General features: G+C 45.4%; 4 protein-coding genes across 6 annotated transcripts; 1 reads left to right on the top strand and 3 right to left on the bottom strand.

Annotated features, from left to right (window-relative positions):
* The first annotated feature begins 3,735 nt into the window (after window positions 1-3,735).
* On the top strand, window positions 3,736-8,450 carry Lrit2 (leucine rich repeat, Ig-like and transmembrane domains 2). The gene is made up of 3 exons (XM_075987506.1): window positions 3,736-3,845; window positions 4,136-4,917; window positions 7,693-8,450. Exons 1-3 carry the CDS (start codon window positions 3,736-3,738, stop codon window positions 8,448-8,450), a joined length of 1,650 nt encoding a protein of 549 aa, XP_075843621.1.
* Window positions 8,451-12,030: 3,580 nt separating this feature from the next.
* Cdhr1 (cadherin related family member 1) lies at window positions 12,031-32,351 on the bottom strand. Its single transcript, XM_075988683.1, has 17 exons — window positions 31,993-32,351; window positions 31,369-31,464; window positions 30,343-30,488; window positions 29,132-29,182; window positions 27,832-27,921; window positions 25,634-25,720; window positions 24,278-24,394; window positions 23,095-23,238; window positions 22,651-22,729; window positions 21,048-21,148; window positions 19,066-19,269; window positions 18,390-18,542; window positions 17,083-17,247; window positions 16,297-16,364; window positions 15,553-15,781; window positions 14,675-14,932; window positions 12,031-14,194 (listed from the first exon to the last, which is right to left on the bottom strand). The coding sequence occupies exons 1-17, from the start codon at window positions 32,045-32,047 to the stop codon at window positions 13,658-13,660; spliced, it is 2,580 nt and encodes an 859-aa protein (XP_075844798.1). The 5' UTR covers window positions 32,048-32,351; the 3' UTR covers window positions 12,031-13,657.
* Window positions 32,352-37,468: 5,117 nt separating this feature from the next.
* On the bottom strand, window positions 37,469-43,988 carry Gpr15lg (G protein-coupled receptor 15 ligand). Its single transcript, XM_075987505.1, has 4 exons — window positions 43,805-43,988; window positions 42,067-42,141; window positions 38,916-38,960; window positions 37,469-38,027 (listed from the first exon to the last, which is right to left on the bottom strand). Exons 1-4 carry the CDS (start codon window positions 43,872-43,874, stop codon window positions 37,942-37,944), a joined length of 276 nt encoding a protein of 91 aa, XP_075843620.1. The 5' UTR covers window positions 43,875-43,988; the 3' UTR covers window positions 37,469-37,941.
* Window positions 43,989-53,270: 9,282 nt separating this feature from the next.
* Window positions 53,271-66,158, bottom strand: Ghitm (growth hormone inducible transmembrane protein). Of its 3 annotated transcripts, none has more exons than XM_075988681.1 (9): window positions 66,086-66,158; window positions 64,757-64,924; window positions 63,183-63,282; window positions 62,042-62,153; window positions 61,345-61,486; window positions 58,399-58,507; window positions 56,231-56,419; window positions 55,733-55,904; window positions 53,271-54,526 (listed from the first exon to the last, which is right to left on the bottom strand). In XM_075988681.1, exons 2-9 carry the CDS (start codon window positions 64,883-64,885, stop codon window positions 54,442-54,444), a joined length of 1,038 nt encoding a protein of 345 aa, XP_075844796.1. In that variant the 5' UTR covers window positions 64,886-64,924; window positions 66,086-66,158; the 3' UTR covers window positions 53,271-54,441. The 3 variants fall into 3 exon arrangements, with proteins under 3 accessions (XP_075844796.1, XP_075844795.1, XP_075844797.1); XM_075988680.1 differs by having other exon boundaries at window positions 66,036-66,150; XM_075988682.1 differs by lacking the exon at window positions 66,086-66,158 and adding an exon at window positions 65,788-66,082.
* Between the last annotated feature and the right edge of the window lie 3,629 nt (window positions 66,159-69,787).

Here is a 69,787-nt window from a genome sequence, read left to right as displayed (position 1 = left end):
ACCCCGGAATCCTGAAGAAGTAGGTAGATGAAGAAATGGGCTTGCCAGGAAGAGTGAGAGCAAGCAGGCAAAGAGAACCAACTTCCTTCTTTCATGTCCTGTATATATGCTGCCAGCAGAAGGTGTGGGCCACATTAAAGGTGGATCTTCCTACCTTAACAGAAAGTTCCAGGTTAAAAGTGGGTCTTCTTGCCATCAGGCAATGTGGCACACGCCTTTAATCCAAGCACTCAGGAGGCAGAGTTTGGCAGATCTCTGTGAGGCCAGCCTGATCTAAAAATCAAGTTCTAGGACAGCCAGAGTTGTTACACAAATAAACCCAGTCTCAGAAGAAAAAAAGAGTGAGTTTTCCTACTTCAAATAATTTAATGAAGAAAAAAACCTCCTCACAGGCGTACTCAGCTGCTTGGGTTTTAGTTAATTCCAGATTAATCAGGTTGACCTCTGAGACTAGTCATCACAAGCCCCCTGCCCTGTCAACTTGACAAGCAATCATACCTCCTTATGTCATGCTTAATTTCCAAATGAAAACAATAATCAGGTCATAATTATGCCTAACATGATATAATTGTTCCTCATATAACTGCAAACAATTTATAAATTTTAGAATCAGTGGCAATGTCCCTTGAGGGACACTCTTTTGTATTTCAAAAATTAATTATGATAACCACCGATATTCTCTTAATTGATGTCACATTATAAAAGAAGTAGAATGTTTGCTATATTTCCTAGCCATAGCACTCTTGCCCTTGGAACGGAAACTTCTAGGCCATCAGAATTTAAGGTCACGGGAACAGGAAGGAAATATTTTTCTATTGGGTCACTAGGGGTGATAGTGAGTGGATAATGCCCTTTTCCGACCCATGATTCATCCTGGCTATGGAAAAAATCATACCACATATTGAATACTGATTCAGAGAATATATCACCTTCTGGAGAACCCTGCCGAAGTACCTAATAGTTCTGTACTGTGTTGAAAGGCCAGCTGCTTCAGGAGGGTGGGAATATGGTAGGACCAGTGGGTTCTATGATCATGGGCCTACGGTCACTCTTCTCCACTGGTGAAGCAAGTTCTTTTATCAGAAGAAATATTGTGTGAAATACTATGGTAGTGGATAAGGCATTCAGTAAGTCAATGGATAGTGGTTTTGGCAGAAGCATTAAATACAAGAAAGGCAAATCTATAACGAGAATAATTGTCTCTTCTGTGGAAGAAGTGGTCCAAAATAGTTAACCTGCCCCCAGGTCTCTGGCTGGTTGGACTAGCTGGACCACAGCCTGCACTGTCCAGAGTGTATGGCTACAAAATTACAGTCCTTTTCTAGGGCAACCCTGAAAGACATGAGTGAAGGGAAGTCTTCACAGTGTGAAGATCTTCAGGCACTACACATGGCCTTATATTTTGTCTACAAGGAGAAATAGCCAAATGGATGAATGTTCACTGATTCGATTCATGGGCGATAGTCATTGGATTGGCTGTATGATCAGAAGTTTGAAATGAGGATGATTAGAAAATTGGCGAGAAAGGTATCTAAGGATGAAGCATGTGGATAGATCTCTCCAAAAGAGTGAAGGGTGTGAAGATACTTGTGTCCCGTATACACACTCACCAAAAGGTGACTTCAGCAGAGGAAGAGTCCAATAACTAAGTAAATAAGGTGACCTGTTCTGTGGGCACACAAACACAGCGCCACGTTGGCAGAAATGGAGATTATGCATGGGTTTGATGACATGGACTGCCACTCACCAAGGCTGACCTGGATACAACTGCTGCCAAGTGCCAGCTCTGCCACCAAGATAGATTGTTCCCTCCCCTCCCCCACAGCTACTTCCTATGCCCCTTTGCAAAATGGGGGGCTGATGGTTAGAAGAGGAGTTGCGGAGGTGAATGACCCAGATGACTGACATGGCAGTAGGTGTTCTTTACAAGCTCTAAGACAACTCCTAGAAAAGTGAGTAGGTCTGAATTTATGTTAAGTAGCACACTGAGTAGACATCATAGGAAAGGGTTCTTTTTTTAATTTTTGGCTGCTCTATTTGGATACAAGAGGAAAGAAAGCAACTTACGTGTGCCTTCAGATACTCATCCATTGAACTGCAGAGTCCAGTGAAGAAAGCCTAACTAAGTCTTGGGAAACTTGGCAGAGGGTTCTGGAGTGAAAATCACTCTACTGATTCTTTGAGGTCAAAGTGGCCAGACACTGTGTCCTCCCCACCTGCCGCTGGAAGCATGCTGCTTTGGGAAGGAGCTTGCTCGGTGAAAACACTCCTTGCAACTGTGGATCAGATCCTCATCTTTTGAATGTAATGACGGCAACACATCTCACAAGGACTTTGTGTCCACAACACAGTCTGTCTTTGTAGATATCTTTTACCTTGAAAGAAATTGCAAAGAAGTAGTGGAATCTTGAGTTAAATTGCTTAGGAATGCCCACAAATGCCTCTGGTGTGAGTGGGAAGCCTGGGACATAAGCAGCTTAGTTGGTGACCCATTTCCCCTCACTGGTTAGCTACTGAGCAGATTTGTTCTCACAGAAGCCTTTTGTGGGGTATAATTTACATATGAATTTTTACAAGGACCCATGGAAAGTTGGTATTTTCTTAAGTTCCCCAATTAATAAGAAAGTTGATACATCTGTTCCTCTAAAGACTCTGTCATCATAGGGAGTGGATTATTGGGAAGATACTGTGTGCTGGGCACTTTAGCTAGTCTAAACATTTCCTCAACAAATTGTGAGATGTTTTTTAATATTTGGTCCTTCTGTCTATATGTTCCTTTCATTGATTAGTGAATAAATATTCTTATTCTGTAGGGGATAAACATGGATTCACAGGTTAAAAGATATTTCCCAAACCTCCAGACTCAGAAACATAAGCACAAAGAAGACTAAATAAGGAAATATCTATAGCGGTTTTTTTCTCACCACTATTATGCCTGACAAACATGCCTTACAGCGAATAAACAATAAATATTGGATGAGTGAAGAGTGTAGGACAATATGGTTTACCATAGACAGCATTTACAAGCTTGAGACTTGATCTTTGTGGTGTGAAACAGTTTTGGATAAGTCAAGGAAAAGATATGCTGTCAAGCTTCCTGCCTCACACCTCAAAGCTTTGGCTTTATGTTCTTAAACTGCAAAATGAAGGAGCATCCTGATGTATAGCTGATTCTCATGACGTGAGTTCCAGAAGCAGCTGTCATAATGCAGTAGAAGTGTGACTAAGTACATTACCCGTGGTGCTATCAGACAACAAGCAGGGGGCACAATCACACAATTGCTTCATTGCTCACATCTGCTTTCACTTCTAGAAAGTAGCTGGAATTGGGGGTTTATTTGTGAATTGGGGAGTATGCAATGCATTCTGGCTAAGTCCTGACCCACGGCGCTCAGGATTGCAACATCTGATTATTTCCCTGGATTCTTGGTAAGAGGCAGAGAGAAGGTCAATGCACAATAGAACTTGATGTCTGACCTATACTCCTCTTTCCCATATCAAGAGCCAGAGCTTGGTGGACTTTCTCACTTTAGTTAAAAAGCCCAACTCCTTCCACATGGAAGGAGCTCACATGGCCGGGCCTGGGAGCTGGGCTGTAACAGAGCCCAGAGCATTTGGGCCCTTAGTGCTGCTGTGCTGACCTACATTTTCATGGATTATCAATAATAGGATTTGCTACTCAGAAGCTGAGACCATACCTCCTGAAAACACACGGGGCATTGCCTAAAGATAAATATGGCTTTTGTTTTTTACTGTTTCTTGCAAGTTCTGGTCTCTTGGGATATACATGCAGCTCAGCCTCTCTGTCTGCCAGGGTGCACTTGCTCAGAGGAGAGTTTTGGCAGGTGCGATGTGCAGAAAGGATTCCAGAAGGTGAACAGGAAGAGGGGGGAGTGGGCCTTAATTAGGAGTCAGATGGAGTGACTCAGGCTTAGAGCTTGTGGGAAATCAGCTAAATCTCCGTGGGATTCAGCTTAATTGGTTCTGCAGTTTATCGAGCAGAACATTTTTACCAATACCAATCTCTCTTATTTCAAGTTTATTTTTATTTAATCCCCATGTCTAATGAGAGTGTCCACCCAATACCACCTCTAGGCTCCCTATGCTGATTAAAGTTTTCTGCTTTCTTACACAGGAGTCTACAGTGCACGGGAATGCCTTTGGGAAAGATTCCAGGCAACTTTCCTGACGAATTCAAGCAAGTGAGAATTGAAAACTCCCCCTTATTTGAACTTCCCCGGGGGGCTTTCACCAACATGAGTACCTTGAAATACCTTTGGCTGAACTTTAACAGTGTCGCTGTGATGCACCTAGGCGCCCTGGAGGACCTGCCAGAGCTGAGAGAGCTGAGACTGGAGGGGAACAAACTCCGTTCAGTACCATGGACAGCGTTCCGTGCCACCCCTCATCTACAGGTCTTGGATCTCAAACACAACAGGATTGACACACTCCCAGAACTGGCTCTCAAGTTCCTAGCCAACCTGACATACCTTGACATATCCTCTAACAGGCTGACAGTTGTATCCAAGGGTGTCTTCTTGAACTGGCCAGCCTATCAGAAAGGCCAGCAGCATGATTGTGGAGCTGATATTGTCTGCAGCACGGTGTTGGCACTACATAAAAATCCTTGGGTATGTGACTGCCGGTTAAGGGGCTTTGTTCAGTTTATCAAATCCATTGGTCCCCCACTCATACTGGTGAGTTCTTACCTGATATGCCAGAGCCCTGTCTCTAAGGCAGGGCAGCTTTTACATGAGACTGAGCTCAGTGTTTGTATGAAGCCGAATATCTCAACTCCTAGTGTGAACGTCACTATTCAGGCAGGAAAGAATGGGACCCTGCAATGCTTGGCACAAGCCAGTCCCTCACCAACCATAACATGGAAGTATCCTCTGAGCACATGGAGAGAATTCGATGGTAAGTCTGGAGTGCCTTCTGGGTATATATGGGGCAGTGTGGAGGTCTGTTAGCACTGTCTCATTACAGGAGGTTTAAACTGTCCTTGTCATGAATGATGGGTGCAGGTAAGATTGGCATATTTGTGCATTAGCTCTCCAGAACAAAAAAGAGTCCAAGAGAGTATTCCATTATCAGCACTGTTTAAAGTAGGTACATGCAGATCTCAGAGAGATGGATATACTGAAACTGGTGATTTTATAAGTATGTAAATATGTTCGTATGTTAATAAGATTGAATATAAACAAATACATTTGGGGGGAACCTTCTAGATGAAAAGCATAATACTAACATTTTAGAATCCTAAAATTTCTAGCTAAAGGCTATGTTAACAAGAGTCACCAGAATTACGCATGGGTGCTTATTTGAAATAAGCTTTATAAGACCCTGCTCTGGAGATTTGAACTCAGAGAGTGAGTCCAGGGCCAATATATTTATTGTTACATGTGTACTTCTGTGGTGTCCCCTTGAGTGATACCTGTAAGATAAGGATAGCAAGTCCTATATATTGACAGACTATATAATCTCTATTATTGCAATCAGACAGTATTAGCTCAAAATTATAATAGGGCCTGCAGGGAAGAAATGACTTTCTGGGACCCAAAATTAGGACCCAAGATTGCAACTCCTTTCTTAGAGTAGGTATCAACATTTTCCAAAATCATGCAAGAGCTCCCCGGGAGCATGGTAGAACTGGAAGGACATTCTTACCTTCTTAACTCTTCCTCTGTCTAGAACAGTTGAAATGGAGTTGAGGGGGTACAGCCCAGTCACTTGTCATAAGTGATGATGAAACCCAGGTGGTTAAAAAATACAGAGTTGACTGAATTTCTTCACTTTTCTCTTTATTTTTTGAGATTTCTGTTTTGTTTTGTTTTTCGAGACAAGGTTTCTCTGTAGCTTTGAAACCTGTCCTGGAGATAGCTCTTGTAGACCAGACTTTCCTCAAACTCAGAGAAATCCACCTGCCTCTGCTTCCCAAGTGCTGTATTAAAGGTGTGTGCCTCACTTTTCTCTTTATTTTGCTTTTACCCTGTTGACTGGGGGTTAAATGCTAACAGCAGAGAAGAATGTAATTTGTCATTGTAGTTTTCTTTTAAATGAAGAATTATTTCCAGAGACATACTACCATCACTCAGCTTTAAATCTGTATTTGTTTATTTGATGTCTATGGCATCTTAGTCCGCATTGCTTCTGCTGCAATAAAGCACCATGACAAAAGCAGCTTGGGGAAAAGAGGATTCATTTGGCTTATGGTCCCTCATCACTGCTTCTCAATGAAAGAAGTCAGGACAGGAACTCCAACAGGATTTGAACGCACATGGAGGCAGGAGCTGGTGCAGAAGCCATGGAGGGGTACTACTTACTGGCTTGTTCCACGTGGCTTTCTTGGTCTGTTTTTTTTTTTATAGAACCCTAGACCACCATCAATATGGCCCCACCCATATTGATCACCAGTTTTAAAAGACTGCCCTTCAGGCTTGCTTACAGCCTGATCTTATGGAGACATTTTCTCAGCTGGTGGTTCCTCCTCTCCAATGATTCTAGCTTATGCTAACTTGTCATAAAACTAAGCCTGCCCAAGGACTGTTTTACCTTCATGTATGCCCGTGAACCACATAATTCCTAGTGCCTACAGTGGCCAGAAAAAGTCACTGGATTCCCTGAAACTGGAGTTAAAGATAGTTATGAGCCACCATGTGAGTGCTAAGAGTTGAACCCTTAACTGCTAAGGTATCTTGCTGGCCCCACTATAATCACTCTTAATACTCTGCTATCTCTAGTCTCCCAGAAATAATAGCAGGTAAGACTTGATGAAATTTTCTGTGAACCGTGTAGAGTATGTGTCATCTAATTTTCTTGCCAAGAAAATTGAGGCTAAGAGAATTTAAGCACTTTGCCCAGGACCATATACTTGAAAGAGGCAGGGGCCTACGTATTTGATTTCTAGGTTCTGAGGAAGATCTGGGAGGTAAAAATTCATCTGGAGCTCATGACATCTCTTAATCACCCCATTTTGAAAAAGCTCCTTAAGCCATGACATTAGGCTCAGCCGGGCCAAAGTGGGCATAGCTAATGTTAAAAGAGTATGCTCTCCTTAGAGGGAAGGATGTCCACCTGTGGGACAATGGTTCTACTCTGTAGAGATTTGTTTCTTGTACTTGTTTAATAAACGCTGATTGGCCAGTAGCCAGGTAGGAAGTATAGGCGGGGCAACCAGGCAGGAAGTAGAGGCAGGGCAGCAAGAATTATGGGAAGAGGAAAGTTTCAGTCTGCAGTCATGACCCAGCTTCAGTGGAAGCAAGGTGTGATTGCCTCGAAGAAGGTACCAAGCCACATGGCTAACACAGACAAGAATTATGGGCTAATGTAAGTTATAAGAATTAGTTAATAAGAAGCCTGTGCTAATAGGCCAATCAGTTTATAACCGGGAAGAAAGAGAGAGAGAGAGAGAGAGAGAGAGAGAGAGAGAGAGAGAGAGAGAGAGAGAGAGAATGGCTTCCACATAATTGCTGTCTCTGAACAACCATGGATAAGTTAATCAGCTGCTCCAACCCTCAGCACCTTATATACAAATTAAATGCATACTCCATATTTTCCAGAAAGATAACCTCAGATGCAAGGTACAGGCTTAATAAATAGTAACCATGATTTTAACGTGAGGCCTGGCATTGCTAGAACTTCCCAGCATCTGTCAAAGAAATGCACAGCTGTTTCATTCTTCTTTTGACCCAGTGTCGGTCTCATCCATTGCCGAAGACACCATTCTATCCCAGCTTGTCATTCCAGCGGCCCACGTGATAGACCATGGTGATTATACTTGTATGGCTTCCAACTCCATTGGCAGAAGCTCCCTTGTCATCTCAGTCCACATCCAGACAGTCCAGGCCATACCTGTCTTGCATTCTCTATCCATCTCCTCAGAGGGCAGTATCTACGTTGACCTACGAGTGGTCAAGCAGACAGTGCATGGCATCTTGCTGGAGTGGCTCACAGTGCCCAGCCTCCCAGAGGAGCAGTGGTTCACTCTCTACATTGCATCTGATGAGGCTCCCAGGAAGACAGTGATCCACATCGGCCCTGGGATCAACACCTACACTGTGGATGACCTTCTCCCTGCTACTGAATATAAAGCATGCCTCAGCCTGAGGAGTCAGCCTCCAGGCCAGGGCCAGTGTGTGGTCTTTGTGACAGGCAAAGACAGTGGTGGGCTGGAGGGTCGTGAGCGCCTCTTGCATGTCACTGTGGTCTTGTGCGTTGTGCTCCTGGCAGTGCCTGTGGGTGCTTATGTGTGGGCAGCCCAGGGGCCATACAACTGCTGCGAGTGGTGTTTAGGCTGCTGCTCTCTGCACAAGAAAGCCTTCAGGGGTCTGCAAGCCACACCACAGTGCAAGGATAGCTCTTTCAAAGATCTTCCAGCTGTCTGTGAGGATGGTGATGGTCACAGAGTCATGGAGGGGAATGAGGAGCTAGAAAAGGGGGGTAATAGCTAACAACCCACCATGGAATAAGCTCCACACAGCAAGCTTTCTGGTTGGAGTATGTTTGGTCCAACAGCCTGCTAATAATGACCCAGAGACTTATATTATTATATTAGCTTAGGCTTGTTTTTGACTAGCTCTTACAACTTAAATTAGCCCAATTCTGTTCACCTGTGTTCCATGACATCCTGTTTTTTCCTTGTCTGTGTCTGACTGGTGACTCTGCCTTTCTTCTTCCTCATAGAGGCTGTTCTGTCTCCAGAAGTCCCACCAATTTCTTCCTGTCTAGCTATTGGCCATTTGGGCCTTTTAGTACATCAGTTACAGCAATACACCTTCACACAGTGTACAAATGTCCCACAACACCTCCAGCCCCTAAAACAAACCTTCTATGACAGAACAGCTTGACTCCACCCATTTGTCGAACAAGTATTTGTTGGTCATCCACTGTATTCTAATCAAGCAACTTGATGGACAGAGTTCAAACATAAGAAAAGGAACACAGTATTTCTCTTCGTAGAGCTAAAGCCAATAGAGCTCTGTTTCACTAAACTGATCATTTATTTATGCTGACAGTGGCTAGAAATGAATAAATGCTCTTCTTTGTATGCACACAGCCTTACAGCATTTGCAACAGGACATCTTATATGCATTATCCTGAAAAGGATGGCAGAATACACTGTACTTTAGCTAAAGAAATTTGACCTCAAAAAAGTCAATGATTTGCCCATCACATATCTAGCAGATGAGAGGGCTTTGGTCTACAGAGAATGTATCCCGTTGTTCTACAAATGAGTCAGAGACTGACCTTACTACATCAAGATGCACTGAGAACCAATGGCAGGTCAAATAACATTTTAAAAATCAATGGCAATACTGATATTGAAATTAATCCTACATAATTTCTTTAGGTTCTTATTTTTTCTTCTAAGAAGAAATAAACCTTTTAAAATGGAAATTCTGTATTTGTACTGGATAGTTTTATGTCAAATTGACACAAGCTAAAGTCATCTGAGAGACGGGAACTTCAATTAAGAAAACCTCTTTATATGATACAAGCTTGGAGGACATTTTCTTAGTTGGTGATTTATGGGGGAGGGCCCAGCTTATTGTGGGTGGTGCCATCCCTGGGCTGGTGGTCCTGGGTTCTATAAGAAAGCAGATTGAATGAGCCACATGAAGCAAGCAAGTAAGCAGCACCCTCCATGGTCTCTGCATCAGCTCCTGCCTCTAGGTTCCTTCCTGTTTGAGTTCCTGCCCTGACTTCCTTTGATGAACAGTGATGTGGAAGCATAAACCAAATAAACCTTTCCTCCTCAATTTGCTTTTTAGTTGTGGTGTTTCATTGCAGCAACGGAAACTCTAAGACAGTATTACACTAAAGGTAGAAAAAAAACCCACATTGTCACCGCATGCTGGAAACTGAGTCTTTTAGAGCAGCCGACCCCTCCACGCCTTAGTTATTTCTGATCTTCCTAAAGGGACCTCCGTGGGTCCATAGACCAGGCATAGCCGTGGGCCTCATTTAGGATCTTCTCATTTATCTCAGTCCATTTCCCTATGGTGCGAGTCTTGATAACTATCAGAGAAGAGGAATTGCTTGCCAACTGATGCTAACACCCATGGAAGGTTTTCAAAGTCTAGATTCTCTGAAAGCTCCCATTGTGACAAACATGGAGTCTGTAGTATCAACTACTCAGAAAGGTGAGACAAGAGGATTATTAGAGCCCATGAATTCAAGACTACACGATCAGCACAGTGAAATCCTCTCATCAACAACAAAGCACCTTTGTTCATGCAGACAGAACTCTTGAAGGTCTTGAGAAACAAGGACCGTTTTCTCATCCCCACCTTTTACCACATTTGCCAGCTTGGCTCTGAGGAAGAGCTGTTGCAAGACAAAACCTCTCGCCCTCTCTTAGTAATATATCTTGTGAGTTCTTGGTTGGAGTTTGGGTGCCAAACTGACAAGATGCCAAAACATCTTGCCAGCTCTTGCTTGGAGTGAAGATGCCAAAAAGCTCCAAGTTACAGATGGATTACAGAGTGTCTGCCTGCTTTCTTCCAGTTCTTTTCATCTGTCCTCCTCCGTTCTCTGTGGGTCATCCGTGTGGAAGGCTCTGTACATAGGTCCTGTCCTCCAGCACATGAACTCTTGTATGTGGGCCGTCCTCAAATGCACCTTATACATCTAAGAATAGCAACTGAGCTCTATCAGTAGCTACAAAGTAGACACTAGGTGTTTGCATATATTTGCTCTTGCTGCCCTCACAGCAACAAGCCTTCACACCCCGTACTGATGATAAGAAAAGTGGGACCCAGACAGCCTTGGTCTTTTAAACAAATTCACACGTAGGTAGCAACACCTAACACTGTCAAACTGCAAAAGCATCTTGTTATTTCATAAAATTAGAAAAGTCTGAGCTTGGAGGGCTGGGAAGATGGCTCAGTCAGCAAAGGGCTTGCTATGCACTTTATGAAGACCTGAATTTGAGCCCCAGGATCACATTTTAAAAAATCGGGCAGGCATTAAGGAGCGTGCTTGTAATCTCAGATAAGTGCAGACCACTAGAGTAATCACTAGATAAGTGCAGGCCAGCTAGTCCAGCAGAGTGGGCAAGCTTCAGGTAAAGTGAGAGACCCTGTGTCAATAAATAAGGTGGAGAGTATTTGAAGGAGACATCTGAGAGAGACCTCTGACCTCCTCATGTGCAAGGGTAACCCCTTCCCCCCAGTGTATCTACATACACAGTTATATGTATGAGTCCCTGCTTACAGGGATGGAAAAATGACTTCAGATCACTTAGAATCACCCCTACTGATTGCGCATGAGGTTAATATTCCATTTGTAGGTTTTGGAAAGAGGATGGTATTCCCAGTTGCTTTTCCTGTCTCCTTCCTACTTACTGACTTGGAAACATATCGTCAGGCCAGACTGTAGGTCAGGGCCGATCTCGGTGTGCTACAGTAGGCTGCCCTCCAGTTTGCCCTTTCCTCATGCTGTAGGACTCGCCCCACTGACAGTGTCCCCTTCAGTGCCAACCACATTTGCTGGTTTTGTTTGGCTCTATCCTCTTCTCTCCCCGTAGTCTCCTGTTGACTACTAGTCCCTTTCCCTCTTCTGTGATCATTTCCAAGACTGTCTCTCCTTGGCTCACGTTCCCGAGTCTGTCCACAAACCCACCCTCCTCCTAAGGACCGCAGTGCTGAACAGAACTTCCAGTCCAGGCCCCTTCACTACCTCATGCCCAGAGATGAACTGCTTTCCTGGCATCATATCCACACCAGGGCCTTGCCAAATCCTGCTCCCCCTGGACTGCTTTCGGGATCACTAGACTGTGCTTCCGACCTATTTCTTCCTTGAAGCAATGCTGATTGGACCCTTCCAGATTGAGCAATGCAGAATTTACATCCAGGGCAAGACAAGGTCTTGTAATTAAGATGTAGGCAGACAATTTAGACAAAATGCCACCATGTCTCTCAGTGTGAGAAAGGAGGTCATGAATGGCATCATCACTGAACGAGCTATGAGTCAGGGATATTGGTCCCCACAGGTCAGTAAACATCAATAAAAGAGGGCCAGGAGGTCAGCTTATCCTTTGAATGATAGGTTTTATTTAGCATTTACAAAAGAGTTTGACTGCATGCATATCATAGGATGTTGAACTCCCTGTGATGCAAACATGGTCCAGACCAGCACTTTCCTGAACCATGGGTTAGACAGTGCCTTCCAGACGGGACTCGGGCTAGATAGTGCCTTCTGGGTGGGACTCTTGGTGTCCAGACAGACGGCCAGTGTTCATCCCTCAATACTGTGTGAACTAGTGACTGCAGACCTCCAGATGAGGACTCTGCATGCTAGCACATCTGTGTAACACCTCAAAACACAGACTGGGGCATCAAGCGAAGCACATGTTCATGCAATCTGATCAGATCAGAAAGCACGGAATCCTGGAGGGCATTGAAGAACGTACATATCTAGATTTCCTTAAAGGGTTTCCTCAAAGGAAAACAGAACTTCTATGTATTAACCATGGCAGAGTGCAAGGTTTCTCTCCTGCAAGATTATCACATGCTAACAAGGTGTGTCCCAGCTAGAGAAAAACGGCGTGGACGTGGAGCTCGTGGACTAGACTCCTGCTACTGATCCGTCATGTGCATAGAGCCAATCACTCTGGGAGACTTGTTTCTCAGAGTTGGGCTGAGTATTACCGCCTGACTGGTTCTTTGTGAGGGACATGGGGTGAGGGGTATTGACATGGGTGGGAGGAAGTTGTGTGAGTCCAGGGAAAGTCATTATCAGGCCACAACTGTCTAGGGCAGTGGCTCTCCCCAATTACAGCATAGTCCCTCTTGGGGACACTAGGTGGCGTCACTGAAGGTGCTAATACTTTCTGGATGAAGTGTGACCAGAGAGCTGGCCTAGGACAAATACTTTGCAATCCTGCTGCTCTGTACTTGGTTAAAGCCTTCAGGTCACTGTTTTCTTAGGTTTTGCTTTGCTTCATTTTCCAGACAAGCAAGAAGACAACTAGAGTTTAAACAAAATCTCTAAGGTCATGTCATTTGAGAAGAGCTGAATCAAAACTGGGCTCAGGCCTGATATCCACCTACCACCGTGCCCTGTCTCTTCAAGGTAGGCTGAGAGACATCTGCGTCCACTCTTGGGAGAGATCACCTTACACCTACATGTCTGGAGCACAGTCTTTTCCAGATGCCAATTCTATTGTCCCCTGGCTTTGGGCATAGAATCTTATAGTTAACATGGGTTTTCAGAGCTTCAGGGCCCTTTCCTATAGCCCACAAAGCTCACTGATTTTCAGTTTAGTTGTGAACAAACCTCCATTAACCTGCTATTAACTGAAGCTTCAAGATCTAGATTCTTGCCAGTCTTGCCACCCGTGGTCTGGGCCCTACTTCTCAACTAAGGATGGCAAGGTCCCTGAAGGTCTTCAATGGCTGTGAGGTCTAGGCTTAGTGAGTAGAACCACACAGACTTGATTCCTTGTGGATTTCTATTCTCTGAAGAATAAGGAGCATTGTAGCTGTGCCAAGGACTTGGGTAGTGGGCCTGTATTTGCCAACTGCAACCCGGCTGAGGAATCTTTTGCCCAAAGCCCTTTGCAGAGCCCCATATACAGGGTGGCAACGTTGTACAAAATAGAGGTGACCTTGAGAGTCAGTACAGGAGAACGGGAAGAGAAGAATCAGGGGACAGTCTAGAAGTAAGCCTTGTTGTCAAGACTCTTCTTCTCAAACTTTTGCTTGAGCTCAGAGACCAGAGAGGACTGAACGGGGCCTCCTACGTGCTTGTGGTTGGGTAACTGTTGGGGTGGCTGTGGGGCAAGGGATCCAGAGACAGTAGGCACTGTCCGTTGGGCCACTGTACTGGATACCATTTTGGGGGGTGGTGGGAGAGCTGGAGCTCTGGGGGGCACTATGGTTTCTGCCCTGCTGGTATTGCAGTTCTCACTGGGAGGCTCCTCTTTGAGTATGAATTTGGTAGCAGCCTTGGCCCTCCTGAATTTGAGCCATTCTATGCGAACTTTGTGGGGTGCAGGGCTGGGCCTTCTACGGAGCACACGCCTCACAGGCAGGACCTTGTTGGACTTCTTGTTACGCCAGAAGGTGGCGGTGGAGATGAGGACGGTTATGGCCACAACAATAGTCATGACGCCAGCCAACACACCTACAGCCTTCATGGGGTTGTCCTTGGTCTGTATGAGGAAGGCAGCCATGGAACCTCGGGTGAGCGTCTGAAAGAGAAAGTTGTGCCCTATTAACTACTTACTCCTCTTCCCTGTGTGAGCTTCTCTGAGCCATACAGGTTTAAACATCCCGCCCCAAGGCATCCCTCGGGCAAAATCAAGTGAGAGAGACCATAGTAGCCTCCTACAGACTCCAACCTCCTGCTTCCCTGGAGTCTTCCCTTGGACTAACAAAATAGTGCTTATCTTTGGTCACAGGGAGAACCATAAACCAAAACGAACCAGGAACCTTGTATTTGATGGATTCCTGCCAGGCACTGAACTCCACATAATGCTTGTGCTTCTACCTTCTAATACAGAAAATGTAATGGAGGTTTAGATAGCCTAGAGTTACATCACTAATTGATACTGAAGCTAGAATTTCAATTTGACTCCCAAGCCTCTGGGTGTGATTTCAAAGAAAGTCCTTTGCATCTTTGGCACAAGTTGCTCTCGGCCCCCTTTTCCCGACCACGGCATTGCGCTCACCTCTGTGTCTGTAATGTCGATCTTGAGTAAGGCTGTTGTGCTGAAAGACGGGGAGCCTCGGTCCTTGGCCTGCACCTGTAGGGACCACGAGTAGTCCCCGCTGGGCGTGATGTTGTGGAGAGCCTCCAAGGAGCGGATGGAATTCTTGAGCCAGATCTCTCCAGTGTGAGCATCAATGTCAAACACATTGGCTGGCTCTGCACGGGTGATGGAGTAGTCGACCAAGTTGTTTGGCTCCTCCGCATCCTTGTCCGTAGCCTGGGCAGAGAGGGCAGGAGGATCACTTGGGGAAGATATTCGTTGGCTAAAACAGTATATAAGGATGGGGAGGGGAGCTTTCTGAGTTGATGGGAAAGAATTCTAATCCTAGTTGGATCAGAACAGAGTTGGGGAAGGACAATTTATGTGCCACTCTGAGCCTTGGTCTCTGTTAGGTCTATGTAGGTGTTAGGTAACTCCATTCCCAGAATATGTCTATGGGGTGCTTGTTGGTGATGCCTTACTCTACATGCAAAGATGAAAGCTTGGATGCCAAGTGACTGGTCCACGATGGAAGGGGGGTGTCTGGTATTCAGAGCGTGTCTGTCAGAATTCAGAATGCATGTCTTTTCTGCATTACAAAGAAAGTGTACTGTGAGAAAAGCTTGCTTTGAAGATACACAGGTCAGTGACATAAATTCAGGCAAGCACAGAACTCAAGCCCTCTGAGCCTCAGGTGTTTCATTGGTGATATTTTCCTTCCTAGGCACATTTTCTAGTCGGGGTGGACAGGAAGCTATGTATAGTGCCACGCAGCCCAGTGCCCTTAGCAGGACACATTTAATCTAACTTCACCGCTTACGGCCCAGTCAGGGTGCTCAGCTGCCTCTGAAACCCACCTCAATTTTCACTGAGGTTCCCAGCACCATCGTCTTCTCCTGGATGCTCTGCACAAACTGAGGGTAGTGGTCGTTGACGTCCAGCAGAGTGACAAACACCTCTGCCAGGCTGTACCTCCCATCCATGTCTTCAGCCTTCACGTAAAAGTTGTACCGCGACGTGCCCTCGGCATCCAGGCTGGCCCAGGGCTGAGTGTAGATAAGCCCCGTTGATGGATGAATCAAGAATCTTCCAGGCACAGAAAACAGAAGCACAGATGCTCATGTACACATGTACATGCCTGCTCATGTCTACACACACACACACACACTGCAGCAGTAAGATGCATCTAAATGTCTTCCCCAAGCATCCCAGCAGCTCCTGCCCCTTACGATCTGACTCTAGGACTCGGATCCAGTCGTTGACAGGCAGTCCATACTACTGCCTATTCTCCTTACCACAGTCTGTCACCCCACCCTCACTCTGTCCTGTCTCTGCTCATCTGCCTTCTGAAGTCACTACCTATGCTCCAGGCTATGACTGCAGCTTTCTTCTTCTTCAGGCGCCTCACTAGTGGTCCCTTATCTCTACCTCAGGCTCTCCACAGCGTCCTTCCATTCCTCGCCCCTCTCTACCCTGTACCCTGGGACGCTCACATCCCTAACCTGGCTCTATTCCTTTTACTGGTCCCTCCTGCTTAAGCAGAGGATCGCTTTACCCAAAGCCTTGCAAACTGCTTTGTCTGGTGTTCTGGATCTACTTACAGGTCTGATCCGGTCCCGTAGATGGAGTACTGAACTTTGCCCCATGGTCCTGTATCTGGATCCACAGCCTAAAAAAAAGAAAGCTCCGAATGGCACCAACACTATGGTGAGACAGGCAGTAAGTAGTTCCTGTAGCTGAAGGCAGCTTGCAATGGAAAGCTGGCAGAGCCTGGGGTGTGTCCAACTGGGGAGGAAGAGGCCTGGAGGTTGCCTAGTTTTCTTCAGGGAGGTGTCAGATGTCAACAAACCAAAAAGGTTTATGTCTGGAAGATGCTTTTTTCTTTCATAAACAAGGGGAAGATGGGAACGGGCTTCAGGCCCTGTGCTTGGAGCTTGCACATGTATCGCCATTATCATTAGCAGGAAGTGGCCTGGTGCTTGCTTCTACAACACATGGCAAAGGTAAGGAGATACTCCTTTATCAACAGACTGTGCCTTCTGCCATATCACAAGACCCTTTCCTCATCTGACCCCGGCTACATAACAGTGAGGGAAGACACAGATTATCATTAGGTGAAGAATCAGAGACATACAGAGGGCACAGAGGGCAAGGACCTTGTTCAAGGTCACAGCTAACAGTTGGGCAGGCGGTGGTGGTGCACATCTTTAATCCCAGCACTCAGGAGCAGAGGCAGGTGGATCTCTCTGAGTTTGAGACCACCCTAGACTACAGGTCTAGTTTCAGGACAGTCAAGGCTCCACAAAGAAACCCTGACTTGAAAAATGAAACAAATAAACAGATCACAGATAATGACTGTTGGTCTTATGAACCAGTCCCCAACCTACTGTGACAGCCACCACGTTGGAGCCCCCTGGAACATTCTCTGGTATCCTGGCAATGTAGTAGTGAGATGTGAACTTGGGGACATTATCATTGGTGTCCAGAAGCTGGATCACAATGTCTGCGGTGGAACTGAACTTCTCTGGGGTATTCACTTCAATGGCCAGGAGCTGGAGAAAGATCGAGAAACACACTTGTCAGGGAGGGCAGTTATTCCACTGAGGGCCCAGTACCACCCATCCCCCCAGAACTGGTCATGTGCTCATCTCTCCATCTTTGCTGTTGTGCTGCGTTTTTTTTGGAGTCAGGGTCTTACTACAAACTCCAGCGCTAACTGCCAGTCTTTCTTCCTCAGCCTCCTGAGAGCTAAGAACATGGGCGTGTACCACCACACCCAATGTGTACTTCATTCTTACTCTGACTCCTAGTGGGCTATCCCGGCTGCCATCTTCACAGTCCCTCATCATCCCTCGCCTGTGAGTCTGCAATGTTAGTGATCCTATCACTCCCATTGTGCCCAGGTCTGGAATTGCTATTATTGTTGTACTCCTAATGAAGTACCTTTTCATTCATATATTATTCACATGTTAATATATGGCAGGCGTTGTTTATATGTATTCATAGTGTTACATAATTATAAATGACATCAAAAAATGTATTTCCCCACTTCTGTTATGGTTGTTACTGGAAGATGACAAATGTCAGAGGCACATGAGAATCACACAGTTTCTCTTTCTCCATCTATTAACACAGCCAACTACACTGGTAGCGTGCCCTTGACTCCCCAGCCCTTACGTAGTGGTTTAGAAGCTGGCAGCTCAGTAAGGATGAGCTATGAGAACTTTGTAGAAGCTGTGGGGGGAGGTACCATCCCCACCCCCAACCTACCTCCTATTGTTCACATGCCCACAGGATGGGCAGAAACTCTGGGGAAAAAAAATAGAACCATCCAGGACTGGGATTGACAATGGTCCTCCCACACTGAATCTGGAAGTGGAAGCTAGCCTACTTCCAGCCCTATCTTCCCATCTCTGCCCCCATAATTTATGCCCTGACAATGCTGAAGCATGCATTGGCAGCCCATCTATGAGGGTTCTTATTAAACTTGTCCATATCAGGTTTCATGGTCTAAGTTGATGAGGATGACTGACCAAGTCTCTTCCTCAAGAGAGCAACCAGATCATATTACAGATGGTTGTGAGCCATCATGTGGTTGCTGGGAATTGAACTCAGAACCTTTAGAAGAGCAGACAGTGCTCTTAACTACTGAGCCATCTCTCCAGTCCTAGAGCAGTGCAATACCGTCACCTACCTTAAAGGTTAACATCTTAGACTTTTCAAAGTCAATGGCGGCTGAGTTCTCTACTATGATGGTGACTTGGGCTTCATTCAGTACTGTCTGTGGCACCACTCGGAAGATGCCTCCAGGTCCCACCAGCCGTAGGTTGAATTTGGCATTAGCTCCCTGGGCAACAGAATTTGGAGAGAGGAAATAGAAGATAAATAAGAACAGAAATACATTATATATGTGTGCTAGGTGGGGAGCCCTTACATCCCTTTAGCCCTAAGCAGTGAGTACTCTTTCTCTACAAAGGGGAGTTGATTAAGAATCAAATTTAGTTGGTACTGGAGAGATGAATCAGCCATTAAGAGCACTGGCTGCTCTTTCAGAGATCCTGAGTTCAATTCTCAGCAACCACAAGGTATCTCATAACCGTCTGCCTGGTACTATGCTGAGCACTGGAGGAGCAAGGACATTTAGTGATGTGCAATTGGAAGGTCAGATGCAGAGGACCTTTTCTTCACCTGCCTTCTACTTTGTAGCTGATTATTAATGTCTAAGCAAATAGCATGGGATTGGCTACCATCCTTCCGCTACCTCTTAGCTGCACCATCTTGTGTTATTCATTTTGTGACTTCTCTGGACCCTCTCTCTGAAACTGAGCACTGGTACAGACCCAGTCAATTTTAAGGCTATGGCCACGCACCTGGTCAGAGTCGTTGACAGTGATCTTGAGTCCACGGAGGATCTCCCCCTGAGGTGGGTGCTCATACATGGACAGTTCAAACTTGTTCTGGGGTCCACTTTCTCCATAGAAGGTTGGGGGGTGGTTGTTGAGGTCCACAATCCTGATGGTGACTGGGACCATGGCCTGAGCACCTGGGCTTCCTGGAGAGTTGACTTCTGTCACCTAGGATGGTAGCGGGTGGCTATGGCTGTGTGGCAGGCACACGGCTGCTGGCCCTAGTAACTTTTCCTCCTGATGTTCAGACCCTTGGAATTCCTCTCTTAAAGTGTGACCTGACCTGACAACTTGCTTTTGACTGGCGGCATGGTTAGAGATTATAATTAGAGATTATAATCCACTTTTCCTGCAGAGCTTCTCTTTCCCAAGGCTTTCATGAAGCAGGCAGCAATGCTGGAGAGAAGCTATGGGATAAGGAGTTAACTGTAGGTAACCCATTGGCAACAACCAGCAAGCAACCGAGTCATACCAAAAACCAAGTGAGTTGTAAAGCCAGTCCTTCCCCAGTCAAGCCTTGACTATCTCTGGTGGCAGCTACGTGAATGACCTTGGAGTTCAAGATTCAGCCAAGCTGAACCTGGGCTCCTTACTCCTATATATTGTTTGAGGCCACTAACTTTGGGGTGATTTCTCCTGAAGCATTAGCTAACAAATAATACAGGCTGTAGAGCCAAGACTGAGTGTTCATAGGCACCCCACAAAACTTGTAACAAATATCCCTTTTCCAGGGCTTCCTTCCAGTGTTTCTTCTTCCCCCCCCCCCCCCTTGGTTTTTTGAGACAGGATTTTTCTGTAGTTTTGGAGCCTGGAACTAGCCCTTGTAGACCAGGCTGGCCTCAAACTCACAGAGATCTGTCTGCCTCTGCCTCCCGAGTGCTGGGATTAAAGGCGTGCACCACTACCACCAGGCTACAACCCTTTCTTACAGCTCCTCATGTTGTGGTGACTCTCCCCACACTCCACCCCAAGCACAAAATTATTTTCATTTCTATTCTAGAACTGCAATTTTGCTCCTGTTACGAACTGTAACATAAACATCCGTGTTTTCTGATGGCCTTTGGGGTCATGACCTACAAGTTGAGAACCGCTGCTCTAAAATGACCCTCCCAGACCCCATTCCACACCTCTCTGTAGGCCTTCTCCTTCCCAGAAGCCTTTGCCTGCTGTCTCTCTTTCCTATCTCACTCAATTCTCACCCATCCTCATTTGGAGTTTTCACAGAAACTTCCACACTGCAGCTGGCACTACCATCTCAGCGTCAGAGGCTCAGCTCCCTTGGTTCTGTGAGTCAGTCCTTGGCAAGTTCTTGCTGACTTCTGCAGCCCTGCTGTTTCCTCCACCTGCTCCCCACAGCCTCTTCACCCTCAGCCTCAGAAGCTCTGCAGTTGTGGGCATTGCCCACAGCGCCCCTCCTGTAGCAGCCATCCTCTGGGGGAATAGCTCATTCCCTCCAAGCCTGTCCTAGTTTTCTTTCAGTTGCTATCACAGAACACCCTGACTTAACTCATCTTAGGAGAGAAAGGGGTTTGTTTATTCCTGCTCCCCGGTCCAGGTACAGTTAATCACTGCTGGGAAGTTAGAGAAGCGGGGGGCTTGAGGCAGCTAGCTGGTCAGGCCACACTCACAGTCAAGAGCAAAAGGAATGTATGTGTGCCTGCTGCTAGCTCGCTGCTACTTAGAACACTTCTGGCTATCTCTATTTGTATCGAGTCCAGGGTCAAGCTGGTGATACTCCCTCTGCATTCTCAGGAACTCTGCTTGTGATCTCACGCTTCTCTTTGCAAGCGTTTGCTGCTGCCTGATGCAGGTGCTGCTTGGAGTAACCTTTCAGTCTCTCCCCAGACAGAGCCTTTCTCCCCGGACGGAGCCCTTGGGTCTCGTCACTTCCGTAGCTCTCCAGGACTGGATAGTGGGTGGGATAAGCCAAGGAAGTGGGGTGTCACCTGGACATGAAGCTCATACACCTCTCTCCGGAGCTGCGCAGGGCTCTGAAGGACGGAGATGGCTCCAGATGTCTCGTTAACTGCAAAGACTCCGTCACTCTCTGTAAGAGAAAAATGTCCTGCAGCTTAGCACAAGGTCACAGGAGGTAGCATAGCATGGGAATCATGCCACATATTCTTTTTTTATTATTATTGATTTTTATTGAGCTCTATATTTTTCTCTGCTCTCCTTCCTGCCTTTTCCCTCCCCCCTTCAGCCCTCCCCCAAGGTCCCCATGCTCCCAATTTACTCAGGAGTTCTTGTTTTTTTCTACTTCCCATGTAGATTAGCTCTATGTATGTCTCTCTTAGGGTCCTCATTGTTGTCTAGGTTCTCTGGGATTGTGGTTTGTAGGATGGTTTTCTTTGCTTTATGTTTAAAAACCACCTATGATTGAGTACATGTGACAATTGTCTTTCTGTGTCTGGCTTACCTCACTCAAAATAATGTTTTCTAGCTCCATCCATTTTCCTGCAAAATTCAGGATGTCGTTATTTTTTCTTCTGTGTAGTACTCCATTGTGTAAATGTACCACATGGAGAGCTCCTCATAGAATGTAATACTGTCACCTCTCTGTGTCTTGCCAATGAGGAAACTGAGTCTCAGAGGGGCTAAGTAACTTGCCTAAGGTCCCTTAGCCAGTAGAGATCTGGACTTGAACTTTTGGCCAGCTCTCAACATCCATCCCACGTGCCTTTTCTTACACATGAAAGTGTGTGTGTGTGTGTGTGTGTGTGTGTGTGCGTGTGTGTAAGAAAAAAAGGAACAAGAAGAGATAAGAAAGGAAGATGAAGGGGGGATGAAAGGAAGGAAGAGGAACACAGACAGGAACTTAAAGAAGGCCTGTGAGATGGAGGGTAAAAAGGAGAGATGAGGAGGGGCGTGGGATGAGTGTACTGTAACTTGGGGCTGGTTTCAGAGGTGGTGGGGAAGGGAAGACACCCGGAAAGGGAGCCCATACACAGGTGATTTCTTGGTGGTCATGGCACGATTTTGTTTGAACTGGAAGGTGGCCATATACCAGCATGTCTCAGGGGAAGGGTGGTACACGGCAGAAGTAAGCGCAGCTAGGCTCAGGCTCCAGGCATGCTGGCCTGCTTGGCTCCTGTTCAGTTGTGATAGGAGAATGTGCCAGAGTAATCTAACTTAGATTAAAATCAATAATCAGTAGTTGATACTTAGCCGCCCTTCTGAACCTCTGTTTTCTACACACAGGCCTAGGACTTCAGAAAAGCCACAACACCATTGTATCTAATTCGTTCAATTATCTGCCCCAGTCAATCAGAAAAGAGAAAGATTGAGAATGAAACACAGAAATTCTGAATGTGTAAGAAATGTTGCTAATCATGCCATTGGTGGCTACGTCCAGGGCAAAAAGAGTATACGTCTCTCTCAGGATTCTGCAGTGTTCTCTCTCACTGGGTGTCACGACAAGCAAGGATAGAGCAAGCTGTCATTTGAGGAAACTATCCCCACCTTCTTGTCATCCTGGTCCCATAGGTGAGGAAGCCAGGATCCAGTTGCACAGAACCGGAAATGTGTCAGAGAGTTACCCTCACTTACCGTTCAAGAGCCTGTAGAGTATGCGGTTGGGCTTGCCTCGGTCTCCATCTATGGCAACCACGGTCAGCACTTCCGAGCCCTTGGAGAACAGGAGCCGTTGTCTGAGGCTGGGGTGATGAAAGCATCTCCCCTAACCCAACACTGCCGCCCCATCATGGACAGGAGAAAAATAGTTGGGCTTTGGGTGGCACAAGAAGGTGACCCCACCGGGACCTGCGTAGGGCTCTCTGCACCTGGCCTCCCAAGACTGAAGGGACCACCTGAGTGAATTTTGCCACTCCCTAGCCCCAGGATCAAAGTGCAACTTTCCAGAAACTCTTGACCTCCTAATTTACTCCTAACCAGCCTTCCACCGGGGAGACTGACTAGTGTATGGTGAATCCAGCCACCCTCAGGGTTGTCCCAGGGCACAGCGGATGCCAGGTAGGCAATGCAGTCACTCACTGGAAGGGTGTCCTCGTAAACATAGCCATAGTAAGGTGTACCCACGAAAATGGGTGCCGTGTCCTGAACATCTTCCACGTTGATGGTGACTGTGGCGGTGGCTGAGAAGACCACATCAGCCCCTCGAAGCCTGCCGCCACCATCCTGGGGAGGAATGAGATCAGAGAAGGAGGGTGAAGACAAGCTGGCCTCAAGGTGACAGGTTCCACTTGAGTAAATTCCTGCCAACTCCTGGCTGTAAAGCCAGCTGGCCCCTTCCAGTGTCTATTTGTTCTTGGGTCTCTGGAATCCATTCTCATTTTTCCGCGGTATTGGACATGCCAAAGAAATGACACATGGGACCTTTAAGTCAGGTGTCTGACAGCTTTCTTTGGGTATAGAATTAATTAACTCTCCAGGTACATTAGGTGTGATTAGTGCCAGAGGGGGAGGAGTCAGACCTAAATTCTACCCCTAGCTGGAAACCAAGTCTCTAGCAATTCCCAAGAACCTTCCATATGTCCAGCCTATGCTGGTGGCTATGGATTCCCAGGAATACAACTGAGCAGGTAGGGTGGGTGGTACCCAGCCTTTCAGCACAGGCTGTAGGGCGGCCTACAGACAAGCAGTAATCTGAAAGGGGAGTATCCTGCGATCCTGACATCCTGTGAAAGAAACCAATAGGCCTAATGTGGCAGCTTATTTTCCTTCTCCCTGGGGCAAGAAGTTTGGCTGAGTGCCTGAGGATTCCCAGCTTTCCACCCTGTGCTTCATAAATTGACAGGAGGAATTTCATAAAGCTTCAGAAATAGGCACTTGAGGACACTGAGTTCAGAGAGGAGATAGCTGGTCACCCAGCAAGGAGAGTAGCATTCTGGCTAGAGAGACAGAGACAATGGAGGTTGTGAGAGGAACACAAATCTCTGTGTCATGGCTTCCTCCTCTATGAAGGGACAAACTTCTAAGTGTCTAGGGAGTCATATGACACCCCCTAGAAAGAGATGTGGTCCCTCCAGCCTAGAGACACCAGCCTCCCTGGAAAATGTGTTCTGGCAGAAGAGTTTCCAAGCAGCTGCTCCCCATCCCCTTTGCCTGTGTCTCTTGTTCTGGAAAATACCCACTCTTTAATAAAACCTCACTGTGCTCCAACCTAGCAGAGGCTGAAGTTACCACTGGATGTTCCCCCTACATCCTCCTTTGTTACCTTGGCGACCACGGTGATGAAATGAGCCCGCGACTTCTCGTAGTCCAGTGTGGCTCCAGCCTGGAGACGCAGCACACCACTGTGGCGGTCCACGGTGAACTTAGAGGAGTGGAGGTTCTGTAAAGTTGGGGAGCAGCTGAACTCAGGGCACAACCAGGCCATGCCAGAAGTTCTCACGTTGCCCATTGAAGGAATCACTGACCTTTATCCCAGAAACCCTGGCTTCTAGGCTTAGATTGCAGGTTCCAGTCCCCTGCTGTCTGAACTCGGGGTTTTCCATCAAAGAAATTTTTGTTCAGGTTTTCTATACCCTCAGTCAAACCCAGCTCTTTCTCCCAGCAAAAGCTGCTGGCTTGTAGCAGGAAGAAACATTCACAGAGTATTCTGACTTGGTTGAAGCTAGGACTTAAGTCTAATAGCGAAAGAGAGAGATCTGGGGACCCTCAAACCACACCAGGTGTAAATGGCTGTGGTGATCATAAGTAGTGTCTGATAGGAGATGGTGAGTGACCAGAAACAGTCTCTAAAAACACTTGCCTCTGCTAAGGTCCTCAGAGTCTCCTCTAGTTGGGGAAGGTTGGGAAATAGGTTCCAGATACTGCAATCTTAGCTTTACATATCTTTAATCCTCATGATGGTTGAATAAGTAATGTTTCTCATTCCCAGTAGAAGAGTTAAGTAACATATTGGAGGAACATGCCAGTGTGTGTTTGTTTGTGGGGGAAGTGTTCACCTCTAGTTCTTAGGAGTTTAGAGGATTTCTCTAGAACTAGTAGTTTAAGCCACGATGACATATTGCCTTGAGAATCTGAGATTAGGTGGCCAGATTTGGAAAGAATAGAATGTGCTACAAAAACAGCAGCAATGTGAGGTGGACAGTGTCTCCTGGGAGACCAGGAGAAGGCAGTGGTCCATGGCAGAAGCTCCCATCTTTGCCAATGGAGCATAGAGGGATGAACGCGAGGGCTGGGGCACCCTGACTCTCTTTGGCAGAGTACCTGATTTCTTCTTCCTTCTGACCATTTGAGTCCTAAATGAATTTCTTGCATGCTGTGAGGGTACTAGGTGTCTAGAAATTCTTTAGGGAGAAGGGTGGGGAAGTAGAGAACTGAGGGTCCCATAATCCTAAAGAGAGAGAGGATCTGGCCCAACTCTGAGGAAGTCAAGCTGGGCCAATTTGGGGAAAAGGTCTCCTGTCTCCTTCTGGTCTTCATCCCTGTGGGGTACCCTTGAGAACAGAGACGCTGGCAGGCACAAGGGGCGGGGAGGGAGTGCTGGCTGGTGATGGCAGTGGAGGACACCCAGGTGTCTTCTCTATCTCAGGGCCCTGGTTGCACCGTGTATGTTCTGTCTTACCTGTAGGAAGTAGGTGACACTCCCTCCAGAGCCAGTGTCCTTGTCCTCTGCCTGGACCTTAAAGATGCTGCTCCCAGCCGGTGTGTTCTGAGGAACCACACCCAGAGAAGGGTCAGTATTGATGACAGGACGGTGGGGGAGGCAGAGGCACAGGGGTCATGGAACAGAGAGGTCGGCAGGGTGACTGGACAGGGGTGAGGAGTGGTGACAATGCACCCAACAAGTGACAGAGAGGAGCTGAGGGAGTGGACACGAGGACAAGGGTGGGAAGGGGGAGAGCGAGAAAAGAGAGGTCGTCTGAAAGGGGAGAGGGAGAGGCAAAAACTAGGCCCCTAAGAGCTAAAAGATTTAAATACAAAATACTAATTGACAAACAAAGACACAGCTCATAAACATGGACATATTCAGGATCACCAGGGAACACATATACACAGTTTACTGCAAGAATGGAGCATCTTCCACCAAGGACTTAGAAGACATGTTTATCGAGAGGTGTGTGTGTGTGTGTGTGTGTGTGTGTGTGTGTGTGTGTGTATGTGTGCGTGTGTGTGCATGCATTCGCACACATGCCACAGTCATCTGTATGTGGGTCAGAGGACAACTTGCAATTGATTCTTTCCTTCACCTTGTGGGCTTTGGGGATCAAGCGCAGATGGTGAAGCTTATTGGCAAACACCTTTACTCACTAAACTGAGTGGCCCCTTAGCAAACATTAGGATGGAGACAGTTGCTCTCTTGCATCACAAAGCAGAGGGCAAACAAAGTGATCCTTTAGGAAAGTACTTTAGTAATGTAAGAAAGGAGTGATACCTGCTTTATACCTAATTTACAAACAAAGACACAGCTCATAAACACGGACATATTCAGGACCGCCTAGTTCAATTCTCAGCACCCACATGGGGGATCACAACCATCTGTAACTCTGCTCTCTTCGGGCACTGCACACATGTGGTACACAGATATACATTCAGGAAAAGCACTTATGTTCATAAAAATAAACAATAAAATTTTAAAGAGTTTATGTGAGCAACTCAGTATAGTAACTTCAATTTTTTTAACTCTATCTTAAAGATTCTTTTTGTATTAGGAGGCAAATTCAGGGCCCTAAGCATTGCTGGGAAGTCTTCTACCACTGAACTATACCCCTAGTCTGAAGACAAAAAAATCTCAAGTGGAGACAGGAGGACCAGAATTCAAAGCTATCCTTTCTATAGAGCGAAGCTATCAAAAACCAAACCAAAACAAAACAAAACAAAAAAAAAACCACAGAACTTTTGGTTTGAGTTACACTCCTGTCTCCCAAATAATACGAATATGGATTGTCAGCACCCTCAGTTGGAATAGAATCAGAATTAAAGGGGGAAGCTCAGCAGTGGAGGCGCACGCCTTTATTCCTAGCACTCGGGAGTCAGAGGCAGGTGGATCTCTGTGAGTCTGAGATCAGCCTGGTCTACAAGAGCTAGTTCCAGGACAGCCAGGGCTGCACAGAGAAACCTGTCTTGAAAAACAAAACAACAAACAACAAAAAGAAAATCAAAGGGGGAACACATGTCTGTATGGGGAAAAAACAGCTCAGTGGCTTAGAGCACTTGCTGTTCTTGAAGTGGATCTGGGTGCTGTTTCCAGCACCAACACGGCACCTCACAACCATCTGTAACCCCAGTTTCAGGAGACGTGACCCCTTCTTCCGGCCTGTGTTTTCTTAAAGGTGGATATTTCTTGGGCAGTAGAAATGGAAAGCTTAAATATCCAAATATAAGGGGATTCTTGGCTTCCATCAGTGTATGCTGGCTGTTCACTTGATAGAAGCTTTTACGATGATGCTAATGACCTAAGCTTGACAAGGAAGGAACAAAATTCTTATGTTGTAATGAAATGAAGAAACGAAATAAAGAGAGCATATTTTTAGAATCTCAATTACATCAAACAAAAAGAATAAAAACCCTATAACCACACGTAAGAATATTAAAAGGAAATACAGCAAAATTTAGTTAGGTCTCAAAGTAGGGGCATAAGAATGGCTTTAAAATGCATTTAACATTAATACGCAGGCATTTTCAGTTATAGGAAAAGCGGCAAGCGGATGTAGAGAGTGATGGACAGGTTACTCCATGCAGGAATCTGTCAGAGGGAAGCTTTGGGATGAGGCCATGGGCCCAAGTGGGAACTTTGTCCCTGCCTAGGGGTCCCTTGCTCACCTCTGGAACCAGGACAGTGTAGGGCTCCTGGATGAACCTAGGTGCCTCGTCATTGGCATCTGTCACCAGTATCACAACTTTCTCTGCCACCTGAGGAGTGGAAGAGTCAGGAGTTGGGGCAGGAAGACCTTCTTGGGAGATTAAAAAAAGATGTCCCCAACGTCCCCAGCTATATATATTTCTGCTTCTCTCTCTCTCTCTCTCTCTTTCTCTCTCTCTCTCTCTCTCTCTCTCTCTCTCTCTCTCTCTCTCTCTTTCCCTCCCTCCCTCCCTCCCCCCTCCTTTCCTTTCCATCCTGCTTTTGTTTATTCATGCAACAAATATCTTTAAGCAACCCCTTGATGGCAAGCGCATCGTTTCACCCTAGAGACAGAGGAACATTTGATGGAGCATTTTTTTTAGTGACCGCAGTGGCTTAACTATGGGGAGAAATCAGCATATAGAGATGTCATTTAGAATGGCAATGTAATATGCAAGTCCTGAGACCAATGCCCCAAATATAGAACCACCTGAGAAAGTACGTCTATGACCTCTGCCAATGTGTCCTTTGTGCTGAATACTGCAGTCAGAGGCCCTACAAGGATCCTGAATTGTGGTGGTGGACTCCTGGGGACCTCTGGGACCAGAAGTATCAATCCTGCAGCGAGTTTGCCAGAGGGAAGAAGCAGAAATGAGCCAGGAAGCTGGGGTCAACGGGCAAAGCCAAGAGGAGACAGACACAAAAGGAATTCAGAGCACAGAAGGAGAGTCTAGCTGCATGGTTGGCAGGATGGGTGGGGGAGAAGCGTTGGGAGAGGCAGATGGCACCTGACAGGGAGACTTTGCAGGGCCACTTGGATTTCATCCTGAGGGAGGTGAGGGCCAGCTGGCAGTGCTTTCCCAACTGGAGAGCGGCCAGATCTATGTTTCCCAGTGAAGGTCTTGACAGCACTCTGAATACAGATTGGGTGGTCAGAGAGCGCCTGGGGCCTGTCACAAGCATGTCAACACTGAGTGGCTGGCAGAAGGTAGAGGCTGTGGGAGTGGAGGAAAAGGGAGGGAGAACACCTGGCACCTTGGGGCCAAGAGCCAGAAGCTGGCAGATGGGGAATGAGTAGACAGATCTGAGGAGATGCATGGTGTAGGTGAGACCCATGAGAAACAAAGCTGAGAGGCCTTGACCTCTGCTTATCCCTTCTCTTCATTCACCCATAACCTCACTGTGTTTCCTTAGACGTGGGCACTTTGGCCAGGCCTTCACTGTCCCGGGTTTGAATACCACAGCTGAAAGACGATCGGTGCCCCGTGCAGGCTGACTCACCAGGTTGAGGCCATCGGAAATGCTGATGATGGCTTCGATCTCATCTTCCTTCTGTGAAGCAAAGGATCTGAGTGACAAACTGGGAGCAGCTTAGATTAGAGGCTGCGCTAAGCTATAGCCCCGTCAGAGAGGGCTGTTTTAGGGAGTCAGGAGCTGAGCAAGGCGGTCTTTGTGGTTGGTTTATGAAGCTCCACCCTACCAGGTGTGAGACCTTATTCGGGAGGGCTCTGTGTATCCAGAGTTCTCCTAGATCCAGAGGGTTGCTTGTGTCCCCCAAAAGATGTTGTCCTGCTAGAGAATGGGGGCAACCCTGGTGTGGTGTACCCAAGAGAGGAGTTTTTCCCACCTCTCCTTTCTTCTCCCCTCCCTTTTCTCTCCACACCTACAGTCCAGGATTTGGCAACGGTCCATGTTCATGGTGTCCCAAGTGTTCCCTAAAGCTTGCTGGGATCTCGAGGAGATTACCAAATATATATGTGTGTGTGTGTGTGTGTGTGTGTGTGTGTGTGTACATATATATACATATATATCCATATACATACATATATATACATATATACATACAGGTCACAGGGTAGTGTGTTGGCAGCAATCTGCCTCCACTACAAAATCCTCATCACCATGCTGAGTTCTGTCGCTTCCCCCAGCTCCCTCCTCTGCCCCCTCTGTTGGTGGGTTTTGCTGTAGAACCAGAAATCTCAGTAGCAACACAGCCATGGCTGAGTTATATAGGCAAGTGGAGGAAAAGGAAACTTAAGCTATATCATCCCAGGGTTCAGAAGTACCCAGAATCAGGGCTGTCTCAAACTCAGACGTTCTCTCTCTCTCTCTCTCTCTCTCTCTCTCTCTCTCTCTCCAACTCTCTAGCCTAGACTGTGGAAGTCCCTGGGGTTTGAGGGGCTCCTCCAAGACCAGGCTTAAAAACCCACTGGGGGGGGGGGGGCTCTTTCAGAAACTTCAGAGCACAAATCTTGATGGTTTGTTAATAAAATACGCTTTAAAGACAAGCAAGGCCGGCGGCTGCTGCTGAAGGATCACCATTACCTGTCCTGGAAGGATAAAGAAATCTTTGCTAATATGAAGCAGGCTGGGGAAGAGCTGCAGTATGGGGATTACCCCCTCCCTCACCCCATCTTCCACAGAGAGCAGCACAGAGGTTTCTGAACGCTAAACAAATGGTAACCCCGATTTTCTCCCATGCCTCTTTGTACCTCTCTGTCCAGCTCTTCCACCAGGGTGATGTTTCCAAAACTGGGATCGACAGAAAAGACACTTCTGGTGCTGGGGTCGAAGCTGATGTGGTAGGAGACAGGGCCTCCCTCGGGGTCAGTCCCATTTAGGGTGTACACGTGAGAACCTGGAAGAAGACAAAAGGAATATCTGGAATCTGGGACCCAACTTTTCCTGAAAGTAGAGGATACTCTGAGCTAGAGATTTCACTGTTAATATTCAGTGCCTTGGGAACTGCTTTCTTCCCAAGACCTCGCCCCTGCTGGCTGCTTCCTTCTTTCTCTTTATTCTCCAAAGATATCAATCAGACCTTATCATCAGCCGCTTTACTGTACTGTAGTACAGAGGAGGAGGCTAGCGGTAGAGACTATTCTTCCACCTGAAATGAATTCTCTCCAAGAAGTTAAAACTGGAGAAGGGGGGTCCCTGGGATCAGGAGTCATCTTCCCAAGAGCTAGGGAAACCTTCATAAGGTAAAATTCAGGGTGTAACCATTCCTGTCTCCTTCTACCCACCACTCTGCACACCTCTTGGTTGGAAGTTCTTGGGTGGTATTTTTTTTCTTTTTTAAAAATTTTATTGATTTTTTTTATTGAGCTCTACATTTTTCTCTGCTTTCCTCCCTGCCTCTCCCCTCCCCTTCAACCCTCTCCCAAGGTCCCCATACTCCCAATTTACTCAGGAGATCTTGACTTTTTCTACTTCTTGGGTGGTTTTTAAGTAGGCTTGCGGAGGTTAATATGTTTGCTCAAGGTCACACCCTAAAGAGCAGCAAGCACCTCACAACTATGCTTCAAACTTCCCAGTCTCCAGGAGGGGTCCAGTTTAGGTCACTGTGGCAGCAATGACCTCCTTCCTTGTCATTACCCTGGGGCATTCAGAACACAAACAGAGTACCCATGGGGCAAAGAGTCACAAGTCCTGTCCTTGAATTCTGGAGTTCTTTTCCCTCTGGGGAAACTCACTCTGGAGACCTGGGGTGGCTGCGGCCAAGGCTACTTTCTTACCTACAGGAGTGTCTTCTGGGAGGCTGAACAGGGCCATGTTTCCGTTAGTGCTGCCCACTCCATTGTCGAAGAAGTGAGGGGCAAAGTTGGCCTGGGCTAGAAGAAAAAATGAGGACAGACACCTCGAGAGAGCTTCACACCAACAAAATCACCTATCTGGGCCCAGCTAATGAAACAGACGGATTCTGTCCCCCTGCAAAATTCCTCCCTGGGGTACTTGGTGAGGGTATGCTTGGGCTAGGCTCAAGTGTTTCAGGGACACATTTTACCGAAGGCAATAGAATCAGGGTGAAGGACAATCCCACCCCATCAAAGAGCTCAGAGAGAGGTTCTGTGTGCTGGGCCAAGGTCACACTTTCTGCCTTATTCAGGGCAGCCAGCAGATCAGTCTCCTCGCTTCCCAGCGCGAGTTTAAAGGAGCCAAAATATCTAGTAGCAGACCCCCAGACTCCCGGGATGCTGGCTTCAAGCCTCTGGAGAAATGCCCAGGGAGTATCCCATCCCCCTGCCTCCCAGTTGGAAGGCTGCTCTCTTCCCAAGGTCTGCAACTGGACAGTGCAGCCTCAGCACCCCTGTTTCCTCCGGACACGCCAACCTCCACCCTCCAGGGCCCTCGCCACTCACCCAGGTAAACGTGCAGCAGCCCCAGAACCAGGGCGGCCCGAAGGCCACGCCTCATGTCTCTGCAGACTGGTTGAGAGCCTGGCCACTGCCGGGGTCGGGTGCTGGACCTCGGAGCATGCCCGGGGCGCGGGAGGAGAACAGAGGCAATGATGTGGGTGACAGTGGCGGCGGCAGCAGCGGCGGCAGGGAGGGAGCGCGGGTGGTGCGAGGGCGCTAAGCCTATGCCAGCGCTCTGGGATCTGCACAGTTAGTTGGCTCAGGTCAGACAACTAATAAGACCAATTAAGGGGACCAACTTGAAGCAGCGGGCGGGAGGGCGGAACAAGACTGCCTCCCTCCTACCACGCCCTCTGTGTCCTAGCAACCCAGGAGCAGCAGGTGCAGAGGTGGAGCTTTGCAGAGGGACTGTGTGCCTGCCTGAGACTACCTTGAGCAAGCCTCAAGAAATTCGGGGTTTCCCGTGGTTTGGTGAGGCTCCGGCTGCGCAGGAATTTTGCTGCTTTATTTAACTTTTTCTGGAGACTTTCAGGAAGGTCAGACCTTTCTGATCAGAGCATTCATGAACATAAAACAGTGAGCAGAAAAAGAGCCCAGCCTCTTCCAGGGCAGAGAGGACGGCGTTGGTGAGAGAAAAGAACGGGCAATGAAAAGCAGTACCGCCTTGGCAGTTCAAACAGGTCCCTTTGCTTTGAGTTAGACCAAAAGAGCGAGAGTATAGGGGATTCTATCGGAACGGAGTTGGAACGCAGAAAATCCCACGAGTGTTCCTGACTTGGACCCTCCTTCTCCACTAACATTAGAGTGTGAGCAGAGATATCTCCTGTACCCTTCTCCGTGGTGGGTCATTCATCAGGTGGGATGAGTAAGGCAAAGCTTGAGTGATGGCTTGAAACTAGGTTGCTTTCAAAGCTGCCCACAGGATGCTGTCTTTGTCGGTCGAGAAAGGAGACCCTCTGCAAGCTCCCTGGAGCTCTCAGCATATCCAACACCCACCCCTATCCCCCACCCCTCCACCCCCAGCTCCAGGGTACTTCAAGAAACAGGGCACCTATATCCCTTGTACCAGCCCCCCCCCCCCCCCATCAACTCTCGGCAAGGATGAGCACCAGGGAGGTGCTGAATCAGGACACCTGAGAAGTGCAGCAAGTTCTGGGTAAGTCTGACCAAAGGGCTTTATCTGAACTCTGCTGGGCCTTTGGCTGAGAGTGGGCACAGCGCATCCCAATGATACTTCTGAATCTTAGCTTTTCGAGATGCTTGGGAAAAGGCAGGTCCTACACAAAGTATGCAATACGGGCGGGCTTGCTGGTGATTGCTCAGACTTAAGCAGGTGTCATGCTGGTGTGCTGAGAAAACCTGATTCTCCCCGCATCTTGTCCACCATCTCCTCCCTAAGAGGCTCCTTCTGGCCTCTGACTTCTCTGCTGTCACAGTTCATTTTATCAAGCGACTTGCACTGGAGAGGAACAGAGAAGACGTGTAGGCCACAGCAAGAAGACGTGTAGGCCACATGCCTGCTGTGTGTGTGTGTGTGTGTGTGTGTACATACTCTCAACTTTGTGTCTCATTTAGCCTGCACAGTGTTCCTGGTGTGATTGCTCAGGCTTTACAGAGTAAAGTTTTAAAACCAAGAAAAAACTTACCTAAGCTGTCTTAGTATGGGCTTCTGTTGCTGTGAAGAGACACCATGAACACAGCAACTTTTATAAAGGAAAACGTTTCAGTGGGGCTGGCTCACAGTTCAGAGAGTTAATCATTGGTCATCATGGCATGAGGCATGGTGGCATGCAGACAGACATGGTGCTAGAGAAGGAGTCAAGAGTTCCCCATCTTGATTGGCAGGCAGCAGGAAGAGCAAGTGACGCTTGGCCTGACTTGAGCTTCTGAAACCTCAAAGCCCACCTCCAGTGACACACAGATCACATCTACTCCAACAAGGCCATACCTCCTACTAATGCCACGCTCTAGGAGCCTCTAGGGGCCATTTTCATTCAAACCACTGCATAGACTCACCTATCCAAAGAGGGGCAGAGGTTGGAGTCATATCTGGTTAGTGTTGGCTGTCAAGTTGAAACTCTCTATGATTTAGGTACATAGTCACAAAACTACTGAAACTTTAAACTTCAGGCCCTTCGATCACTCGCCTGTCCTTCCAGAACTGTAATTTCATACTTACCGTATAGTCCTTTCCTTAAAGAGGCTTCCCTGTCCACAAATGTATAAGATCTGCGGGGGGGGGGGGGGGGGGGGGTGCTGCCATTCATTCGCATTTACCCATGCCTTGAGGATTTCCAGGAATGGAAGACTTAATACTAAAATCAGGAAAGTATCAGGTAGCAGGGAAGGGAGTACTTGAGAAGACTAGATGTGGCCCTGTCCTCAAAACACACAAATGCAGCAGCTCTCCCTCGTGGCTCTGATTATGTCCCATAATCCTGTTCTTACAGTGTAGAGAGTCTGCATGCTGCCTGGAGGCTGGTTTGGTACCTCTGGGAAGGAAATCGCCTGTGTGGAACTCAGGAATTGATTGTTACATATACAGCTTCACATATACCACTTCGCCCGACCCCCCAAATGCCCATAACCCATACAGGGTGTCTCATGAGCCCCAAGACTCCTTGCACGCCCTTCTGCCCATCACCCCCATAGGGTGACTCATGAGCTCCTAGCCTCCTTGTATGCCCTTCCAAATTGGGCCATCTTTAATTTGGGTTCTCACAGCTCTTCTTCGGATGCATTTACAGCAGCTGGCCCAGCTGTTGATAAACAATACTTAGAATGTCAGCTCCCAACCTGGAATGAATGTGTGTTTCAGGTCACCCCGTCAACATGTCAACACAAGTTTCTACCTTTACCTTCATCTGATCTACTAAAGCAATGGTTCTCAAGCTTCCTAATGCTGGAGCCCTTTGATATGGTTCTTCATGCTGTGGTGATCACCCCGCCGCCATAACATTATTTTCATTTCCACTTCATAACTGTAATTTTGCTACTGCTGGGAATCATAATATAAATATTTGGGGGCATAGATGTTTGCCAAAGGGGTCACAACCCACAGGTTGTAGTAGAGTGTGCAAAGACACAGTCTCTTTCCTTCATACATGTTCACACAGCTATCTCTAATCATATGAGTTCTATCCTATTTTAAGACCCATTTGTACACACTAAATCTGCATGTGTGAATTGCCTCATCTACATGTGGTCTTATCTATGTAATATACATGCCCGCTCCCCCCCCCCGTGAACACACCAAAGGGAGATGGGCCAGGCTCCCCAGTCTCCCGCTGGTGCTGAGGAGGCAGCAGGCGCTCACTATGCTGCCAAGGCTTCTGGTCCTGATGACCACTGCCATGCAGAGAATCCAGAAGATGCGATGGTAATTTACAGTGTTTTACAAATGAGGTACTCGGGCTCTGAGAAGCCACCTGACCTCATCTAATATCACATAAATGTATGTGTGACAGAGCCATTGCTTGATCCCTAAATATGTCTCAGATGTACATGCTCTATCAACTGCACCAAGCATCCCAGCCCTTCAGGGACCATGGACTCCTTTAGTTGCCATGGAAATCATACACTTTCTCTAATAACCCTACTCTATCCTCTAAGCATGCCTAGTTTCTTCAAGAAGCTAAGAAAGGCATCAATATGTGACTTGTAGAGTTATTGAAGCACGAATAATAAAAACCCGGATATTGGGATTCAAACTGAAGATCAGAAAAGCAAAGCAACCAACCACTAGAAAGTTCTTACCTCTACGAAATCTTCAGATTGAAATGAGAGCGAGTTTCTGTCTCATTCCACCTTATATTTTTTTTCTAGTGTTGATATTAAAGGTGTGTGCCACCACTGCCCGGCTCTATGACTAACTAGTGTGGCTGCCGGGATTAAATGTGTGTAACACCACTGCCTGGTGGTATAGATGACTAGTGAGGTTAGCTTTGCACTCTGATATTTGAGCAAGATTTATTTGTTAGATCATAAGCAAAACATTACTATATCTTATTATTTTGCAATCACTTCTATGTGCTTGGTTTCCTGTCTCCTCTTTGTGAACAAAACTCCTCACTACTTGGAATGTTTAAAAGTCCATGGTGCTGATGTTGGAAGCCAGTGGAAGAGGAAGGAGATGCTTGGCCTGTGAGAATCAGTATCCACCTTCCGGGTTGATGGGCCTTGGTGAGGTCTGACAGTAAGCAAATTCCAGGTAGAAACTAGAGTAGACTCAGGATTTCTTTTATTCCCTAGGCAAAGGATATACGTGAGGCAGAGGTGTGGGTGCGTTGGGGAGGAGCAGGTACTTGATGGTAGTTCCCTTTTGATTCCTATGACCTTGGCTGCTCTCGGGCTGGTGTCCCCAGAAGGCAGACCTCCCTAGTAGCCTTTGTCAGGAAGCAGCTTTGAACTGCGGCACTGTAGTCCCTACTGTCCCCCTCCCCACAAAACTGCTCATTTCTCCAAGGACCAGCTGAGTCCTCCTGTAACTTATTCATGCTAACTGTCTTGTCCCCTTCCCCTCAGGGATACTGAGGCTTCTGTCGTGTGCTTTCCTCGTGCCCATTGTGAGAATGGGATCTGGGATGGGCTTGTCCTTGAACTCTTATCTTTCTTTCTCCTAGTAGAGCCAAATAGGCAGATAAAGTCCTACGTGGGTTTCATTGTTTCTTTCAAGGGAGAATGGAGGGGATATAGGATGAGAAACAGACGCTAACAGCCCTCCCATTGCTAAGAAGTAGGGATTTCAGTCATGAGGAGCTCCTGAGAGGGTAGGAAAACACCGTGAATGGTCTCTTACACTTGTCACCTCACGTTCTTCCTCTCAGATGTCAGAGGGCCTTGCTCTTTGAGTCTTGGGACCCAGTACCTCATCTGTTCTCCCTAGGAATGGGTAAGTGGAGTGGGGCGGGAGGGAAGGAGGAAGGGGACAGCTATGAAAGGGAGGTGGAAAGCTGGCCCATGACAAGACACAGGCTCTGATTAACCTGGGCCTGGTTGTCCCCAGAGAAGCTCTGCCTATCAAACTCACACCTGATGGGTCTGGTGTTTTCACACAGGCCTGGCAGGAATACAGGAAAGGGGGTTTGTCACCTTACTGGGAGAATCCGCTTAGAAGGAGCTTTACTGAGACAAGCCTCTTAGACCTGAGCCACCTGTCTCCTTTGAGCTTTTTGCTCACTGTGGAGATAAACACTGCTCCAGGATGGGGCATTTGCTAGGTCTTTCTAAGCCTAGCACTTTGCAGGGACTCTACCCCTGGCTTCTTGCTCCTCTCATGTCTATTTTACAGAAAATTGGACTATCAAGCCTACAGAGAAACCTGGCCAAAGACTGGGCTCTGTGTTTGAACTACTGTCTCTTTCTTATTGTAAGACTGGTCTGTGATGAAGTAGCCACCAAGCTATTCCAGACACTTTCCTCTTAGCACAATGTTGTAGTTCAGGCCACATTACTTTCCCAGACAAGGATGCTCCACGCATAGTGTGTATGCCAATTTATTAGTTTTTTTGATGCTCTCCTGATGATGAACATCAGGAAGTTACAGGAGTTGGTTCGGAGACCATTGGTTAAAGGCTAGGAATTTGGGACTGTCTGTGGGTGCCTGAGACGCTGTAGTCCTGGCTGATCACATTGAGGTCTTGCTATTCTGTACTCTGGCCACCTTTGAAATCTCTAGAGTTGCAGCTCCCACAGGAGGAATCTTTGACTTTCACTTTGGAGGAGCCACGAAGACATGTGGGCTGAGCCTAGATCATGGTGACTCTGAAGGTTGGTGGTACCACTGGAACAAGAACGTAGAGAATTCTGGAATGTTCCTGGGTCTCTGAAGTGAAGTCTCCCAGTGTTACAATTCACTGGTGCCATGAAAATTGGCAGGGGACAAATCAAGGCTTCTGGTGTCTCCACAGCTGGGCGTGAAGGTCATCAGGGTGCAGCTATGCTTCGGGTGCTCTATACCTGTGGGAGAGCACCGGGTACCACCCAGGACTTGGATGGTGGCTTGCTTTTGCATAGTCTGCAGATCCTGGTGTAGTTTCCTGGTGATGAGAGACAGTCGACAAGAAGAAGGGGCATGGGAAGGCAAAGTGAAGTGGAAAGAATAGGGTGAAGAGAAGAAGTCGTAGTTAAGGCGCATTCTTACACAAAAGAGTTTAAAGAAATCAAATAAGTGGATCTTACTGCCCTCTCTGGAATCTACAGGGTCCTTTCTTTTTTTTTTTTTAGATTTATTTCTTTATTATGTATACAACGTTCTGCCTCCATGTATGCCCACATGCCAGAGGAGGGCGCCAGATCTCATTACAGATGGTTGTGAGCCACCATGTGGTTGCTGGGATTTGAATTCAGGACCTCTGGAAGAGCAGCCAGTGCTCTTAACCACTGAGCCATCTCTTCAGCCCTACAGGGTCCTTTCTGGCATTAATTAAAATAACATTGAACAAAAGTTATTTGAGTGAGAACTAAAAGGGTTATTAAGTAATGGCAGTGAGATTATTTTTCTTTGTGTTTCAGGTTTATTCCTATCTGCATTGTAGTACGGAGGTTAATGGCATGGAAACTGAGGCTGAACTGCTTGGATTCAAAGCCTGAAATATTAACTAGCCTTCAGCTGACTAGACCTTCCACAAGTTTCCTGAAACTTCTTTGCTGTTTGGCCCCTCATTCATAAAAATAAGAACCCTTAACAGAAGCGAATTTTCAGGAGTCTTGCAAGAATCAGAAGTGTTAGTGGATGTAAATATTAGTGAAATCAAACTTTAAGTACCCTATTTATTCATCCTCAACCTCATGCAATAAGCACAAATAAGATCCCAGGAGGCTATCACAAATATGCAAATGAACAAATAAATAAACAAATGAATATGATTGGCTATGATGAAAGACACACTCATCTGACATGCAAACTCACTGAAAACTATACTTACTGTTTTGGTTTCCCATGGTGAGGACAACTTCTTGCATAGCCAAGGCTAATGAATAGAATTACAAGGATCAGGAAACTGTTTCCTCTAATTGGATCTCTTGGCAGTAGAATTGCCTGTTCTAGCCACCACCTCCTTCCTAGGGTTTATTGTTCTGGGTTTATTTATTGTATGTCCACCCTGGTATTGCTATCTTAAGATCCTCAAGTGATCCCTCTTCCCCAGTGGATGACCTTTATCACCGCAGTTAAATCCCCTTTTTAAAGACAGAGACAGTTACGTGGCAGGTGGGGGTAGTGTGTGTGTGTGTGTGTGTGTGTGTGTGTTTGTGTGTGTGTGTGTGAGAGAGAGAGAGAGAGAGAGAAAGAGAGAGAGAGAGAGAGAGAGAGAGAGGGAGAGGGAGAGGGAGAGGTCTTTAGAATCCTACCCCAAGTCTGCTCCTGTGGATTAACTCATTTTGTTGAGCTTTGAAACAGGTAGTGTAGCACAAATCCTCAGGACCCGGGCTTGTCTTGGGTCCATATGGCCTCCCAGAAGCTGCCTCTGGTCACTTTGTGACACGTAGAAGGCAGGTGGCCTAACAAAGGCTCCTAGATCCTAACTTTGATTTGGTGGGGTCTGAGAAGCTAAGCATCTGACTCCGGCCATTGTTTGAGCCCCTCAGCAGCCCACTGCATCCGTGTACTGATGTGCCATTCGAAAGTGCTGCCTGGACAGTGTTCCTATGTAGGCCGCTCTACAGTTTGCAAAACTGCTTTAAGGAAACTCTGTCCCATCTCCTTCTAGGAAGCTGGTAAATGCAGTCACATCCCCCAGACTGCCATTCATTTGTCCTGCTAACTTTCAAAGCTGTTTGTGTTACTTCCACCCAGAATCCAAGCCTTGCACATCAGGGCTCAGGGCAAAGCGCAGGTTTTAGGATGAGCAGCAGCCACTCTGAGTGCCTCTATTGTCTCAGCTGATGCAAATTTCCTTTCTCATAGAAAGTGGAAAGTTCTCTCAAGTCTATGAACCAGGCAGAGGAGACTAATCAACAGCAACACGGAACACCCTGAAACCCTGCTGTTGATTGCCCAACACCCTGACTCATCTCCTCATTCCTTCTCTCTGGATCTTAGGGTCTGTTCTGGGAGATGCTGGGTGGAAGCAGCAAGACTGGGCAAACATGTTCTCTGGGTTAGGTATTGGGTAATCAGCAGCAGCAAAGAGTCAGGAGAAAAAAGAGAATCTGGAGGGAGGAGAGGTACACACACACACGAACATAGATGCATACACAAATACTACATACACAGCACCTATGTGTCATGCAACTTTATACACAAATATATACAACAGTCATGGGCTCTGGGGTGGGTGCATCTACTCTGGAAGCCCAGCCTCTTCCATTGTGACAGCATGACACGTTTACAGGGTGTCATGGGCTTGCCCTGATGCTGTCTGCTCTATGGATACAACCCTACCAATTTCTCAACAACACCAGGCTGGATCCTGCAGCCAGTGTGGTGTGTGTAGGTTTGTGTGTGTAGTGTGTAATTATGTGGTGTGCATGTGTTTGAATGCATGTACTTGCATCTGTGTAGTTGTAGGTATGTGGGTATGTATAATGCGTGTGACCCCCTTCTTCTCCCCAGTTTCTCTTTGCTCTTCTGCCTCTGTGTATCTGTACAGGGAGGGGCTAGAGGGGACGACAGGTTCCAGCAAGCCACCCTCAGTGGGGAGGTGGCACCTCTCTCCCCTCCATTTGCACCTTATTTCACAAACTCCCATGGGAAGCAGAGCTGCTGGCAACCAGTGCTCACCCTCCACCTTGCCTAGGCGGGTGCCTCACACTTGGTTATTCACGAGGAATGTGTGAGAGAAATGGTTATTTTTACCCAGCCCTGACTGGGTGTGATGGCAGTGTGGAGGAGGGGCTCTCAGACTCTCACGGGTATGGAGGTTGGAATTATCCTGTCTTCCTTATTCTGTCTCCCTCTTTGTTCACTTGAAGTCAGGAAGTCCTTGGAAGACACAGTCCTTGGAAGACAGGACTCTGAGTCTAGGTCATGGCCTTCAGGTGCTACTGCCTGCAGTAGCCTTGGACTCCCAAGAACTAGCACTTGTGGAGAGCTGAGACACGGCCCTCCATTAAAGTTAGGCCATGTCTGATCTGGAGTTCTGCAGCCTTCCCACAGGCCTCTGCCTGCTCTAAGCTCTAAGACTCTCTGTACAAAAGTCACAAAGTTCCAGCCATGCTAACTACCCATCCTGGGCCAGCAACTCAAGAGTTTCAGCCTGCAGCTGGCCTAGAGTCACAGTACTGGGATCTGCGAGCTTAGAGGTCTGGACCTGGGCCTATCTTCATCACTACCCACTGTTATCTTTTTCGGGTCTGGGAGAGGGCAGCTTGGCTCTTCCAGGCCTCATACTGATCATGGCCATGCTGGTGTCAAACTGAGCCTCAGTGTGCCTGTCTACATCTCTGGGCGCTGTTTTTCTCCTGCCAAACTGGAGGTTTTTGTACCCCATATACTCCACACACTGACTGGAGACTCTCACGCAGGTCTACTGGAGGGCTATGGTTTGCAGATGGTCTGGGCACCCCCCCCCCCCATTCTGTAGATTCCCCTGTCTCTGCTCTTTTTGTTTGCCGCTTCCTCTGTACCCTGTTCCTATTTTCTACCATCTGCTTTCAGGTTCCCAATCTTTTCCCCGAGGCCTCCCACCCAGGGATGGGTGCTTCCCCACCTCTCCTCTCTCCTCTTTTTCTTCCAAATGGGGATTGAACTCAGGACCCTGAACTTTTTAGGCAAGCATTCCTCCACTGACTGAGCCATATCCCCAGCTCTCGAGCTTTAAATTCATTGTGCATCTGCTCTCAGGATTCATCATCATCTTTTGTTAGCTTCTGTAAATTCTGGGATTATTTGCTGCCATGCCAGGTCCCTATACCATTCTTAAGAGTTTTTTCTTGACAGAAAGTGTTCAGTTGTAAACGGCCTAGTTGTTGCCTCTTCAGAAGACTCTAAACTCTGCATGGCCGAGAATGAATGCGATTCCTCTGCGCTAGAGTTTGACACAAGGCACTGGCTGGGGCTGATCACAGATCTGGCCTGTCCCATGACCACCCTAGAAATCTTTCCACTCCCAGCCCACACAGGATGAGGTTACTTACCTTTCCGGTTTAGCTGTTTGGGAAAAGGGATGCAGCAGAGCCTGGATTTTGAGAATTTGGGGGGATGCCTTCTCCCTGAGAAGTAAAAGAATACAGATCTTCTAATTAACAGGCCAGGACCACCGTCATTCCGATCTGTACGGGGATGACTTGAGAGGGCTTCCACTCACAAGATTCAGAGTTCAAGAACACTTGCTAAAAGCTGGGCAATGGTGGCTCACTCCCTTAGTCCCAGCACCGGGGAGGCAGAGATAGGCAGATCTCTGAGTTCGAGGCCATGCTGGTCTACAGAGTGAAAATAGTCAGGGCTTCCCAGAGAAACCCTGCGTTGAAAAATAAACAAACAAAGCAAAACAAACAAACAAGGACATTATTAAAAACAAGCAACAACTGTCCAAAACAAACAAAAACAGGATGAGGTCAGTTAGGTGAGGGAAGAAAGTAGTTGGAGGTTAAGTATGAGAAAAAGGCTCCAATACCCAGCTTTTAGAAGGAAGAAAACAGTAGGGTGATAGGAAGGGGACTCGGGTTTTAAGAGCTCTTACTACTCTTCTAGAGGACCCAAATTTGGTTTCAAAAACTCATTTGAGTGACTTGCAACCACCTGTAATTCCAACAGCAGGGACTCCAGCACCCTCTGCTGGCCTGGAGGGCACCTGCACACGTGTGCCACATCCACACATACGCACTTAAATCAAATACATCCTAAAGGCAGATATGGAGCTATTCATCTCTACAGGAACAGAAAGATCATGTATATTTCCCGCATCGGAACACACAGCTACATCCCAAACGCATATCCCCCTATAATGCATAACCTCATTCCATCTGTCCATGGATCTTTCCTTGCATAAGGATTTGAGATACTCATTTACTTTGTCCCCAACACAACACAAGTGGCAACGGAGGTCGCCTGACTCCAGTCAAGACTCAGGTAAGTGAACAGCTCTCTGAGAAGACTTCTGTTTGTTGGTAAGCACCCAGCTTCATATAGGTGTCAGGCAGTAATGAAAATTAAGCTCCTCTGCGTGTTTTCCTCAAGCAAAGGAACTATTTTCTTATTACTTTCAGAAGGGACAACTGGCTGTGGTGGCCTCTATTGACATACCAAACACATGCCGGCCTCCAGGCTCTCTCAGTGTGTAACAACTACCGTGGTTCTTCTTGCCCTCCCCCCACCCTAAACGGGCTTCCCTCCCCCAGCTTCTCTGTTTCACATAACCCTGCCAATTCAGCCAGACACTCTGTCTCTCCTTTGTCCTCTCTCTTGGCTTCCTTTGTCTTCCTCTCCCTCTCCCTTCTCTCCTCTCATGACCAGGTCCATTCTGCTGGCCGTATTCAGTTTGCTACTTCCTCTTTCTACTCTGGACTCTTCTAGATGCCTCTGGCTGCACTTACAATAAAAACTTTCCTCTCCACCATACCTGGGACCAGTTGTGTTCTCAGTTTATATGTGTTGTGTCAAAACTCCTTAATTTATACATCTCATGCCCAAACCCTTAGTTTACACAGTAGACAGACCCTCAGCATGCTTGGGAGTGTAGGGTTGCACTTAGAAGCTATAAAGCCTGAAGTCCTCAAGCAACCTGTTGGCCACTGTGGTGGAGAAAATATCTGTGGAGTTCTTTCCAGGGTTCAGGACTGTCTGCTGGGACCTGATCCCCATTAGTTCCTGTTTGCAATCTTCTCAGACCATGGGATCACTACTCAGGGACTAGAGCCCAGAGGGCAGCCTTACCTTCTGAGGAGAGAATGCAGAACCAGAGAAGCAGCACACAGAGCAGACTGGAAAGGGCTAGAAGTCTCATGGTGAAATAGCTGGAGTCTCACAGCTAGGGAGGGAGCAGCGCCACAGAAGGCCTCCTTTTGGCTGCGGAAGACATTTATAGAGTGACAGAGAGAGGCGTTGCCCCATAGGCAAGGCTTCCCTGCCCTAGAGGTCTCCTAAGTACAGTCAGCCCCTCCCAATAGGACAATAAACCAGCTCATCAAGAAGCCAGAGAATTAGGTGACTTGTTGCAGGGACTTGTCAATGTGTAGCTTTGAGTGCTGTAGTGATCTCAGTGGTTAGAGAAGGAAAAGCCACTGTCCGGGGTTGAACGTTAACTTTTAGAGTCAGCAATAACTCCATCAAATGAAGATCTTCCTGCTTTCTTGCAAATATGGCTGGGAAAGGGGCCATAAAACCACAGGCAAAGCCTTAGGGAGAGCCAAACAGTCTGGGTTTGAATCCTTTCTCTCCCACTTATCAGCAGTGTTATCTTGAACTTGCTGTCATTAAATGTCGCTGAGTCTGCTGTCCATATGCGGTTGGATACAGAGATGCATGAGAACATGCTCCAGAAGTCATCTGTACCAAGCTGGGCACTTGTGCCATTGTTAGATTGTGTGGTGGCCACAGCTAGCCCATGGTAGGCAACTGGCAAGGTTCTTAGATAAAAAGAGTGTTACACATTTGCCTGAGCAAGGCATTGGCATGGGGAGAATTTGATTGGAGGAATTAGGAAACATGTCACAGATACAGGATGCTAGGTCACCCATCCCTTAGACACATGCCCTTTGCTGAGATGTGCTCTCAACCACTGTGCCTGGCCCTGGAGATGGCTGTGCAAAGAGGTGACTGTCACCCTACATCGTATCATGCCAAATGCCCATGAAAGACGTTGTCTAGTCATTTGCGGGAGGAAGAGGAGAAGGTCGTGCAGAGATGGAGTAGATAGGGTGGGGTAGACCAGTGGCTGGTATGACAGATCAGGTTGTGGTGAACGTCCTCGACCACAGGGGAGTTATAAAGCATGGTGTCTTTTGGTTGGGTAGACAGATGACTTGACACCTAGGGCTCCTTTTTCTATTAGGAATGGTGTGTGGTCTCGAAGACACATGCCCAAGCCTAGGGAGTGAATGAAGTGCAGCTTCCCGCAGGGCAGGGCAAGCATAGGGCACCTTCAGCAATATTGTATGGGCACCTGAACAAGTGCCAGGCTCTGGTCTTGAGGGTAAGAGAAACCAGGAGATCTCCAGGCTATGATAGTCGGTGGACAATTCCCATACACTCTGCTGGGTCTTTACCCAACTCTGGACAAACCCTGAACTCCTGAATCAGTTCCTGCTCCTCCTTCCAGACCCGGCTCAGGAATCTTCTCTCCCAGGCTTTCCCAGCGGCTCTGGTGATGATGGTGGCTGGTGTTGACTGCTAGCTCTCAGACTGAGGTCTGAGAGACAGACAGACGGCCTGAACCCATGGAGCCAAGGGAGAGCAGAGTAGACACTGCAGCTTTGTGGCAGCTTTGTGACTTGTGGGCATCTCTGAGCAGCTGAGGGTGGCACAGAGCTCAGCCATGCCTTGGTTGCATTGAGAGTTGAAAGCACCTGGCCGCCTGACCCTAGGTCAGGCTTTCATTCCAGCTGTGGTTGGATGATTAAGGCTCTGGCATGAAGAGGTTAAGTATGAGAGGAAAACTAACTACATTGCACACCCTCAGATCAACGAAATAAAGCACTGAGAAGCATGCACGTCCTTCCAGCCAAGAGAGTACAAGGAACATATACGGGAGGGGCTCACTACATGGGTGGGCACAGGGCAGCAGGTGACTCTGGCTTAAGAGAAGTGTTGGGAGGTGGGCCAGCCTGTAGGAACTCCCTTCTGGAAACTATCAAGGTTTCCGGGAGCCTTAATGTGTCTGTCCCGCCTGTGTGAACACACACGAAACTTGAGATTGCCCTTATGGTGGGGTGACAGCTCTCCTTTGTCTTGATAGGACATACTGCTAGTAATGAAGGAGCAGATAGCTGGTTCCTAACCTAGCAGGTCCCATAGGAGGGTGTCACATTCTATCCAGCTCCCCAGGATCCTGGTAGACAAGTCAGACATCGCCTGTTGATGGTGCCTGTCCCGTGGTACATTTAACCCTGGGGTTCTGTTTGTTGTGGGGATAGCTCGTGCTCAGAATGGTTTGATGAGAAAACAACATTCAGGGGACATTTGGACCAGTAGCCCATGCTTTTTTTAGGTGTCAAGAACTTTCCTGTTAGTTCACCCACAGAAACTAGTTCAGGTTCCTGGTCTGTAGGACTGTACGTCATATTAGACCCGTCCTTACCTTTCTTCCAGCAAAGCTGCTCTTTCCCCTTAGTTATCACTTCTAGAAAATACTCACCCTTTTTCTAACAGTGGCTGCCCACCTCTTTCCTGGGCACCAGCTCTGGAGATGTTCCTGAACACAGACTGCAGAGTGATTAGGAAAGGGCTGCCTGGGTCTTCTGACCCATTAGGCCAGTCTCCCATCATCCTCCTGGGACTTCTCAGCACTCTACCATGAAACCAGAAACAGACTTTTGGTTCTTAGCATTGCCTGTTCCTCAAGACAGGACAAAGTCACAAGGACAGTGTTCAGTTAAGGGAATTGCCTATCTTGGGAGCTTTGCCTGACCCCCACACAACACACAATTCTCACATCTGCAGGTTTTCCTAGGGTCACAAGTTTCAGGGGAAGAATTGAGTCCCGTGTTGGGATTCTGCCTCCTTTTCAAATGCTCACAAAACCACATTGAGGCAAATTAAAATAGTACGTATATAACATATACTCCAAGCTCAGCCCAAGGGACAACCATGCTTCCCAGATTTTCACTTTTAACATTTCAGAGATATAAAGGAAGAAACACCTCTGGCCTTTCAGAGTGTTCAGAATCGCATGTCGAGCCGGGAGAGGCGAAAATGAACAGCATTTTAATGTTAATCTCAGGCGTATGCAATTTTAGTATGGAAGAAAAGAAATGCCCAGATTTGGATGATTTCCAACGACGACTTTGAAAACTTGGCAACCATCCTGAGAAGGCACATCTCTGAAGGCACACCTAAAACAAGGGGGATTTTATAAGGAAGACAAACATTTCAAATCATATTTGTCGTTTCTAAGAGCAGAGAGGACAAAGCCACCGGCAGGCTCCCCGCCCAGCTTGCTCACTCTTTGGCCTGAGTTCCATACCTCAGGCGGCACCTACCTCTTCTTTAGAGACCTCGTGGTTGACCAGAAATGACTCTCCCTCTTTATGTGCTTGGCAAACCGCAGAGCAACCACTAATGGAGGGTGACAAGAGGTTCCAGGCCCCAGCCTTTCCTCAGGGCTGCATGGGATTCGCCCTCTGCTTGATCCTGGGGGATTGTCAAGTTTCGCTTGGCCTTGCAGTGATGAGGGTCTCTCACTTGCAGCGAGGTTTGGCAGGTTCCCATGAGCTGTTGTTCTCCTGCAGAGTTCTAGTGTGCCTGAGCAGTGGGGAGGGAGCCCAGCCAAGTTGGCATTGTTTACAGCTACCCTGAACTCCGTTTCCTCATAGGCCTTCATTCTATGCACTTGTTCTTGCCTGCTTGCGGACATTATGTTGCTAATAACAAGGCTACTGGATGTGGTGAGGTTGGGGTGCGGTCATGGAGGTTCTCCCTCAGTTCCTACCCTTAACAAGGGCGTGGCTGGCCTCTGTTCTCACTGCTGTGGTGAAGCTTTAGATCATCTCCGGGTCCCCAGTTAGTTCTCCCACAGCCTTGATTCTGGGGCTACCCTGAGTTTCCATGGAGGCAGCAGCTGCTCTGGGGGTTTACGTCACTGACAGGTTAAGTTTCCTGAATGTTGTGTTCTCTACTAGCCCACAGGGACTTTCAGGAAGACTTTCTTCTGCTTTCTCTGCACTTCCATGGCCACTGCAGGTTGATGTTGGAGCTTGGATGCCAGTCTGTGTGTGCTCGTGATGGAAACAGCCCACCTCCCGTTCACTGCTTTGCTCGAGTGTAACGGCCATGAACACATGGACTGTGAAGGAGAAAGATGAGGACAAGCAGAGCCCATAACAGCTCTGGATGGAAGAAGGGTATGGACAGCTCATGAGTGGCAAAGGTTTCTGCTTCGGGTTGAAGAACAGCAAGAAGACTCAGGATGAATCCTGTTGGCATCTGTTCTGTCCCTTGCTACTCACCAGTAGCCTTCCCAGAAGAGGTATCTCCTTGCTTCCCTACCACTAGAAGCCCCAGAATAGGATAGAGACCTATGTGGAGCTGCTGGAGATGGGCCGTCCTGGGGCTCGGTTGGAAGACTCAAGGTTGCAAAGCATGTTGGGCCACGAGGAATCAAAAGCTTAAGGCCAGGGCCACAGAGGGTCTGACAGTTCCCCTAGGTGCTTCCTCAAGTGTTTCGATGGTTTCGGGGCCACCTCTCTATATGCATTCCGTGTTTAAATATTACCCAGGGACTGGAGAGAAAAGTTCAGCAGTTACAGGCACTGGCTGCTCTTCCAGAGGACTTCTGGATTTGACTCTCAGACGTACAAGGCAGCTTACAAGTGTCTGTAACTCCAGTTCCAAGGAATCTGGCATCTGGCCAGAGAGGGCACCACACACATGCACGGTGCACATATATTCATGCAGGCACAACACTCATACACATAAAATACTAACTAGGGGCAGTTATAATATACTAAAATATACCAGACTACCCATTTTCTTACCAAATTACTTTTTTCCTCACTAATTTACCAGTGAGAAAACAAAAATCTCCTTTCTGTAGTTTGGTGTTTGTTATTTTGTGCCTGTGTGCCTTTGTGAAGATGGGAGGACAGCTCACCCAAGTTGGTTTTCACCTTCTACCACACGGGTCCTAGGAATCACACTCAGGTACCCTTACCTACCAAGTCATCTTGATGACCCCAACCCTCTTTCAGCTTTAGGAAGCATTATTCTACTTAAGAGTCAGCTGATTATACTCAGGTTTTCAGACACCCACAGTAGCAGTACTTGACTTTGAGCACAGAGTCCTGCAGACTTTATAGGTTCCAACACAACACAGAATTTGATTGGGCCCTGCAGTGGAGTCAAGTTCTCTGCTATGTAGAATGCCACTCCCCACACCTGTTGCCTCTGGATACGAGGCCAGAATTTCTTCTTCCCAGAAATACCAACACTTCTCAGAACTCGTTAAAAATACTATGATTTTTTTTTATTTTCTGGATAGTCTTGAGTCATCTAAGTGTTATTCCTTGTGCTCCAACTATTACTTAAGCACGTCTGACAGTTAACACCACCCTCGAGTTCATGAGGCACTCAGGTATGCTGACATCTGAAGGGTGGCTTGAGCTCTGAAGAAAGGGGTTGTCAAGCCTTCCAAATTCTCTACCTCTAGGAATGAGGGCCTCTGCCCTAAGCACTGTGTGCTCCAAGATCAGCAAGGTCCAGGGCCTTCTTTGGACACTATCGGACTTCTCCTGGTTACTGGTGGTCACTTGCAAGCTTTCAGACTGACATGCCTCTGGCCACTCATTCTGTTTCCACTTGGCGCCAAGAATTCCTTCAGGAACACCAAGTGTCACAGTCTTGAGAACAGACGACTCTCGATTTCCATTCACTATCTAGTCGGTCATTCTACATTGCCAAGATCTACCTATTTAACATGATTTCAAAATATAACTGTGCTGACCCGTTCCTTCTTTCTTGTAATGCTCTCTGAAGCCCAACCTCCTTAAAAAAGACATATGGAGGGGCTGGAGAGATGGCTCTGCAGTTAAGAGCACTGTCTGCTCTTCCAGAGGTCCCAAATTCAATTCCCAGCAACCATATGGTGGCTCACAACCGTCTATAATAGGATCTGATGTCTGGCTTGCAGGTATATATGCAGAGTATTCATTCATAAAATATAAATACATAATTAAACTTAAAAAGACATATGGGCACACATGCACAAGTTAGAGGGAGTCTGCACTCTCCCTCCACCATGTGGGTTCCCGAAGATCCAACTACAGTCATCAGGCATGTTGCCTGCTGAGCCTTCTCACTAGCCTTACTGAAAATAGGTACAGGCTGGCTGGAGAGATGGCTCAGCGGTTAAGAGCGCTAGCTGTTCTTCCAGAGGTCCTGAGTTCAGTTCCCAGCAACCTCAGGGTAGCTTACAACCATCTATAAGGAGATTGAGATCTGGTGCCCTCTTCTGGAATGCAGGCATAACTCTGTATAAGTACACAAACCTTAAGAAAATTGATAAGGGTAATTATGGATGTTAAGTATCTCTGCAGTAGGATGAAAGTGCTGTTGGAATATATCAGGAATGATATAGGTGGGGTTATGGTATGTTCTATCTTTTGAGAAACCCCCAGGCTGATTTCCAGAGTGACTACTAGTTTACATTCAACAGGGTCCAAGGATTGATTCCCTTTTACCCATATCCTAGAAAGCATTTGCTGTCATATCTTGACCTTGGCAGCTCTGAAGGAGCCCAACTCACAATAGGTAGGAAATGGCATCACCAAGATTTCTATCAACTGATGAATGACTAAGTAGTACACAGTAGTTATGAAAATTATTTTTCATAAATGGTCAATGGAACTAAAAAAAATAGAATGCTTCCCCAGGAAAAGCAAGAGAAAGGCTACCGTTCCTTTTCTATGTGGACCCTAGCTTTCTGTTGTCTTATGTTTAACCTGAAGTACATGTGCAAGTCAGGAAACTGGAAATGAGTCATTGGGACTGAATGCCTTAAGGGAGCGGCTAGTCAAATACAGGTAAAATAGAAGTAGAAGGGTTATTGGGAGAGGAAAGGTTCAAGCATAGAGGGGAAGGGGAATGAGGAAAACATGATGGGGAGAAAACTCAACCAAGGAGAAGAGAACATGGGAAAGCTGTATGGAAACAGGACCTTCTAGTCAAAGGAAAAAAAAAAGCCCTACTAGAGGGGACAGTAGAATACAGGGGGAAGAGGATCCTTAGAATTAAACGAAAATAGGGTGATGGGTGTAAGGAGAGGGTACGAGCTTGCCAGACAAAACTAAGGACACATGAAGTCTTATGGAAGTTGTAACCTATTACATATGAAAGGAATTGGAACAAACCTGAGTAGACAATGTTGCTCCCAGAAGGTATGTTTAAATGACAATCTCGGTGCCAAGAAGCCAAGAATGGGATCTTGACTTATTGGTCTGGTAGGCCCCAGAGGCAATCCAAATAGGCTATGCCATTACTCCCTGTTGTCCACCATAACTTGATGGCAAAACACTATTGCTCGGGGCATTCAGAAACCAACTTTGAGATGGCCAGGCCACTGGCCATGCTGGCTAACTTACACAGTGCTAGGTGTTGAGCAGGCTACTGCTCTTATTTGATGCTGCACCCAAATGCTACAACACTGGCTTGTGGGCAATGTGTGGCCACTGGTGCAGTGACAGGCATGAAGATTATGAAGGTAACCAAGCGCTTTCAGATTGGATACGGTCTGTGCTCAGGAGGGATTTCCTATTTGGTATTATGAGAAGCTTTTAATCTGGGAGATCATAAGCCCTAAGAGACAAAATCTGTTTTGCTAAAATGTCATGTTAATTTCCATCCATATATATATATACACACACACACACACATATATACACACACATGCATATATACATACATATATGTATATATATGCTAACATCCATAGCCTAACGTTGCTTTCAACTTTGGTCAGAAAAGCTGCTTTTTGCAGTGGGTCGTGGTTAATGCAGAGTCATAACTGGCTAAAGGACTGAGTATAAATGAGTGTGTGCTCAGCTGTGGTTGAGTCCTCTATAGCAACCCTACTAGCTAAAGTGCAGGGAATTTCACAGTGTGCGAAGAAACGTAGGCAAGAGTGCCGTGTGATGTGAATGCTGTTCTGAAGATGGTTACCACACACACCAACTCACAGCATCTGTAGAGTCAGCGGTCAGCTGGTCAGAGTTCCAGATTGGAGGGACATCTGCGCTCCACCCTCCTACAAGCTCTCTGTAGCTGATGGCAGCCGTGGGGGGGTCACTCCCCATGTCCATGTGTGTGTGGGTTATTAACAAAAAAACAGTCGGGCGGTGGTGGCACACACCTTTAATCCCAGCACTAGGGAGGCAGAGGCAGGTGGATCTCTGTGAGTTCGAGGCCAACCTGGTCTACAAGAGCTAGTTCCAGGACAGGCTCTAAAACTACAGTGAAACCTTTGTCTCAAAAAAACAAGCAAGCAAACAAAAAAAAGGGGGGTGGCAAGGGAGAGGAAGAGAGCACACAAGGGTGTGGGGCACTAGGGAGAAAAATGAGTGGGCAGTTATGATAAATGCATAAAAGTTTCAAATACTAAACAAAAATCCCCAAGCACAGAGCAGACAAACATCTTTGCCACTGACTAACGAAATAAAAGTATACACCACTTGGTAATTACATGCTTTCAAGTTTTGCCAAAATAAGTTACAAACCAATACCCTTCTAAGCAAGCCAAGCCAAAGGGCCTGTGATTTTTAATCCATCTACTTGTTATAATTTAAGATTTCAAATGACACGAAAGTTCCATTGTTGCCTAAAACCCATCGTTTTACAGGTCAACTCTAATTCTGTGAGGAAAGTACCTACATGCCCACCCAGAATATAAGATCTAAGATACCAGGTTATTCCATTACCATTTCAGAAGCACTGCCTAACTAAGCACGTTTTATAGAACTCACTTTACAGTTTTTATTGGCTCAGCAACGCTATAAAATACTATCGTTAAAATACAACCACCTGCGGCAGACAAAGTAACAGTGGGTAAAGGGTGCTTGCTATTGAGTCCAATGACCTGAGCTGAAACCTTGCAACCCACATGGCCGAGGGAAGAGAACCCTTCAAACTGTCCTGAATGTCACAGGCTCACGGGACACCAGGACATGTGGGATCCACATATGTAATAGAACCCTTGATCTTATTATTCTCTACCTGATGCTGCTGTTGAAACCATACTGCTGTTTTGTAAGTAGATAAAATGAAATATTAAAGTTTGAGCTCCAAACTACAACTGAAAACAATAGGCTATTTAAGATATCAACTTAAAATGACAATGAAACTTTATGAACACTAAAGAGAGTAAATTTTTTTTTTTTTTTACTTAAGGGAAAAAACATAAAAAAACAGCAGCAATAGCTAAGATTTATACAATGTCCAACCATTTCTGAGTTTAGCCTTAACCCCATAAGGTAGATGTCTCATTTTACAGAGGATAAAACTGAGTATGAGGAGGTAGGTAATTTGTTCAGGGTCATATAAGAAATCAGGGAAAATCTGAGTTGACATTCAAATGGATGCAGGCCATCTAGCTGCATGTCCCCTGTAGTGTGTACTACTGTGCAGTCAAAGCCCACGCTGCTTTCTTGCCCAGACTCCAGTGAGAAGGATGCTTCAGGGAGAAGAATGTACACAATCACCATCTGCTAGAAATTTTATTTTATAAATAAACATTCTGTGTACTTTAAAATGATTAGACTAGTTATTTCTGGATGACTATAATAAATATTTATCAAAAATAGCAATTGTGCATATAGTCATACAGACCTCACCGAAGAACCTCCCACTCGTAACCGCTGTATCAAAACCTTACAAACATCACTCGTGTCCACGGAGAGAAAGTGATAAGGGAGGCGAAGAAAACACCTTCCCATTGCCTTCTTTTCAAATACTTCCCAAGGTCAACTAAGTTTGCTTTGTTTGTTCATGCTAACCTGAGAGAGAACACAGGACGACAACAGTTTTAGAAGAAAAAAAGGCTCCTAATCTTAGCATAAGCCAGAAGGCTTTCCTGACAGCTGTCAAGCGTGATGAGAAAAGCAAGCATGCTTGCAGTCAGACCCAGAGAAAATACCAGCAAACTTCAAACACACCATGTATTTGATGCAGACAAATCCCATGCTTTGGAGAACGTTATAGTGAACACAGTTATAAGGACATTTGTTTTAGAAGACTTCACAGTAAAACTCACATATACCTAATTCCACCAGGGAGTCTCTTAAGGATTAACCCTCTGGACTATCCTGACAATGAGTCAACACCAGAGGGCCATTGATGAGCAGAGACACAAACAACTGTGGCTTTAGTCACAGCCCATGAACTTGTTCCACATCTCAGATGTCTCTCTGGCATCTCTCATCCCAATCAGTGCTCTCCTAAGCATTTACAATGTGACTAAAGTGATTTTTTACCTCTGTCTGATCTTTATACCAAAACCTCATCACTCAGGATCTTAAATATTTTGCAAGCCCCCCAAAATATGAAGACAGATAAATTCACTAAATTTTACTTATCCAATAAATCAAAAAAAAATTGAAATCTTGTAACACAAATTTTAGTTCCCACATTCATCAAAACATTTTTAAGTTACTCAAACACAATAGTTGAAAGTGTATGCACTTATTTGGAAGACATCTATTGAATTTATTCTCTAAAAGAAAAAGCAAACCTGAAGGGTCACATTACTGAACACTTTACACATGGTGACAGTTTATCTTCTACAAAGGAGTTTTGCTAAGCGCAAACTGTAATGACTATCTGCTCCTATTAACAAGCGTGAGTGAGCAGAGACACCAGAGGTGGCCACTTCATTTCTTTCTGTTGCTTCCAGTTGCTAGCATAGTTGCAACTCTCATAAATATATTTAATGTATCCATGTAGATTCTCAACATCCTAGAAAAGAAAATTATAGTAAGATGTGACTCTAATAATGATGACAATCTAATTCTTAGTACAAAAAAATGGGAATAATAATACTCATTATTCCTAGTGTTATTAAATAGAAACTAAAAATACAATGTTTAAGTGCCAGTTAGGGTTTGAAACTAGATAATGCTCAGTTTTCCTTCTGGTAGAATCACTTTTAAATGAAGAACATAATTTTTAAAAGTATTATGTATTCTTTGACATCTGCTATGAGCATCAAACCTGGGTGTTAGACAACAGAAGAACTACAACAAATAAAAAACCCCACACCTTTAAAAAACTCGCAAGACACAGTCTGGCATTTTCAAATAGAATATATCCTTTGCATCCCCTTTAAGAAAGCTGCTATAAAGCTCCAAGTGTTATAGCAACATTTTAAAAAAGCTATTACATTATTTTATTTTTAGGTAAAGGAGAGCATCATAAAAATGTGAGAGACACTTTGAAACTTTAGGCAGAATTCAAGAAAAGTGAAAACACTATTTTATATTATTGAATTGTCAATTAAGGTTGAATGTCTCTAAAACAAACACAAGGAAAAATGTTTTCAGAACTGGTTTCCCCTCCTTAAACATTCCAATTAATTACATGCATTCTAACAGACAGTACTTGTAACTGAAACCTAAAAACTATGCTCAGCTGCAATGCAATCAGTTTTCTAAGTAGACAGCCCAAACTACACTCCAACAGAAGCGGCAAAATTTAACCTGTTGCAAATCCCAGTACTGGTCCTGTGTGCCCTTATTTGGAAATATAACCTTCAAAGATATAATTATGCGGGCAGTGGTGGCGTACACCTTTAATCTCAGCACTGGTGAGGCAGAGGCAGGCAGAACAGAGCCAGTTGCAGAACAGCAAGAGGGGTTACACAGAGAAACTCTGTCTTAAAGAACAAAACAAAACAAACCAATAAAGATACAATTATAATGTAAGTTAAAATGAGGCCCACCGGAAAAGTGTATGTCTGTTGGCCTTTGCTGTCCTCTAAATCAGGCTGGCCTCCAACTCTGAGCAATCTGCCTGGCTCTGTCTCCCAGGCCCAACCTGAAGATAATAAATTTTAGGCCACCTATCTTATGCTTCTTTGCTATGGTGGTACCCTGTGAAACTAATACACATGGAACCAAACAGCCATACCTATGTAATATAGCAGTAACAGTAAGGTTTACTTACGAATTGATGGGATCATACTTTTGAACTCCATACATTGGTGTTAGTTCTGCACGTTTGATTACTTTCTGAGTATCATATAGAAGGAACATACTGAAAAGAACTAATCCACCATACATTGCCACTGAATACAGAGTGGCACCAGCCACTGTGGTAGGGGGAAGAAACATAGATCCTAAAACAAAGGAAAAATAGAACGTATTATATATATAGCTTGCAACTGGACTTGCAGTTTCTATTATTTAAAACTACGTTGGTAAATCTGATATGAAATCGCATGGATCATCATTTTCTAATGGGTTACTTACCAACATTAGAACAATTTACAAGTCATCTTAATCATTTCAGAGGTACTTAATAAAACGAATACTTAACCATAAGCCAAGATTTTATGATATCAAATAATCAAACCCAATCAATTTAGCCTATCGTTTAAACAACTTTCAAAAATTAATCTTAATGCTTCCGGATACTTGAACCCTTCAAAGGGCAGTAGCTTACCCAGTGAAGACACAAAGACAACGCCTAGGCCCGCTCCCAGGGGTGCTCCCATGTTCAGAAACTTCTCACTGGGTGCGCACATGGCCACAGTCGAGAGGCCGCCCACAATACCAGCAGTGTACCATGCAGCTCTCAAGAGAAGAGGCCCCCCCAAGATCGTCAGAGGAGCCACCACTGCACCCATCACACCTGGGGAGAGAGCAAGGTCTTGTGAGATATCTACCAAATGACCACCAGAGAACAAATGTCACTGTGAAGCTTCTCGTAACACTGTACCCTATGTTAAACAATGTTGATATAGTAAATTTCACACTTAGGTAGTCATACCCTACAATCCAAACTATACAGTCAATATCTGAGTCTATAAAACTATCACATCAACATGGGATCCCAATTCATATACAAACAGGAGCATTCATTTTTAGTAACTTTGTAAAAGTCTGTGTAGGTCATTATTTCTAACAGAGACCACACTAGATTTAAAAATAGCAGAAGAAGAACCGACACACAGAAGGTCAAACCTACTGATGCCCAAAGGGAAGGAAGTAAACTGGAAGGGAAGTGTGTGATGGAACTCAGAAACGCAGAGGCTTCCCAGGCAGGCACTGGATTTGCCTCACCTAATAAGGAGCAGTCTCATTTCAGTTCATAAAAACAAACCTCAGTTGTCAAAATTTATAAAAACACCTTCCTTAAGAATTATAGGGGAAAGCTGGGTGGTGGTGGCGCACGCCTTTAATCCCAGCACTTGGGAGGCAGAGATAGGCAGATCTCTGTGAGTTCAAGACATGTCTGGTCTACAGAGCGAGAACCAGGACAGGCTCTAAAGCTAGAGAAACCTTGTCTCAAAAAAACAAAAACAAACAAAAAATTATGAGGAAGGTGGGCATAGTGGCACATGCCTTTAATCCCAGTACTAGGAAGAGGCAGGTGGATCTTTGAGTTCAAGGCCAGTCTGGTCTACACAGAACAGTCAGAACTACACAGTGAGACCTTGTCTTGAAATAAAACAAAACAATAAAACATTATAGAAATATGTTATTGCCAATCACCAAACAGGAGGGCAAACGAGGAGATTTCAGGACACGAAATTATGTAAGTAGAGAAATAATGTAGCTGCTTACTTTAGTTTTATTGGTACGCCAGGGCCTTGCGTACGCCTAATACCACTGAGCTACATACCCTGCATCTGTCTTTTGAGATAGCATCTCACTATGTTACTTAGGGCATCTTTAAACCTATAATCTCCATGACTCAGCTTCCTGAGTAGGTTTGATTACAGGCCTGTACCACCAGAACTGGTGTAGCACAATTAATAAAAAGAGACAGATATTAGGGTTCAACTTGAAGACCAGAAAAGCAAAACAGCTAGCCACTGGCTCTTACCTCTACCTCAGTCGGAAATGCTGATCCTGCTTACAGGAATCCTCAGAATGAGGCTATGCCTGAGAGCTGTCTCCTCTCATATTCTTCTCTAGGGCTAGAATTAAAGGGGTACACCAGTACCGCCACATTTCTATGGCAAACTAGTGTAGCTACTAGGATTAAAGGTGTGTGCGACCACTGCCTGGTCTGTATGGCTTATCAGTGAGGGTGTTTTACTCTCTGATCTTCAGGAAAGCTTTATTTTTAATAAATAAAATATCATTACAACCTGGCTCCTGTTTTAAATTGCTATAGTATAAGCATATGTACATAGTGTGTGTATGGGCACATGGTATGCAACACTGTGGAGGTCAGAGGACCACTCTGTAAAGTTAGTTCTCTTCTGTCTTTATGTGGGGACCCCAGGGATTGCACACTGCTTACCAGGCTTATACAGCAAATGCCTCTATCTGCTGAGCACCTTGCTGGTCTCTCAGCTCTTTTCTTATACATAGTTATCTCAGAGCATAACCTCAGAGCTATCTTAATACCAATACTTTTAAAGCAAAGGCCTGGCAACCACGACTGTATGAAATTCTATTTTCTAAAAACAAGGTTTATCAACTCATTTACAACTGAAGAATTGTTCAAAAAGGCCACTATTTAAGTCAGGTGTGTCAAGAGACCAAAAGTAGGAAGACAACAAGCTGCAGGTCAGTCTGGCATGCAAATCAAGACCCTGTCTTAACAGGAACACAAATAATATTCAAGAGAGTCCAATAAGAATTTGAAACAGAACATACCAGAATGAAGCATCCAAGCCAGATGCTTTGGCCCTGGGCTCTGATCATATGGTATTGACTGTACCAGCATTCCAGCTCCAATCATGGCTGCAAAGGTTGCACCAATTGTCTGGAAGACACACATAAAACAAAACAAAACAAAACAAAACAAACAGATCCTTAAAGCAGAAGCCCACAGATTCAAGTATGATTAATCACTATGAAGAAACTGAATGCTGTTTTTCTCTAGTACACTTTGGTTTCTGGTTCATTCAGCTTTAGTAAGATCAATTTAGCAAGAGTGCCCTCTACTGCCACAGACATAATTTTCAACCTGATGTAAAGCATAGAAAAATAAAACCAGCTGTTTCTGTGGATGATAAGAAAAACCAGTGCTAAAAAACATACTGGATTCTACCGCATTGTTTCTAATGGAGAAACAATTACTATAAATTGCTCTACAAATCCTATGTTCATGTAAATTTCTAGCTGTTTATCTCAACTGTGTATTTTCCTTTAAAAATCCTCATTTTTTTGCTTTTACTTTTCCACATTCTACATTTTAGTGATACTGAACTGGTAGAACTGAAAAAATGCTTCCAAGTTCATATTTCCTTAATGTTTACTGTGCCTTTAGAGAGAATGGTGGTACACAGGTAGATCTCTGAATTCAAGTCTATGTACTAAGCGCTAGGACAGCCACGGCTAACAAAGAAGCCTGTTCTCAAGAAAGCCAATGCCTTGTCTACTGAGTTCTAGAACAGTCAGGGGTGATAGAAGACCCTGTCTCAAACTAAAACAAAAGGCAAAACACCAAACCAACCCAACAAACAAAAAGTATACTGGCAGGGCAGTGAGTTGGATCAGCAGGTTAAGTTACTAGCTGAGCCCCAAATCGAAGCCTGAGGATCTGAGTAACACCCTCAGAATCCACAAAGATGTGTGTGAGAGAGAACCAATTACACAAAGGTCCTCTGACCTCTAGATGCACGACACACACCCCTTCCTTGCTACCTGAGTGACTTACTAGTATGCACTTTTCCCAATAGTGGCAGATGTCTCTCTTGTTCCAAAGGCACTTGAGAAAAACTATGCTTTCCTATCTGTACTACCTCCAAAAGGCTTTCTCCCTCCTTTCTGAAACATCTTCCTAACTTTCTCAATTATTTCTCTTAAATATTCTTAGTAGCAGAAGACAGTGACATTTTGCTGCAGAGGGTATGGTCTAAACACATAGCTTCTTTGGCATTGTATATTTACCCAGTAAGTATGGTCCCTATACTACCACAGCAAGTTCTCTTGGAATACAGAATGTAGGAAATATCATGGATTAAAAACTTACAGCTCTGGCTTCCCAACTATGGGAAACAGCTGTGTTTAATTCCCATCTCCTGCCTTGCCCGGTCCCACAGGCACAGCTGGTGCACCTGCTTTGTGTCGCCCACATTAGTAGTTGTTGTTCTTGAGACAGGGCTTCTCTGTGTAGCCTGGGCTGTCCTTGAACTCACTTGGTAGACCAGGCAGGTCTTGAACTCACAGAGATCCATCCACTGTCTCTGCCTCCCAAGTGCTAAAATTAAGGACATGCGCCACCACTGCTCAGTCCACATTCGTTCTACCACTTGAACAGAAGTGTTTTCTGCCATCTAGTCTGCACAGTGGTCTCTGTTAGGTACTTTGCCTCAGCTTGGAAATCAAAGATAGCACCTTTCTCACCATGTCCTTTCCCACTTGAGATTTCACTGGATGGGACTGTAAAACACTTTTCCCAATAGGGTCTTCCTAGCTTTCCTAGCTCTTCTCCTTTGTTCTGCTGGACTGGCCTCGTCCTCTTCTGAAAGAAAGCATGTTACCTAGCAGAAGAACTAAGTCTTGGGGGCTGGAAAGATGGCCGCTCTTCCAGAGGATCCAGGTTCAATTCCCAGCACCCACATGGCGGAACACAACTGTCTATAACTCGAGTTCCATGAGACCCAGCATACATACACATGCAGGGAAAACACCAATGCACATAAATAAAAAACAAAAAAGAACCAAGTCTTCCACAAAACTGCCCTGATGGTCCAAGACTGTCTTTCAGCTAACTTTTTACTTCACTTTCAACTTTCTATTTCTTATTGTATATCCCGTATGATACACTTTAGATCCCCCCACCACATAACAGGAACAGAACCCATACCTGAAAGCATACAGTGCTAGCAAGCAAAACAGCAAGTGCTTAAGAAATATTCATTCACTTTGTTGGGTGGTGGTGGCACAAACCTTTGATCCTAGTACTTGGGAGGTAGAGGCAGGTGGATCTCTGAGTTTGAGGCCAGCCTGGTCTACAGAGCAAGTTCCAGGACAGCCAAGGCTACATAGAGAAACCCTGTCTCAAAACAAAACAAAACAAACAAATAAAACCAAAAGAAGAAGGAAATATGCACTGAACAAAGTGCCCGTATTCAGGCAGGCAGCTCAGGCGGGACAGCAGCGCCCTGTTAACTAACTTCCTCTAACACTGCAGAAAGCTTCATCAGCAAGATGGATCTACATTTACTTTACTTATTTGTTTGTTTTTTCAAGACAAACCTGCCTGCCTCTGCCTCCCAAGTGCTAGGATTAAAGGCATCACCAGGCACATTTACTTTATTTTTAGCAAGGGAGTACAAAATAGAAGTTGTTTGCTATCAGTTTCTAAGTTCAGTTTTTGACCCCTTCGATCCAATTAAAACACATATTTGATAAAGAGTAATACAATATTCTTCCATTTAATGTCCTCTCCCTTTCCTACAATATATATTTTAGCAAATCATTTTTCTTCCCTGTATTAAGAACTGAACCTACAGTTCAACAGATTCTAGGCAATTTCCTTACCATTGAAATATTAATGGCTCTACTCCATGAAATCTGATCTTTACATCAAAAAGCAACAAAATCATCACCTAGCACCACCTTCCCAATAGAAATAGCAAGTAGCTAACTTACCACCCAAGAGCCTCTCATCATGAAGTTCATGAGAGCAGGTGTTCTGGCTACTGCCATGGCAGACAAAGCTGTTAAGCCAATACTTCCTGTTAAGTACATGTAAGTAGAATGAATTCTATCCTTCACATACTGAGGCCAAATTCTGTAAGAAACAGGACAAGGTAAAAATTCTGATTAAATCATTTGTTAGATACAAAAGACTCTGGAATAAATCACTTTAATGTTCCCAATCTAATTGTGATAGAAATAATAACTATAATTATTGTTTTTGGTTTTTCAAGAGTTCCTCTGTGTAGCCCTGACTATCCTCGAACTGGCTCTGTAGACCACACACCAGGCTGTCCTGGACTCTACCTCCTAAGTGTTAGGATTAAAGGTGTGCATGACCACACCCAGCTATGATATAAATAATTATGTATATCTTGGAACTATATTAGATGAAATGACAGAAACATACATTTGATCCACATATAAAGCAACACATTTTCTCCTTGTCTGAATACATAGCCTTGATTACAAATGATTATTTAGGCTTGAATAAGTCTGTGACAAATGAACAAAAGAGACTATTTATATTCATGCATATTCACAAATGAAAACCAGACAAGGCATTCCAAAAGTGACTAGACACTCAAGAGTAGGAAGAACGAGAACCTTTATTTGAAGGATTTTGGTTGCTTGGGGACAATTTACTTACACAGCCTTTTCGATAGCTCCAATCTCATTAGACATTCCTAAGCCATAGTAGCACAGCGCTCCAAGACCAACAGCTGCTCCTCCAGCAACAAACCACCTTCCCATCTGATCAACTGCAAGCACAGCAACAAACACAGGCTAGGGTCAGCACATTTCAACTAAAGTGCTGGGGTAATTATTCAAAATAACCAGGAGGGGTTCAGATCATAACTGTTTCTTCACAGGAGTCTCATGGGGGACACAGAATTCTCAACATTAGGCCAGAAGGAAAGGATATTCCAGAAACAAATGTACAACAATGACCTCAAAGAATAAAAAAGCATTTGGGTACAGACGCATACATAGCTGTTAAAGCACGTGGGAGCTGAGACAAAAAATCATGAGTACATGACCAGCAGGGTTTACATAGCAAGAACATACCCCAGATGAGTAAATGTTGAAAAAATAAAGAAAATGATATCAGTCATTTTACACTGTGTCTAAAGTATTAACCCAGGTGAAGTTTATGTGAGCCTAGAGAATCAATAGAGAAAAATGCTATTAATATATATGTACCAAAAAAGGGAGAGATGCTCTTGCTTTAGAATAATGAAAATTTTTTTAGCAGCTCTCAGGCAGTTCTCATAAAGAACATCTTGTTCCTTTCAATTTGTTCACTAAGAACATTCCTGGAAAATCCTGATTTGTTCTCTGTGGTCAAGTCCCTATCAAAAAGGAATGCTTTCCATGATACTGATTAGGACTCCTCAACTATAATAAAGTGACATTTCCAACACTGATAAGTAGCAGTGCTTTTGTTTAAATAGTTTAGGGAAGATTAATAATCTGCTTTCAGACATTTTAAAGTTAAAATTCAAGCGATGAATCAAAATGACTTCATTAAGATAATGCCTTACTAGCGGCCGCAGATATGGCTCTTGAGTTAAGAGCCCTTTGCTGCTCCTCTTTCAGAGGACCCGAGTTCAGTTCCAAACACCCACTTCTGGAGGCATATAGTCACCCAACTCTAGCCCCAGGGGATAAAATATCTTCTTCTGGCCTCTGTGGGCATCAACACACACCTGGTGGATACTCACGCTTACAGACACAGGAATAAATATAAATTTTAAAAGCTTCATGTTAAATACTGAACTTCCACCTACTTTTAAAGATTTTTTCCATTGATGGTTCCAAAGCTGCCTCTTTCAATTCTTGGCCAGTTTTCCCACGGTGGATCCTAACTCTTGTCTTGGCAGCATATTCCTGACATATACAAAAAAGACACGTACCACTCAGATCAATAGCATGTCAAAAAAACAGAGGTTCTTTTTACACTAATATAGAATCAGTAGAAAAGTAAGAAAAGAAAGAAAGAAAGAAGAAAAAGCCGGGTGGTAGTGGTACACACTTTAAATTCCAGCACTGGGGAGGCAGATATCTGTGAGTTTGAGACTAGCCCGGCCTAGAGTTAGTTCCAGGGCAGGCTCCAAAGTTATGGAGAAACTCTGTCTCGCCTGCGCCCCCAACCTCCCCCAAAGTTTAACTAAGATTAGATGTAGCTTGACCTGTGCTCCATCTTTGAAATGATTATACAATTTTCCCCAGGTAGTCAAAGTTGAACCTGAAGCCTCAGGAACAGTAGGAAAGCACTCAGTCATTTAGCTGGGTATTTACCAGCGGTGGACAAGTTACTGTAAGAGGAAAGTATGCCGTTCTAATTACTGCAGATTCTCTTCAGTCATTTAGCTGGGTCTTTACCAGCCGTGGACAAGTTACTGTAAGAGGAAAGTATGCCCTTCTAACTACTGCAGATTCTCTTCAGTCATTTAGCTGGGTCTTTACCAGCGGTGGACAAGTTATTGGAAGAGGAAAGTATGCCCTTCTAACTACTGCAGATTCTCTTCAGTCATTTAGCTGGGTCTTTACCAGCGGTGGACAAGTTATTGGAAGAGGAAAGTATGCCCTTCTAACTACTGCAGATTCTCTTCAGTCATTTAGCTGGGTCTTTACCAGTGGTGGACAAGTTATTGGAAGAGGAAAGTATGCCCTGTTAACTACTGCAGATTCTCTTCAGCTAGTTCACACTTTAAAACATGCATCTATACTCATTTAAATACTACAAGACAGATGTTGGCTTGCAATCTCAGCACCTGCGAGCATACGGGAGGTGAAATCACTATTTTGAGATCAGCTAATTCTATAGATTGAGACCCTGTCTCCAAGGAAAACACCTGTTGCCAAAAGAAATAGGCCTTTCTCGATAATCTGACAGATTTTTATCCTTATCTAAGCAAAAGCTGTAGTACCATCTTTAGTAACTAATCAGCTGGACCAACTGGTAATATCTCTGGGTTCTTTAGCATTTGACTGCAGCTCCCATATACAATCCTTTTCTTGTATCATGTAACTTAATTCCCCAATGCTTACTCTCAGTTTTCTGAGTGAGAAACTTCAAGACATAAGGTGTAAAAATAAAATCTCTCTTTCATTTGTGATAAGGAGACTGGTATGATTTTAACTGATAGGGAGAAAGTTCAATGGAAACTCAACTGTTGGTTTATTTGGTAAGTCACATAGCTTTCTCTGTTTAGAGAAAGCTATGTGCAATCAGAGAATCTCACAGACAACCCACTGATTAACCACCACCACCAAAACAAAACAGAAAATCCTAAAACAAAACAAACAAACAAAAAAACCAGAATGGGGTGGAAACCCATATTGAAAAAACATTCTTTACCCTGGTGGGTGTTAAGAGCCATTGATTCTTCGTGATGGAATTCTTTATGAGTGGGGAGGTCTTGGTGAAAGTGGGCTGGAAAACCCTGGAAGGCAGTGTCCGGAGACACACAAGCCTTGCAGCCAGCATGGTGGGTGATACACCGGTTCACTAAGCAGATCTGAAATGCTAGTTAAAAAGCAAAAATGTATGTTAACTGAGAAAGGAACAGAATAGTCAAAGAACAGAAGAAACCAATTAAGGTTCTGCAGGAAAAAAAAATCACAACAGTGGCCTCATTAATTCTTAATGTTGAATCCTCCCCTTGCCTCTTCTAACTCCAGAAATCCAGTTATAGTATAAATTATATATAATAGCATATACTATATTGCATATATTATATATTTTATTATTATATATTATTATATATACCCAATAATATAAATCCCAGTTTGACCATATATATATAATACAGAAGGAGTGTTATTACGTTAGCACAATTACAAATTCTAGCATTTACAGTCACAGTGTTAACTGGTATTTATACCACCGTTTAATAAGTTAAAAGAATCTGTGAAACTTTTCAGCACAGGAAAAACATTTCCAAGAAAAAGATGAATTGGAGGCCAAACTATACAAGACTAAAAGACATCAACAGAAGCCAGGCCATGTGAATGTCTAGTAAATACGTCAACTATTAAAATACGACAGACACCTTCAAATCAAGTTAATTTATTCCACTAATACGTAGCCTTCGATCAAAATGAACACAATACCCGTGAGTCCTTCCACAGGAACTCTAGGCATCTGACCTTGCGGGAGGGAAAAAAAAACCCCGAGAGTCCTTCGGGTACTTTCACGCCATTACATCATCTCAACCTGTCCCTTCCTCCAGCCTGCAGCCTACTGACCGGGCCACAGACCCAAGTCTGAGTAGCCTCAAGTCGCATAAACGCCCAAGGCGGTGATCTGCCATACATTTAGGTGAAACGGGCCCCTAGGCTAGTTCTGCACCAACTCCTGCCGGCCCTTCTTAAGGCTTCCTTGCGCACCGATGCTCGAGCTCCTGGTCCTTCCCCGTCACCGCCAGCCCGCAGCCTCCGCGTCCACGGAGCGCCCCACCGCACCCCCAGCCGGGCCACCAGGTCCCCGAGGGGCTGACTCAGCATCCCGCTGCCCAGGAAGAGGTACCGCGAGGGGCAGTGGCGTCTCCCTGCCCCGCCCGCAATGGCCGGCCTAGACCCCGCCGTGACGGAGCCCGTCTTGGGGAAGGGGATTCTCAGGCCACGCGGGGCAGTACCTCAGCTCCGGTCCCCTCTACCACGGGGGCTCCCCTCCGGGTCAGCCAACCTGAGAGTGCTCGACCTCCCTCTGCCCGCTCCTCCGCGGCTGCGCGACTCACTGCGTCACGCAATATCCGGACAAAAGGTAAATAGTAGAAACAGCCAATCAGAGAACAGATCTCTGCCGGAAGGGCGGGTGCAGTGGGGGAGACGGGGGCTAGGCTTGGGGACCGGACCAATGGAGATTTGTGGTAGGAAACGTCACAGTCGGTGCTCATTTTGGGTGTGGGCTGCGAAGCCGAGGCGACCATTTTAGCGCTGGGCAGCGGAGTTCTTATTTTCTTGCGTAGCATTTCCTTGGCAGCGGGCACTTGTTAAAAAATGAGAGACGAGGCGGTGGCGGGGAAGAGACAGAAATCTTTAATAAATAAATTAATTAATTAAAAAAAATGAGAGACGGGAGGTGGTGGCGCACTGCTTTAATCCCCGAGCTCCGGGGGGTAAAGGCAAACTCCGTGAGTTCAAGGCCAGCTTGGAATTACTTTCGTTTTTGGATCTAGGTTTCACAATGAATTTTCACATATAAGTTGGACTTTAATTCTGTTTAAGAGTCATCATAAAACACGTTTTACGCCGAGAACGTAAAGTTTGGGTTAATCGTATGGTCGTGGTGGCTGGAACGATGTTTACCAACCCTAAGAGGTACAATTCAGTCAAACTTTCGTTAATTTCTTAATGTTTACCACTGCTGGGTACCGTGGGGATGTGGCTAGGTAGGATGTCTTGAGCTATGTGATATGTACTTGATACCCTCTCCTTTTAATTCATTGTGTGAACTTTAAGGGATTTGACACTGGTTTTGTGAGTTTTTGCATGTGTAAATTTACCTTGAATTACTTCTGAGGAACAGGAGCAAAAAACCTTGTGTATTTATGGGATGAAAGGATTCATCTGAACATTTTAAGTGTTTTACTATTGTTATTAAAATACATGCACTAGGTATAAATATATTAGTAAATAAAATTTTCTTGAGAGTTTTAGTATATTGACTTTGTGGTTTGGCAAGAAAATAATGGCAATGGTATACATAGCGAGTTACAGAACAGCCAGAGCTGTACAGAGACTCAGCTTCGAAAGAAAAGAAATCCTGTCTCGAAAAACCATAAATATATACATACATACATACGTACATACTACATACCAAGGAAACGTCCTCTCCTGATATGCTCCTTATCCTGGTTTAGCTTTAGGCACACCCTTTCCACAAAAACAAACTGCCTTACTGAACCAGTTTCACTTTGTTCATGCGTTTCTAACTGTAACACTGAAAACATTCTGGGGTTGATTCTATCAATAGTATATGGAGAAATAAGTCTTGGACTGGAGAGATGGCTCAGGTATTACAGAATAGGCTCACAACAAAAAATATAAGAGAAATAGCTCTACTCCCCACTGAAGCATTGCAGTAGCCTTCACAAAAACCCTTAGTAAGAGGAAGAATAGCTTGTGTTCTGTTACACAAGTATAGCCTGAAGCTTGGGGAAAAAAGACAAAACATAAAAACAACAACAAAATGATATTAAAACGTTACAAGGACAACAGCAAAAAACAAAAACTAGAAAAAAAAACTGACTAGATTTCACCAACCAGCAATAGCCGCCTCAAGAAGCAGGTTGTCTGTAATCAATAATTGCCACATTTGTTAAGTATGTTTTTATGACAATCATAAGGCGTGCTTTTCAATTGTGGCACTATATCCTCTTTCAATGGGAAGGTGGTGGCCTTTTAACTCCCCCAAATTCTAGAATACTGCCGGAACTTGGTATGAACAAAAGTCTTACCCAGTGGTGTGGTAAGCTATTAAAGCATTTGCCTGAAGGTTTTAAAAAGAATGCCAGTGGTTTCATGATTAAAAGATTTATAAGGTTGGAAGCTAAAAAGATTTGAATACTTTTTAAAAATTTTATTTACTTATTGTGTACATAGTGTTCCCACCTGAGTGTATGTCTAGATGCCAGAAGAAAGCACCATATCTCATTACAGATGGTTGGGAGCCATCATGTGGTTGCTGGGAATTGAACTCTGGACCTCTGGAAGAGCAGCCAGTGCTCTTAACCTCTGAACCATCTCTCCAGCCCCTTGAATTCTTTATGATAAAACTTTTACACTATTTGACAGAAAAGACTAATTAATAGTTCTTATACTATCTTTAGTCCCTAGTAAACAGTATTTACTGGATGTTCATTCTGAACCAAGCAATAGGGATGATTAGTACCTGAACCGTGGGTGATACTGTTGCTTTTAGGCATTTCCTTTCTGGTGGAGTCAGAAAACAAAATCATAATGTTAGGTGGTAATAAGGACTACAAAGAAGGGTAAAGCCCTAGAGGTCTTGTACTTTAGGATAATTAACAACATTTAAAATTTATGGCCCTTTATTATCTCCTAAGCAATTGTTTATTGTGATTTATGATCATCTCACCAGGTGAATCTTGACAGACATAATGATTTGCTCATTATAAGGGTAATAAAACAGTCTGACGGCATCAGAATTCCTGTGTCTTTACTCTGCAAATGGTGAGAAAACTCTAGCGGAAACTATCACCAAAGACATTGACTATGGGGAACATAGATGGAGGATGAGCAATTTAAACTTCATGTTGTCACACACAGGATCGCTGTGTAACTCCTACAATTGAGTCTTTTTCCTACATCTACAGTATCTGAAATAAACAAAATCTAAAAGCCAGTGACTCGGGGTTCCTATTAATTAATTAAACCTTAGTCTTTGTAGAGACAGTAAGTTTTTTTCCCTCTCTATTTTTCTTTCTTACATTTGAGGCTTGTCATATTAGATATTTTGAAACAGGGAATCACTTGCTCATATAATAAGATATGCTCTTGTCTGCCAGTGTAGGTGGAGGAGAGATTGAGGGTTTAGATGGAGAGAGAGATAGAAAAGACAAAAAAAAAAAAAAAAAGAAAAAAACCCAAAACCTGGGCAACATGGTGAAAGCTGCTTTAAAAACACATTATGTAATGTTATCAATAATACAGAAAGTAGGCAAAAAAAGTAACAGTTCTATAATAGCCACTAATGGTTGGTTTTTGTGGGGGTAGACATCCCTATTATTATGGTCACTTTATTTGTTCTATTGTATACTTTTCTGAGATAGCCCTAGAGGCTTGTCTGTCCCCTGTAGAGCACACATTGGAAAGAGTTTAAATAGCTTAATTGGATTTAACAAAGGACAGAGCTTTTCTAGGTGAGTATGGAAAAGGGCAAAGTTATTAGGGGTTTTCATGAGAGAGATTATAATGTACTATGGGTTTGGCTTGGGTCAAGATGGAGGTTGAGAAGGAAGGGAAACTGTAGGGAATAGATTAGAGGACTTTGAAATTATATGTTTCTAAAGCTAAGTGTGGTGGTATACTTTTAAATCTTAGGTGTTTGGAGGGCAGAGGCTAGTAACACAGATAATCACGTCAGGCCCCTGAGCAGGCCAGCTTAACTGTGTACTGACCCGCGCATGCTCACAGGAAAGATGTAGCCTGCTGGGTCCCCAAGGACAGGCCAGTGTAGGTGCCTGAATGGTAGCGTCCAGATTGACCTGGATCATGAGAGGAGAGGAGTGAAGGGGAGAGCGAGAGAGGGAAGAGGAGAGAGTGTAATAGATGAAGAGAGGTCCAGGAGTGGAGCCAAGAGCATGCATTGCCAAAATGACTGGATTTTATAGGAAAAGGAAAGCTGGGGAAAAGGAGTCGAAGC

This window comes from Microtus pennsylvanicus, chromosome 10, assembly GCF_037038515.1.
Source record: "Microtus pennsylvanicus isolate mMicPen1 chromosome 10, mMicPen1.hap1, whole genome shotgun sequence".
NCBI classification, from domain to species: domain Eukaryota; kingdom Metazoa; phylum Chordata; class Mammalia; order Rodentia; family Cricetidae; genus Microtus; species Microtus pennsylvanicus.
The sequence above is the reverse complement of the archived record's forward strand: the minus strand, read 5'-3'. Positions and strand labels throughout refer to the sequence as shown.

Excerpts from the sequence above, each read along its gene's own strand:
- Gpr15lg (XM_075987505.1), bottom strand. The coding sequence starts at position 43,874 with ATGAGACTTCTAGCCCTTTCCAGTCTGCTCTGTGTGCTGCTTCTCTGG. Across the intron at positions 42,142-43,804 it reads CTGCATTCTCTCCTCAGAAG|GGAGAAGGCATCCCCCCAAA; the intron begins GTAAGGCTGCCC and ends TTTACTTCTCAG. Across the intron at positions 38,961-42,066 it reads CAAACAGCTAAACCGGAAAG|CCTTGGCTATGCAAGAAGTT; the intron begins GTAAGTAACCTC and ends TCTATTCATTAG.
- Ghitm (XM_075988681.1), bottom strand. The coding sequence starts at position 64,885 with ATGCTGGCTGCAAGGCTTGTGTGTCTCCGGACACTGCCTTCCAGGGTT. Across the intron at positions 63,283-64,756 it reads GGCTCTTAACACCCACCAGG|GAATATGCTGCCAAGACAAG; the intron begins GTAAAGAATGTT and ends TGTATATGTCAG. Across the intron at positions 61,487-62,041 it reads GGAGCTATCGAAAAGGCTGT|AATTTGGCCTCAGTATGTGA; the intron begins GTAAGTAAATTG and ends TGTTTCTTACAG.
- Lrit2 (XM_075987506.1), top strand. The coding sequence starts at position 3,736 with ATGGCTTTTGTTTTTTACTGTTTCTTGCAAGTTCTGGTCTCTTGGGAT. Across the intron at positions 3,846-4,135 it reads TCAGAGGAGAGTTTTGGCAG|GAGTCTACAGTGCACGGGAA; the intron begins GTGCGATGTGCA and ends TTTCTTACACAG. Across the intron at positions 4,918-7,692 it reads CACATGGAGAGAATTCGATG|TGTCGGTCTCATCCATTGCC; the intron begins GTAAGTCTGGAG and ends CTTTTGACCCAG.
- Cdhr1 (XM_075988683.1), bottom strand. The coding sequence starts at position 32,047 with ATGAGGCGTGGCCTTCGGGCCGCCCTGGTTCTGGGGCTGCTGCACGTT. Across the intron at positions 22,730-23,094 it reads TTTACGAGGACACCCTTCCA|GGCTCGGAAGTGCTGACCGT; the intron begins GTGAGTGACTGC and ends CTGTTCTCCAAG. Across the intron at positions 21,149-22,650 it reads ACTCTACAGGCTCTTGAACG|AGAGTGACGGAGTCTTTGCA; the intron begins GTAAGTGAGGGT and ends TTTCTCTTACAG.